The 72,089-nt window shown below is 42.9% G+C and overlaps 3 protein-coding genes across 3 annotated transcripts in view; 2 read left to right on the top strand and 1 right to left on the bottom strand.

The window, feature by feature from the left end:
* LOC111967060 (leucine-rich repeat, immunoglobulin-like domain and transmembrane domain-containing protein 3) overlaps nucleotides 1-5,945 on the top strand; it is a 20,668-nt gene extending 14,723 nt beyond the window's left edge. Inside the window, exons 3-4 of the mRNA XM_023991964.1 lie at nucleotides 4,285-4,590; nucleotides 4,782-5,945. Of these exons, the coding sequence (XP_023847732.1) occupies nucleotides 4,285-4,590; nucleotides 4,782-5,830 (1,355 nt within the window). The 3' untranslated portion in view covers nucleotides 5,831-5,945. The remainder of the gene's footprint in view (nucleotides 1-4,284; nucleotides 4,591-4,781) is intronic.
* Nucleotides 5,946-12,854: 6,909 nt separating this feature from the next.
* egf (epidermal growth factor) lies at nucleotides 12,855-38,544 on the top strand. The gene is given in 24 exon segments (XM_023993755.2): nucleotides 12,855-13,427; nucleotides 15,823-16,022; nucleotides 16,472-16,653; nucleotides 17,562-17,789; nucleotides 18,008-18,210; nucleotides 18,317-18,430; nucleotides 18,621-18,743; nucleotides 29,695-29,817; nucleotides 30,598-30,723; nucleotides 30,876-31,012; nucleotides 31,287-31,435; nucleotides 31,726-31,830; nucleotides 31,936-32,159; nucleotides 32,267-32,434; nucleotides 32,539-32,679; nucleotides 32,775-32,959; nucleotides 33,093-33,204; nucleotides 33,514-33,639; nucleotides 33,749-33,871; nucleotides 34,088-34,253; nucleotides 34,741-34,905; nucleotides 36,838-36,940; nucleotides 37,123-37,219; nucleotides 37,415-38,544. Coding segments are annotated over 24 exon segments (3,609 nt in total). The 5' UTR covers nucleotides 12,855-13,300; the 3' UTR covers nucleotides 37,597-38,544.
* Nucleotides 38,545-49,463: 10,919 nt separating this feature from the next.
* Nucleotides 49,464-64,407, bottom strand: LOC111967575 (very long chain fatty acid elongase 6). Its single transcript, XM_023992699.2, has 4 exons — nucleotides 64,189-64,407; nucleotides 52,956-53,087; nucleotides 51,942-52,093; nucleotides 49,464-50,534 (listed from the first exon to the last, which is right to left on the bottom strand). Exons 1-4 carry the CDS (start codon nucleotides 64,269-64,271, stop codon nucleotides 50,083-50,085), a joined length of 819 nt encoding a protein of 272 aa, XP_023848467.1. The 5' UTR covers nucleotides 64,272-64,407; the 3' UTR covers nucleotides 49,464-50,082.
* Nucleotides 64,408-72,089: the final 7,682 nt, after the last annotated feature.

Genomic DNA, 72,089 nt, shown 5'->3' with positions numbered 1-72,089 from the left:
ACCCTAACCTTAAATGAATACCAAATAGGTCATTCTTGTTTTCATGAATTCTTACAATATAGGCCCTAGACTGTTTTGACTTGGCTGTGGCTGTGGTAACTACTGGAAACCAGCGAGAATGCCACATGCATGCAGATGCAATAAGTGGAAACACATTGTCTAACTGGAGATAGCTAACTAACATAATGTCACAAAACATTATGCGCTAGACAGTTACATTTCATTCTGAAATAACTTAATATTTCAGAGTTAGTGAGATATTAGTTTAAAAAGACTAGACATTGGCATGGGAGCTAACCAGATCCGTGATGAGAAGGTTCTAGCTAGTGTATCCCTCTGTCCTTTGACTCTTGTTGGATGTAGTTGTCCGGTTTATCAGGTCCTAGGACTCCATGACTGTTATGATTATTTATTTACAGGTTAATTACAATTTGCTTTTTGCTTTAGGGTCATCTGTACCTGATAGAGCAGATCTAGTCTCAAGTGTGGAAGTAAGCCGTCTGGCACGAGAGACTCATTGGGTTGGACACCAGAGCAGACCCTGAAGTTCTGACTGAACGGATGCACATTTGAGCGCCCCAGGATGGTCTTTGTGCTGTTTACTTTGTGCTGTTATAATTTATGCTATGAAATCCTGCTATTTCACTGGGGCAGTTCCCCCTCACAGCAAATAGCTGGCAAAACAATCCAAGCAATGTTTGCACGACCTATGCTCCCCACAGAGGCAGAGCTGCTGCTGCTGGCTGTCACTGAGGGGCAAATTAGTACGTAACTAAATAGCTTGTTTTAAACAATATCTTTTTGAAACAGAAACATTTGCAAATTTACCACGCTTTTATGAGCATTTAAAACATAATCCATTAATTATATAATCAATTAGTTTTTATTCAAATATTTGTACTTATTTTTTAGACCAATTGCAAAAAAAAAAAAAAAATGTTTTAACCAATCATAAGTGGGGCACAGCCCATAATGCCCAATGGGCGGGCCGCCACTGGTGGGGTAATGGGGTGTTTAAGGACAGGCTATTTTATCCCTGACGAAAAAGCTTGTTGTACTGTATGCCCTGGCGGACTGGAAGGAGAAACAAGATTAGCTTTTCCCTAAGACACACAATGTCCCATGTACAGAATATAGACACCTCCCGTACCATCACATGATAGAATACCCTTTTCAGCACTGTTCAGAGGTTGGCCCTCTTCTATTTTTTTTTTTTTTTGAACTTCTTCTATTTTCTAATAATTGCACCAACAGTTGCAGATGCAAATTAATTACTTAAAAATCATACAATGTGATTTTCTGGATTTTTGATTCCGTCTCTCACAGTTGAAGTGTACCTATGATAAAAATTACAGACCTCCACATGCTTAGTAAGTAGGAAAACCTGCAAAATCGGCAGTGTATCAAATACTTGTTCTCCCCACTGTAATGCATTCGGAAAGTATTCAGACACCTTGACTTTTTTCACATTTTGTTACGTTACAGCCTTATTCTAAAATGTATTAAATTGTTTTCCCCCCTCATCAATCTCCACACAATACCCCATAATGACAAAGCAAAAACAGGTTTTTAGAATTTATGTTTGCAATTGTATAAAAAAAARAAAATGATATGACATTTACATAAGTATTAAGACCCTTTACTCAGTACTTGTTGAAGCACCTTTGGCAGCGTTTATAGCCTTGAGTCTTCTTGGGTATGACATTACAAGCTTGAAACACCTGTATTTGGGAAGTTTCTCAAATTCTTCTCTGCAGATTTTCTCAAGCTCTGTAAGGTTGGATGGGGAGCATCACAGCACAGCTTTTTTTCAGGTATCTTTTCAGGTCTCTCCAGAGATGTTCGACCAGGTTCACGTCTGGGCTCTGGCTGGGCCACTCAAGGACATTCAGAGACTTGTCCCAAAGCCACTCCTGTGTTGTTTTGGCTGTGTGCTTAGGTTCATTGTCCGGTTGGAAAGTGAACATTTCCCCAGTCTGAGGTCCTGAGCGTTCTGGAGCAGGTTTTCAGGATCTCTCTGTACTTTGCTCCGTTCATCTTTCCCTCAATCCTGACTAGTCTCCCAGTCCCTGAAGCTGAAAGAATCTCCAAAGCATGATGCTGCCACCACCATGCGTCACCATAGGGATGGTGCCAGGTTTCCTTAAGACGTGACGCTTGACATTCAGGACAAAGAGTTCAATCTTGGTTTCATCAGACCAGAGAATGTTGTTCCTCATGTCGTGTGTGTGTGTGTTGTGTGTGTGTGTGTGGTGTGTGTTGTGTGTGTGTGTGGTGTGTGTGTGTGTGTGTGTGTGTGTGTGGTGTGTGGTGTGTGTGTGTGTGTTGTGTGTGTGGTGTGTGTGTGTGTGTTGTGTGTGTGTGTGTGTGTGTGTGTGTGTGTGTGTGAGAGAGATGCGAGAGAAGGAGAGAGTGAGAGAGAGTTTGTGTATGTGTGTTCATTGTGTGTTTGAGGTACACTGAACATTTTTTATTCTTGGGTGAATTGAAATTTACAAAAAAAAGAAACAACATATAATTGCATGTCATTCGATGATTTGTTAATTTCATTATACACAAACATTTTAACTCAATGATATGACGTAGATGGAGAAAGTAAACTGCAGAGTGGGTACATTTCTGCCACAACTAAGAGCGCTGAAGCATGATGATCAACTTCTCCGCTGTTCTGGAGCCCTGGCTACTACACTGTACACAACGTGAAGCAAACCTGTGCACATGAGCAGATACTTTGTGTGACTATGTGAGTCTACCTTTAACAACAAATCCAAGTTAATATTGTGCTCAAAATGTAAGTATCTTGATGTGGGAGAGAGAAAGAGAGAGAACATCGAGGGATTTATTTACTCAATTTTAATAATATTTCTATAAACTTAATAATTCTAAGTTCTTGCAACAATGTGCCACGGGGCTCTGTTTTTAGAGGATTGTGGGTAATTCAAAATGTTTAGACTTGATAATTTGACATAACGTTTTATGCATGTTTTAAGAAATAAAATTGTATTTCTACTTTAGTATTAAGCAGCCTGCTGTGTCATGAGGTGTAATGGATCATGATGAACGGATATCAAAACTGTCAGGCAAATTGACGTTCAATGATGAGACCACCGATTTCTACAATCACCACTCTTCATGACAGAGGCAATCACAGCATGCTGCAACACTGTGGTTCTGCCTCCAATTTTTTCATATTTTTTAAATTTAGCTAGGCATTAAGAAYAAATTCTTATTTACAATGACAGCCTACCCCGGCCAAACCCTAACCCGGATGATGCTGGGCCAAACCCTAACCCGGATGATGTTGGGCCAATTGCGCTCCGCCCTATGGGACTCCCAATCATGCACGGCTGTGATACAGCCAGAACCAAACCAGGGTCTGTAGTGACGCCTCTAGCACTGAGATGCAGTGCCTTAGACCGCTACACCCCTCGGGAGCCCATTACTGCTGGTGGATTGAGCACTGTGCTCAACAATGACAGACAAAGTGGGTTAAAATGGCAAATGATCAAATACATTAAACAATGTTAAAATTGTGTTTGTGAAACACTAACATTTTGGGTTTACTACTCAATAATAGTTTGTGTAATTGTGTTGCCTTGAAGGGACAGTGCAATCAAAAACGTGATTTTCCTGTAGTTTTTAATGATAATTCCACACTGTGAAATTGTGAAAATGATGATAGTGTCCTAAAATTTCATTATGTTCTGGTGGAATGGAGTTTTTGGCCCACAACATGACATCACAATCTGATCTGATTTCTGACCAATGATCAGTCATCTTTTATTTGCATATGTATCCTCCTACTTTGAAGGGGTAAGCGGTTTGGTAAATCTGATCATTGCAGAAGGATGGCTCAGTTGTGACACTACTGTATGCATACCTAGAATCAGAACACTGAATTACAATTCTAGCTGTTCAAAAAAGTAACTATGTATAGTCTTTGTTCTATAATTTGGGTGGAAATATTTATGAACATGGAAATCATAGCATATTATGCAGTGAATGTTTTTGTTGAATTTAGGTATGTACAATGTGTATAGAGATGAGAACATATCATGTTAGAGTTATACTTCAACTAAAATACAAAATGTGTATAATTTGTGTATGAGCTAGGAGAAACTGCAATTTACGTTAATAGCCACATTAGCATTAGCATTGATCATAACATTGTTTGCATGTTCTTAATCTCGGATCCACTGCCATGTTCCTAAACTTTTCACAAACATAAATGTAAGTTGAATTTAACATAACAGTCACAAACATTTCCACTTTTGTCCTCTGCAGGTCTTCAGGACAACCCGTGGGTCTGCGACTGCAGGATCTCAAAGCTGATCGAGCTTTCCAAAATGTCTGACACGTCAGTGGTACTAATGGACCAGTTCCTGTCTTGCAGCGAGCCTGAAAACCTGGCTGGTGTTATGTTCCAAAGGGTGGAACTGGACCAATGTCTCAAGCCATCCGTCATGATGTCAGCCACCAAGATCACAGCCTCGGTGGGTAGCAACGTGCTCCTGCGCTGTGACGCCACGGGTTACCCCACGCCTACCCTCATCTGGACTACTTCAGATGGCTCACGTGTCAACAACACAGGTATCAACAGTGAAACATTTTATTATAAGAAAACGCATACAGTGTGTTATTCAACATGTTTATCAAAAATTGTTTTAAATGAACAAATTCCTTTGTTAAGATTTACTTATGTTCTACAGTTGTGATTCAATAAAATAATCTCTACATCTTGGCAATGATTAAGTATTTGCATTTTCATGATCTACCTATAGTTGTCCAGGAGTCTCCAGGAGAGGGTGTCCGATGGTCCATCATCAGCCTGAATGGGGTCTCGTACAAAGACAACGGGGAGTACAGCTGCAAGGCTAAGAACTTCGCCGGCAACGCAGAGGCTGCCATTACCCTGTCTGTGGCAGGTTATGTCACRACAAACATGCCTCCAGAGAGGCCCGACATAGAGGCTGCAAGGAATAGCCCATCCACAACGTCCTCTGCTCCGGAAACTGGCTTCTCAAACTCCCCTAGCGCCCCATCTACCACCACCGCCCCACCCACGACCACGCATCCAGCCATCTTGCCACCCATCCTCACCAAGAAGAAACCCACGCCCAGCAACGTGCAGCAGATAGCACCATCCAAACCATCCGAGATTGCGCAAGGCAGCGACAGGAAGCTAGCGGCGGATCAGAGTGAAAAGAAAGATGCTTCCAAGTCTGTCCAAGATCTTGAGATCGTGGAGGAAACGCAGGATAGCGCAGTTCTACTCTGGACGACCGAAGGTTTGCCGAGCAATACACCTCTCACCGTTGTTTACTCCACTTATGATGAGGAGGACAACTCCAAAAGGACAATGGATACCGATGCTGGGAGTGGCAAAGTTCTACTTGAAGGCTTGACTTCTGGAATGAGGTACCAGGTCTGTCTGGTTTCCAAGGGAAGTGCCGCGGGAAAAGACCCCTGTATCAATTTCTTCACCCTGGACCTTGTTGAGGACAATGCTGCGAACAAGCTGCTGATGATCATCAGCAGCTTTGCCTGCGCAGTGGCTTTACCTGTCATTGGTTTGCTGGTCTACAAGATCCTCTCACTCTATTGCAGGAGCAATGTGCCTTCTTCGGACGAGGAGCTATCKAAAGACACGTATGTGAAGTTTGAGACGATATCAATGAAGCAGAGGACCTTGCACGCTAATCCCGCTGAATTGTGGACCTACAGGCAGACCAAGGAGTCCCAAGAGAGGATGCTCCTCTGCTCCAGGTCGAGCATTGACTCACAAATGACATACAAGAGTGACAGTTCCAGATCAGAATTTTTGTGCTAGCGTTAGATTAAGAATCTACATGACTCGAAAGTTAATACAAACTCTGGAGATCTTTTTGAGGAAAACTACAAGGTTTTGCGTGTTCAAAGCTTTATGACAATAATTGCCAGATGAATCACTGTTTGTTACAGCCTTAATTTTGTTGTAAAAAAAACKAACTTTGWGATACAGTAAGCTCCAAAAGTATCGGGACAGTGACAAATGTTTTGTTGTTTTKTACTCCAGCAATTTGGATTTGAAATGATACAATGACTATGAGGTTAAAGTGCAGACTGTCAGCTTTAATTTGAGGGTGAACTGTTCAGAAATTACAGCACTTTTTGTATATAGTCCCTCCAAAAGTATTGGGACAAATTCACTTATATGTGTATTAAAGTAGTCAAACCTGTATTATATGGTCCCATATTCCTAGCACGCAATAATTATATGTTGGATGCATTTGCTGTTTGTTTTGGTTGTATTTCAGATTATTTTGTGCCCAATAGAAATTAATGGTAAATTATGTATTGTGTCATTTTGGAATCACTTCAATTGTAAATAAGAAAAGAGTATGTTACTAAACACTTCTACATTAATGCGGATGCTACCATGGTTACGGATAGTCCTGAAAGAGTTGTGAATAATGATGAGTGAGAAAGTTACAGACCGGCAAGACATGCTAACCTCTGACCATTGCAATAACATGGGAGGTTAGCATTTTGTGGCGGGTATGAAATTTATGCCTCCATAACTTTCTCACTCATCATTATTCACTATTCATTAAGGATTATCCGTAATCATGGAAGCAAGTGTTTAGAAACATATCCTATTCTTATTTACAATAAAAGTGACTCCAAAATGATGCAATACCTTACTAGACATTCATTATTATTGGGAACAAAATAATCTGAAACACAACCAAAATAAAAAGCAGCAAGTGCATCCAACAAATGAGTAGAATCACAGGCTTGATGTWGTCATTGCATGCTATGAATATTGGACCAAATACTTAACTTTTTACTCTTTTAATAGTGGCACCGTAATGGCACCGGAGGGAGGCTGATGTTTTATAGGCTCCTAACCAACTGTGCTATTTTGTTTATTTTTGTTTATTTTTTGTAATTTGTTTTGTACATAATGTTACTGTTAGTCTCTTATGACCGAAAAGAGCTTCTGGATATCAGAACAGMGATTACTCACCTCAAACTGGATGAAGACTTTTTTCTTTAATGAGTTTGACGCGAAGAATATACTGMTTCTCGGAGACCAGGCTAAAATCCTCGTCATTCGCATGAAGGAAATACGGAAATAAATGGGGCGGAGATCGGGGTGCCTTGTGAGAATTCATMGACGAGCGGGTAACCTGCCTCTACCATCCGTTCTATTGGCCAACGTGCAATCACTGGAGAATAAATTGGATGAGCTCCGATCAAGACTATCCTACCAACGAAACATTAAAAACTGTAATATCTTATGTTYCCCTGAGTTCGTGGCTGAACTGCGACACGGATAATATACAGTTGGCTGGGTTTTCTGTGCATTGGCAGGACAGAACAGCTACATCTGGCAAGACGAGGTGTGGGGGGGTGTGTCTATTTGTCAATAACAGCTGGTGCGTGATGTCTAATATTAAGGAAGTTTCGAGGTATTGCTCGCCTGAGGTAGAGTACCTCATGATAAGCTGTAGACCACGCTATCTACCAAGAGAGTTTTCATCTATATTTTTTGTAGCCGTCTATTTACCACCACAAACCGATGCTGGCACTAAGACCGCACTCAACTATCTGTATAAGGCCATAAGCAAAAAAAAAGAATGCTCACGCAGAAGTGGCGCTCCTAGTGGCCAGGAACTTTAATGCAAGCAAAATTATATCCGTTGGACCTAATTTCTACCCGCATGTCATATGTGCAGCCAGAGGAAAAACAACTCTAGGTCACTTTTACTCCACACACAGAGACGCATACAAAGCTCTCCCTCGCCCTCCATTTGGCAAATCTGATACCTGCTTACAAGCAGAAACTAAAGCAGGAAATACCAGTGACGCCCTCAATACGGAGGTGGTCAGACTGTTTTGCTAGCACAGACTGGAATATGTTCTGGGATTCATCCAATGGCATTGAGGAGTATACCACCTCAGTCACCTGGTGCATCAATAAGTGCATCAACAACAGCGTCCCCACGGTGACCATAGGTACATACCTCAACCAGAAGTCATGGATTACAGGCAACATCTGCATTGAGCTAAGGCTAGAGCTTCAAGGAGCAYGACACTAATCCGGAACCTTATAATAAATCCTGCTATGCCCTCAGACGAACCATCAAACAGGCAAAGCGTCAATACAGGACTAAGATTGAATCCTACTACACCGGCTCTGATGATCGTTGGATGTGGCAGGGCTTGCAAACTATTACAGACTACAAAGGGAAACCCAGCCGCGAGCTGCCCAGTGACACGAGCCTTCCAGATGAGCTAAATGCCTTTTATGCTCGCTTCGAGGCAAGTAACACTGAAGCATGCATGAGAGCACCAGCTGTTCTGGACGACTGTGTGATCACGCTCTCTGTAGCCAATGTGAGCAAGACCTTTAAACAGGTCAACATTCACAAGGCCGCAGGGCCAGGCGGATTACCAGGACGTGTACTCAGAGCATGCGCAGACCAACTAGCAAGTGTCTTGACTGATATTTTCAATCTCTCCCTGACCAAGTCTGTAATACATACCTACATGTTTCAAGCAGATCACCATAGTCCATGTGACAAAGAAAGCGAAGGTAACCTGCATAAATGACTACCACCCCATAGCACTCACGTTGGTAGCCATGAAGTGCTTTGAAAGGCTGGTTATGGCTCATGTCAACACCATCAACCGGGAAACCCTAGACCCACTCCAGATCGCATACCGCCCCCAACAGATCCACAGATTACTCAATCTCAATCGCACTCCACACTGCCCCTACCCAGCTGGACAAAAGGAACACCTATGTGTGAATGCTGTTATTTGATTACAGCTCTGTTCAACACCATAGTGCCTACAAAGCTCATCACTAAGTTAAGGACCCTGGGACTAAACACCTCCCTCTGCAACTGGATCCTGGAGTTCCTGACCGGCCAACCCCAGGTCGTAAGGGTAGGTAACAACACATCTGCCACGTTGATCCTCAACACAGGGGCCCCTCAGGGAAGTGTGCTTAGTGCCCTCCTGTACTGCCTGTTCACCCACAACTGCGTGGTCATGCACGAGTCCAACACCATCATTAAGTTTGCGGATGACACAACAGTGGTAGGCCTGATCACCAACAAAYGATGAGACAGCCTATAGGGAGGAGGTCAGAGACCTGGCAGTGTGGTGCCAGGAAAACARCCTCTCCCTCAACGTTAGAAAGACAAAGGAGCTGATTGTGGACTACAGGAAAAGGAGGGCTGAACACGCCCCCATTCACATCGACGGGGCTGTAGTGGAGTGGGTTGAGAGTTTCAAGTTTCTTGGTGTCCACTTCACCAACAAACTATCATGGTCCAAACACACCAAGACAGTCGTGAAGAGGGTACAACAACACCTTTTCCCCCTCAGGAGGCTGAAAAGATTTGGCATGGGTATATAGCTGCACCATCGAGAGCATCCTGCCCGGTTGCATCACCGCCTGGTATGGCAACTGCTCGGCATCTGACCATAAGGCGCTACAGAGGGTAGTGCGTACGGCCCAGTACATCACTGGGGCCAAGCTTCCTGCCATCCAGGACCTATATACTAGGGGGTGTCGGAGGAAGGCCCAAGAAATTGTCAAAGACTCCAGTCACCCAAGTCATAGACTGTTCTCTCTGCTATCGCACGGCAAGCAGTAAGCAGCTGTGCAAGCAGCTTCTACCCCCAAGTCATAAGACTACTGAACAGCTCATCAAATGGCGACCCAGACTATTTACATTGAACCCCCCTTTGTTTTTACACTGCTACTCAATGTTTATTATCTATGCATAGTCACTTTACCCTTACCTATGGTACATGTACAAATTACCTCGACTAACCTGTACCCCTGCACATTGACTCTGTACCGGTACTCCCTGTATCTAGCCTCATTATTGTTATTTTGTTGTGCTACTTTTTATAAAAAAATATACTTAATTTTTTTGTTTATTTTGTAAATATTTTCTTAACTCAATTTCTTGAACTGCATTGTTGGTTTAGGGCTTGTAAGTAAGCATTTCACGGGGTCTACACCTGTTTTATTCGGTGCATGTGACAAATACAAATTGATTTGATTTAAGTGAATTTCTCCCAATACTTATAGTCCCCACATCTTAGGGGACCATGTACAGAAAGTGCTTTAATTTCTAAACGGTTCACCCGATATGGATGACAATACCCTCAAATGAAAGCTGACAGTCTGCACTTTAACCTTATTTAACATTGTTGTATCATTTCAAATCCAAAGTGCTGGAGTACAGAGCCAAAACAACTATGTGTCACTGTCACAATTATTTTGGAGCTCACTGTAGGTTTGCGACAATACCAATACCGCGATATTCAGATGTATCGTGGCAAGTAAACAAACCATGTTTCAATTTCTTGAGGAAAACAGCCCTATTGGAAACAAACAGCATTATATTGTCATAGTATCATCATCTTATTCTACTGCTCACAGATGTCAATTCAACGTCYATTCTAGGTTGGTTCATTGAAATTACGTGAAAACAACGTTGATTCAACCAGTGTGTGCTCAGTGGGCTCATGATACTGGTATCGTAACAACTCAATTTTGATATTGCTGTCTTTACAGCTCAGTGCTTAAATTAAACTCAGTTGAATGCAATTTTCCATAATACTGTAATCAAATAGTATGTCTCAGTGTTCATTATGGCCTACTTCTTTGTCACTATACACTACACCGTACCAGGTTTAAACAGATATGACATTCATTGATCTCAATATGGTATCAATAGACACACCCGCTCTCCTACTCCATGTAAGTCCAACAACACATTTATTTATACTGCTGGCAATGGTGACAAGAATTATTCACTTAAAGTCAAACCTTCAAGCTAATCGATGCCTTACTTTCCTAAAACATTTTCTCGATCCCTAGTATATTAAAATATTTGACCTGCACAACAAACAAATGCCACAGTTTCTGTGTGACCTATTGCATATATTTGTACATAAAATTGTATTATATTCATATATTTTATAAAACAAATCTTTATGCATTTCATTTCTTCATATTTCATAYAAGCATTTGGGTATATATGGCAGTGTTGGTCAGTGTGATGCACCACTTACAGTGCTGTCATAGGCTCTCTGTACAACAACTCCACTATTGTCTATTAGGTGTGGTGTTTCCCAATGTGATAATCTCTGGTCTTTGTCCATGAATAATGGGATTCTGTGCCCTTTCCTCACTTGAGCAACAGGTGCATATATACTTCTCAATGTTACAACGCTTCCTCTGTCCTCTCTGTCGATCCCACAGTGAGCTCCACTTCCACTGTCTCACAGATGTTAGGTATTGAGAACGTCGATGTCTGTACATACACCAACCATGTGTGTGACTGTGTATATGAGCATGTAAATGTCAAAATATATCCACTGTCACCCATGTGTGTTCCTTTCCTATCCCACTGGCTGGCGAGCACAGTGAGAAAGCGGGACCGTAATCAATGGGTCACGGCCTTCTGGGTGCCTGAACAGGCATGGCCGTAAATCCCGATAACATGGGTGGAGCCCGGAAAGACATTCCCATGGATACCCTGTCCTATGCCACCAGCTGCATGTGTCTGGATTCTGCCCGTCATGCCAGCTGTTCTGTTAACATGACAATGGCCAAGGTGTTTGACAAACAGATGGGATGGTGTGGTGATGGGATTGGTTAGTGGGCCAGAAACCTGCTAGTCCTGAGCACACCCCCTTGCCTCTTKGGTAACACTTTACTGTGTTCTTACCATTGTGTAGTTATTCTTCAGTGTAACATACAATCATTATAGTAGCTAACACAGTAATAAAAACACGAGTTATTGTGTTACCATGTCCCTCAAAATACAACGAAAGAGTTAAGAGTGACACAGTATTCCAAGGTGCATTCAATGACATTTCCAAATACATCATAGTGTTTAGATGACAATGAGAGTCCACTATGTGCAGAATTTGATGTAGAGTGATTTTTCAAATGTGGTCAACAGAGGTGAAATCACAAAACAAAGGCCATTGTTTAGGCACGTTTCCAACTCAACTATAGCTGTGGACACTGAGCCCTTTCCAGCCTCGTTAGCCCTCCTACAGCTACGTCAACGGCCACTTGTGACACTGCTGCTAACAATATGCTAGTCATCCTGGGTATGAATAGGGGTTTGGTTGGTGGAGTCTGACGATTGCACTCCTGAGTAAACAGAAAACAAGCGGGCCACTGACAAGTCTCCTCCACTCCTCCGAGATCTCCCGCTTACTCATCCAGCCTGATTCACTCAGGGAGACGGGCATACAGGAGAGACAGATACACACATAAGGTACACGTTCTAATCCGAATACACACGATATCTGTACAATCTGTACAACAGTGTACAATTGAGCACAGAGAGTCTTCCTTACATGACTGTCCCTGTTGAAGAAAATGGGGAAAAGGGTATAACAGTGGAGTGTGTGTGTGTGTGTGTGTGTGGTGTGTGTGTGTGTGTGGTGTGTGTGTGGTGTGTGTGTGTGCGTGCGTGCGTGCGTGCGTGCGTGCGTGCGTGCGTGCGTGCGTGCGTGCGTGCGTGCGTGCGTCCTTGTGCGTGGCGTGCGTGCGTGTCAATAGGTGTGTTTGACAGTGCATGTCTGTTTGTCTTTTACCCTATGTGTGTGTACAGATGTGTGTGGAAGGTTAAGGATGTCAGAGGTCACCTTAATTCTCTTCTGAAAAGAATCCACAAAAGAGTCAGATATCTATGCTAATGAATCCACACTCACACACGCACTCACAYACATACACACATACACACAAAGGGGTAGGGGGTGGGGTGAGGACTAGGAGCTGCTGTTGTTTTCTGGGACTTTGCTGCAGTCCTTGTCTCATTACTTGCATATTCTGCATTCTGCTTCAGACACCGACTCCTGTTCGAGGAAAATCCTTCCTCAGCCGGGCCCAGGATGTGTAAAATTTACCACGGGGGTGTCCGGAATTTCATACTTTGCTTCCAAAACAGCTAAGCAACCTGGGAGCCAGAGTGAGGAGCCCAAAAGATCCCACACAGCCTAGTTTGCGGCAGAGAATCCACTGGCTAACTCATTGACCCTCCTTTTTGTGTACACAGCCTCCATCTCATTTTCCACCTCTTTTGGGATGTGAAACTGGCTTCTCCTTTCTCTCTTCACGCCGGGGCCTTGGAGAAGGATGCCCAACGGCCATCAGCGACCGTCGCAGAGTTTTGGTGGAGTTCTCGCACGCACGGTCTGACCAAGATAAGGAATGCCTGGCTGGTGTGAGTAAAGTGCGGCTCCCCGGATTGAGACGGAGCGCAGGATTATGTTGGTTGTGACGGTCGCAGCAGTGCTGGTCTATTTCTCAGTGCAGAACGACGGAGCCTCAGCGGCCCCTGGGAAGGCATGTTGGCTTGGGAACCCGTCAGGTGTGGGTAATGGGAGCTGTGTGGGTGAGTTGGGTTCACATCTGTACTTTAGCAAAGTGTGCACTGGTTGGTACAGTACCAGTTTTGTTCACTCTAGAACCAAGACAAACTGGTTGTATGGACTAAGGAGCATAGTGTTATGTCTATTTACTTTTTATTTTTTAGATTTTGTGAAAAATCGAAGTTTAACAAATTGGACCTTTAATAAATGTAACTTCATCCTAAAGTCTTCCACTTTGACACATGTAAACGATAACCAGTACCAGTGCACAAATTATATTGAGCTCCATTATCAAGCATTGACTTTCTGTCTAATATTCACAAATGACAAGATACATTGTATTGGTAGTACTCTCCTTTACATTAGCCTTACACTATTTTCAGTCAGTCTYCACACCACTATGCATTACAGTACATGTAACCGAAGACGTCTGACACTATTTCGTTTTTGGCTGTGGCAAGTTGGTAAATAGTGACCCTTACACAAGGGTTACCTTTATCCCTGAGGGAAAACAGTGAGTGGGAGGGTAACAGACGGTCTCCTCATGCGTCACAGCGAGCTGGCTGGGCAGAGTGTGTGATCTGGGTAGGGCCGGTCCTAGCTGGCCGTAGACAGTACTGGTCTCTGGTCAGTTGGACGAGTGCCTGCCTTTAGTGGTGTCAGTGGAGGCTTAATTCAGGGTTATCCCCTCACACCCGGAGAGGTTATCCCCTATGACCGGGTCATGCCACTCCCATCATCATCATGACAAGTGTAGTGGACGCAGTGGAGACTTGTGGAATGCATTCTCCATGGTCAAGAGGTTATCCCCTAGACTGGGTCACTTCCATGGCAGGTGTACTAGATTATAGGGGGAAATTCCAATTTGATGTCAACATATGTCACTTGTTACACAAATATCTCCCATTTACATAAATGCATGATTTACACAAAAGGACCACCATTGTTTAAGGGGATTTTTAAAAAAGCAGAAACGAAGATGACCCTCAAGGATGGCCATGAATGGTCTGCATTGTGTATCCTAGCAACTTAGCAATGACCTGTTTTTAAAGTTCACCATCGGGCATCATTGACCTCATGAACCACCACACAGACAGATGATTCATTGTTTTTCTGCCCCTGGCCTATGGAGATTCATTGTTGTCTTCATTCCTCAACACCAGTGACTGGTGTCCATGGATGCACATGATAATGATGCTTCACCCATGTGTTGACATGGGCATGTCAGACTAGATGAGCATGTTGTTTTGGGTCAAGGTCAAAGGAAGAGCTATCGAACACAACACATCTAGCATTCATGTTGTTAACCTTTTCAACGTGTCGCAAGACAATGGTTGTCTCGGATGTTCTGTTTCCACTTAACAATACGATTTTGGATTCACTCAGTCAACAGTTTCTCTTCCAAACAGCATGAAGTAATTATATTTGAGTGAAATATAACATTATTTGGTATGTTACGCGCTAATATGATTTTAAACTTCCAATGACTGGACTGTCCAAGACAGTCTTTACTGACATATGAGGATGTTCACCATGTGAAAGGAGGGTATGAAAGCACATGTTGCTAAGAGACAACTGTTTTATTGGGAAGCAGCCAGAGCTGCCTTGAACTCCGCCCCGTTAAACGCCATCAATAGGATTTTAGACGGCAACATTGATTCAACTCATTCAACAAAGGTATCAGCACAGAACAGCACACATTGAAAAGGGACGGCCAGTAAAGTTCTATAGCGATCGTGACTTGTGCAGCCCTGGAYGTCTTTCAGTCAGGAAACTATGTGACATTAAGGAGAAAATGGACAGCTATGGATTACAAACTGCCACACTATAGTACTGCACACTGTGCACTGTTTACTCACCTTGAAATGTCCAAACTGCGTCTGCATGCCACTCATTTGATCTCAAGCGGTTTAATGGGAATGTGCATTTAGATTTTCTTCAGTTACTGTATCAATGCATATATTCTGCCTAGTTATACGGGCCGTTGAGTTTTGGCTGCATGACACAAGAAATGTGACTATTCAACTTCAGCTCCTAWAATCTCACTCGAAATGAGGAGGTATTTGAGGTATAACAGCAACATTATAGGCTTCCTTTGCTATGGTATTATATTATACTACATTGATTCAGCTTCAGAACATTTTCCCAGAAATATTTTTTAGTAGCTCTGTGTATTCTCACATTGAAAGCGCTCTGGCAGCACTGCAGAGTATAACTCAGTTGGTCCCATCTAGTACCTGATTTCAAATCTTAGGTTACTTCCGGTTCAAGATGTGGGTCCAGTGTGTGTCACTTCTGAAATCCCTAACATCACAGTCCTCCAGGTTTATACAGTATTTTGGTTGTCTGATGGGATAACGACCATTATCATACACCATCTACCATCTATGATTTAGAATTTATGTTCCTTTTGGAAAGCTCCAGAGCCCTATCTGATCTTCGGCCATGGTAAGGCTATATACCGGATGGACCTTGATGGAGGGAATCAAAAAAGGGTTGTGACCGGTGTTGGAAACTCTATCCTACTGGACTTCCACTACACAGAGGGGAGAGTTTACTGGGCCGATAAAAAGACAGGGGTCATCTACAAAGCAGCGATGGATGGAACACAGAGACAGGTGCATTTACATACTACTAGTTCACCTTCAAAAATGAATCACCTTTAAAAAAGAAACAGAATGTAATATTACGGTGTCCACATAAGGACAGAGTCGGAGTCACAAGAGTCACAGTCGCCTACCTCTTGAAAAGAGTATCTCGATTACTGAGGAAGATTAATGTGCCTACTATGACGGTGATTTGCAGTTGTCTCTCTTAGCTACCTTAAGATGAATGCACTGTAAGTCGCTCTGGATAAGAGTGTCTGCTAAATTACTAAAATGTAATGTAAAATTCTGTCCTAATATGGACACTGTGACTCAGGCGTTCCTAATATGGCCACCGTATCCCATGGACAAAGTATTACCTCCTATTTGTCACTGGTCAATATGCGAATATCTATTGTATCCAAGGTTGAGTCAACGACATGAATGGTTATAGATCCACAACTGTACTGCATCCTTTTCAGAAGCTACACTCGTCTGAGAAAGGGATCTCGGGCCTTGCGGTCGACTGGGTTCACAATTTTGTCATTTGGACCAGTGGAGAAGTGGGAAGTATCAAAAGAGTGGATACAGATGGGAAAAACGAGAGGACTCTTCTAAGACATTTATCTCAGCCAATCTCCATAGCAGTTGCCCCAAATGACAGGTAACGCAATACATTATCTCAACATGTATCTCTGTATGTTCTCAAGTAACTATGAGTAAGATTAGAGCAGTGGTGACAAACATTCCAATGCAGTTCCTTAGAGTTACCCACCGTCTTGTTTGTGGGTTACTATAATGCTGGKCCTTTAAAGGGTCCTTGCCTCTTTTAACACGGCTGGCACATACCTGTAGGTRTAATCTGGCAGATTGCCTCTCACTTACCTCCACTCTCTGGTCAGAGAAAAGGGAGACATTTTGACCCTCAGAGGCGATTGCTTCATGCCAGACAGGTATAAGTGAAGTACACAGATGCATATATTTTTTGATTATCTGTATTTTTCCTACGTGAAATTCTCCAATGTTCACTAATGTGTTCTACACTGAGTGGACAAAMCATTAGGAACACCTTCCTAATATTGAGTTGCTCCCACGTTTGCCTTCAGAACAGCCTCAATTCGTTGGGGCACGGACTCTGCCATACCCCGTTCAAAGGACCTTCAATCGTTTGTCTTGCCCATTCACCGTCTGAATGGCACACGTACACAAACCATGTCTCAAATGTCTCAAAGCTTAGAAATCCTTATTTAACCTGTATCCTGCCCTTCATCTACACTGATTGAAGTGGATTTAGCAAGTGACATCAATAAGGGATCATAGCTTTCACCTGGATTGACCTGTTCAGTCTGTATCATGGAAAGAGCAGGTGTCCCTAATGTTTTGTACACTCAGTGTTGTGTACATTCAATCTAACCTTGTGTTAATGTGGATGGATACATTTGGTGTAATCACCAATACCCAGAAATTGCATGTGTACTTGGTTAGGCATGTCTGGGCATGCCCTCTTACCTGATTTCAAGTCTTCAATGTGGGCCACTTCCTTATCCCTAAAACCACTATACCTTTCCTCAGATTTATATTCTGGCTGTCCGACGGGATCACACCCAGTATTCAGAGGTCGGATGTTGCTGGAGAGATGATTACTACAGTGCTGAAGATTCCGGAGAGACTGGGAGGGCTGTCGGTCGACCGGACGGACAAGAGACTGTTCTGGGTCCAGTTCAGTCTGGAGGGAGAAAGTGCCGTTGGGTCGTGTGACTACAACGGGAATGTTGTCAATGTCATTGACAGGCCACTACTGTAAGCAGATGTCATTATAGTTATGTCACTCATTTGTCAGCACAGGTGACATATAACTCCAGTGGTTAAATATCACTGTTTTGACATATTCTAGTGAGACCATGTTGCAAATGGGCAGCTATCTGTATTTAGCACTAGAGCAGTATACTGTATAATTAGATATATCACTTGTAGATCGGTTTATATTATTGCTAACTTCTGAATATTCTTCCCACCAGGTCTCAGTCTTTGGGGATGTCTGTGTTCCTGGAACAAGTCTACTACACTGATATGAGTTCACGGACCATACGGCAAGTCAATAAGTACTCAGGGGTTGAGGCAGAGAACATCAACCTAAAGCGAATGACACACCCCCCTACTGCTGTCAAGGTGGTACATCCCCTCAACCAGCCAATTGAAGACTCCATGCCTGTCTTTCCAGGTCAGAGTTCAGTGCATTTTAGCTGTTTCGTCAATAAGTTTGGTCCAACTCTGTTCCAAAACCTTGAACTCTGTTCTAAACTTATTCCATAACCTTTTTAATGCAGCGTGTGATGGTCGTACAGGAGTGTGTGTGAATGTGTGCTCCAACCCAGCTGAGCAGGGGATCTGCCAGTGCACTAAAGGCTTTGCCCTTAGCAAACATGGGAACTACTGTGAAGGTATGGTATTCATTCATTTAGCACCAATGCTGGGTTATGTTATGCTTTGCTATACTTTGATATACTATGTGATGCTATGAAATTGCAGTATTAGCAATTTATTGTATTAATTGTTGAGTGTGGAATGGATGATTACCTACAAGGATTACTAAGAAATAATTAGACTAAACATACAAAAATTGAATCCTAGATGTCAATGAGTGTGGCCTGTGGGACCACGGCTGTTCCCTTGGCTGTGAGAACATTCCAGGCTCCTACTTCTGCACCTGCCCCAAGGGTTACGCTCTGCTTCCTGATAGGAAAACCTGCCAAGGTAAGACAGCACTTCTGCAAGAAAGCAATTCTCCTTCAAGTTCTTTGCTGGTCCTTGACCAAAAGTGGTAATTTCTTGTTGATTTGGAAAGTATGGTTATTTACTTCTGAATGTTTCTCTTGACAATAATACAATAAGAGAACAGCGCTTTGTTGTACATGTTATGTGTTTAGACTTTGAGATTGTGTGCAATGCAAGGTAATCTTGTGTTCAGTATTGAACACTAGTTACAGCAAATGTTTATTTTTTATTTTGATTAATTAGGATCCCTATTAGTCGATGCCAATGGCGACAGCCAGTCTTACATATAACGAAAAATACATTACAGACAAAAGACTTACATGCATTTAAAAACATTAACATATAGTGTGTGTGTGTGTGTGTGCATATATCAGTTACACATACATGTCAGTACATACACACAACAAGTAGGTCACATGGGGGAGAGGCGTTGTGCCACGAGGTGTTGCTTTATTTGTTTTTTGAAACCAGGTTTGCTGTTCAATTGCGCTATATGAGATGGAAGGGAGTTCCATGCACTCAAGGCTCTGTATAATACTGTACATTTCCTTGAATTTGTTCTGGACCTGGGGACTGTGAAAGAACCCTGTGTGTAAGTTGACCATACAAAAATTTGGAATTTCCAACACATTGGTGTTTCTTATAAAAACAAGATGTAGTCAGTCTTTCCTCAACTCTTAGCCAAGAGAGGCTGGCATGCGTAGTATTAATGTTAGCCCTCTGAATACAATGAAAGGCAAGACGTGCCGCTCTGTTCTGGACCAGCTGCAGCTTAACTTCTGTGCAGCACTTGACCATATGACTGGACAATGATTAAGATAAGATACAACTAGAGCCTGTGGACCTGCTTTGTGGAATGTGGTGTCAAAAAAGCAGAGCATCTCTTTATTACGGACAGACCTCTCCCCATCTTTACAACCATTGAATCTATATGTTTTGACCATGGCAGTTTACCATCTAAGGTAACACCAAGTAATTTAGTCTCATCAACATGTTCAACAGCCACACCATTCATTACCAGAATCAGCTGAGGTCWAGMACTTAGGGAATGATTTGTACCAAATACAATGCTCTTAGTTTTAGAGATGTTCAGGACCAGTTAATTACTGGCCACCCATTTCAAAACAGACTGAAACTCTTTGTTAAGTGATTTCATTAGCTGTGGTTGCTGATGCTTATATGGTTGAATCATCAGCATACATGGACACACATGCTTTGTTTAATGACAGTGGCAAGTCATTGGTAAAAATAGAAAAGAGTAGAGGGCCTTGAGAGCTGCCTTGCAGTACACCACACAAGCTAGAGAAGCTTCCATTATAGAAAACAGTCTGAGTTATATTAGATAGATTGCTCTGAATCCATGATATGGCAGAAGTTGAAAAGCCATAACAGATACGTTTTCTCAACAACAGGTTATGGAAAATAATATCAAAGGCTGCACTGAAATATAACAGTACAGCACCCACAATATTCTTATTTTCAATTTCTTTCAACCAATCATCAGTCATTTGTGTCAGTGCAGTACATGTTGAGTGCCCTTCCCTATAAGCACGCTCAAAGTCTGTTATTAATTTGCTAACTTATAAGTAACATTGTATTTGGTCAAGCACAATTTTTTCCAACAGTTTGCGAAGAGCTGGCAGCAAGCTGACAGGTCTGCTGTTAGAACCAGTAAAGGCCACTTTACCACTCTTGGGTAGCGGAATGACTTTGGCTTCCCTCCAGGCCTGAGGACAAAGACTTTCCTCTAGGCTCAGAATAAAGATATGACAGATAGGAGTGGCTATAGAGTCATCCTCAGTAGCTTTCCATCTAAGTAGTCAATGCCAGGAGATTTGTCATTATTGATCGATGACAATACATTTTCCACCTCTCCCACACTAACTTTATCAAATGAACCCTTATGTAGTCTTAACATTCTGTATACTCCCCTTGTCCTGAGGGTCAAAAATGACCTTCTTTGAATGTGTGGGGTTACAAGTGCCTTTCCCAGCTGCTCCAGGAACACCCTCTTGTTCCGCTTATCAGGCATCCAGGTAGGGTTGATCTTGTTCCATATCATGAAGGCATTGTATGACATCAATGATGTTATGGAAGATGACCAGGGGCCAGCGGGCAGTCATCCTCCTGCAGCTGTAAGTTCCAATCACCTTGTCCAGGTTGTCCACGCCTCCTTTATTGTGGTTGTAGTCCAGGATGATGGCTGGCTTCCTGTCCTCACGATCACTGATCTCAGCTGTTTTGTGCAGTGTGCTCAGGAGGACCACATTCTTGTTCCTCTTTCCAAACTTTGATAAGAAGGCCTCTCTCCCCCTTGTTGCGAGGAGTGCAGGGGGGAGCTCTGGCTTGTTCTTTCTAATTGTGCCAACCATGGTGATCTTCCTCTTCAGGAGCTGCTGGCTGAGTTCATAAGAGGTGAAGAAATTGTCACACGTGACATTGTGCCCCCTCAGTCCATCTGTCACATCAAGCACAACCCGCATCCCCTGGTTCTTCTCCGGGCCTCCACTGGTTGGTTTCCCTGTGTAGACTTGAATCTTCCAAGCGTAGCTAGATTGTGCGTCACAGGCCACCCATATCTTGATGCCATACTTTGCTGGCTTGCTGGGCATATACTTCCGGAAAGGACAGCGACCTTTTGACAAAAGAGATTACTATCAGTAATTAGTATCAGTGTCACAGAAAACCATCACATAAATCAATGATATTACAGCAATACATAGTCAAATTAACAGTGAAAATCACTTACATTACAGACATGGAACCTGTTGCTCATTCACTGTTACTTCAGGCCCAGGGTTGTAGAGGTATGGCAGACGCTCCACTCACTTCTCCCAAACCTCTCTTATGGTCGCCAGTTTGACTCTCACACGTCTTGCAGGTCTTGACTCACAGTCATCAAATCGTCGCATTCTTTAGAAAGTGTGAAATAATTTCAGTTGCATCGTGGCACAGAAAGTACAAGTCCCAGAGACTACATCTAGCCTCACCTCAGGACCTATACACACCCGCTAAGATTAGCAGCCCTATCTAGGCATGCAGGTCAATCTAATCCATCCCTTTCCTGTTGTCTCCATATTTACAGAAAACCTGAAAATTTGTCATCTCTGGGATGATTTTTTTGATGGCTGGTGTGATGAACATGTAGAATGTTGAGGCGATGTCCTGGGCATGGGCAACTGCATGTCTTGTGGGCCCTGGGGTCATCCTTATGACATTTTGTGCTGCCATCCTGCCCTGGTTGTCATATGGTGACAAGGACCATGTTATTTTTTTGTTCTTTGACAAAAATGTCTCTCTTTCAGCTTGGGGGATTTCTTCTTCATCTGAAGATTATGCATCGTGCTCTGGGTTGCATTCTTCCCCATCTTCTTCTTCAGATACCTCCTCCTCTTYTAAATCATTGTTCTCTTGTTCCTCCTGGACATCTGAAAAAATCCGATCTACGACCTGTTGGGTACTGAAACGTGCACTCATGGCTTCAGCAAAGAGAGAACTGGGGGGACTGTCATCTGCAGCACCTTTATAGCCTCTGACTGCATTCTCCATTAGTAAACAATGCTTTTAAGAAATGTTTATTTTGTCTGAAATAGTTTTTATTTTGTCTATGAACTTGGATGGGAGATGCTACACACTCACAAGACAGTTTTAGTTTTGTCTGAGTTGAATCAGTAGCACACAATCTCAATTTATTGTGTGTGTGTGTGTGTGTGTGTGGTGTGTGTGTGGTGAGAGGTATTTTATAACTGGTGGGTTAAAATGACCCTAAGACAGTCTTTGTACCCTGGTGGTTTACAGCGTTCATGGAAATATGAACAAATGCGATGTTTCCCTTTATCTAATGTTGGGGTCACTCTAGGAAAAGTCATCAAATTTCAAGTTTCTGCTGTTCAACATAGTGGCGGGTCATTTTTTACCCTTAAGACAACACAAGGGTTAAAATTTGCAATGCTTTTCTTTCATTATTTGGTTTTTTTTTATACTTGAGTACAATGGCTCACTGTTCGTTGTTGGCATTTCCTGCCTAAGTTTGCCCACTTTGCCGATAAAATAATCATTAAAATAATTGGCAACATCAAATGGTTTTGTGATGAATAAGCCATCTGATTCGATGAAAGAAGGAGTTGAATTTATCTTTATGCCAATAATTTCATTTAAAGTACTCCAAAGTTTCCAGCATTCTTTATATCATTGATTCTGGCGTCATAATACAGTTTCTTATTCTTTTTGTTGAGTTTAGTCACATCATTTCTCAATTTGCAGTAGGTCAGGGAGTCAAATGTGCAGCCAGCCTTATTAGCCACTCAGTTTTTCAATTCCTTTCAATTCCTCATCATGGAGCCTCATCAGTTTTAACAGTACATTTCTTAACAGGTGCACGTTTATCAATAAATAAAAGAAACAATTTCAGAAATGTATCTAATCAAATCAAATGTTATTGGTCACATACACCTGGTTAGCAGATGTTATTGCGAGTGTAGCAAAATGCTTATGCTTCTAGATCCAACAGTGCAGCAGTATCTAACAGGTAATATCTAACAATTCCACAACAAAACCTAATACACACAATCTAGTAAAGCAATGGGATGAGAATATATAAGTATAAAATATATGGATGAGCAGTGACAGAGCGGCTAAGATGCAATAGATAGTAAAGAGTAGATTATATACATATGAGATGAGTAATGCGAGATATGTAAACATAATGCCACACAAAGTGGCATTATTAAAGTGACTAGTCTTCCATTTTTTAAAGTGGCCAATGATATCAAGTCTGTAGATTGGCAGCCGCCTCTCTTTGCTAGTGGTGGCTGTTTAACAATCTGATGGCCTTGAGATAGAAGCTGTTTTTCAATCTCTCTGTCCCAGCTTTGATGCACCTGTACTGACCTCGCCATTAAGGATGGAAGCAGGGTGAACGGGCAGTGGCTCGGGTGGTTATTGTACTTGATTATCTTTTTTGACTTCCTGTGACAACAGGTGTTGTAGGTGTCCTGGAGGGCAGGTAGTTTGGCCCCGGTGATGCGTTGTGCAGACCGCACCACCCTCTGGAGAGCCTTGCGGTTGTGGGCAGTGCAATTGCCCTACCAGGCGGTGATACAGCCCGACAGGATGCTCTCAATTGTGCACCTGTAAAAGTTAGTGAGGGATTTCGGTGACAAGCCACATTTTTTTCAGCCTCCTGAGGTTGAGGAGGCGCTATTTCACCTTCTCCACCACACTGTCTGTGTGCTGGACCATTTCAGTTTGTCGGTGATATGAACACCGTGGAACTTAAAAACTTTCCACCTTCTCCAATGCTGTGACGTTGATGTGGATACGGGGGTGCTCCCTTTGCTGTGCTCCCTTTGCTTTGTTTTGCTGACATTGAGTGAGAGGTTATTTTCCTGACACCATACTTCGAGGGCCCTCGGATACTCCCTGTAGGCTGTCTCATCGTTGTTGGTAATCAAGCCTACCACTGTTGTGTCGTCTGCAAGCTTGATGATTGAGTTGGAGGCGTGCATGGCCACGCAGTCGTGGGTGAACAGGGAGTAAAGGAGGTGACTGAGAACGCCCTCTTGTGAGGCCCCAGTGTTGAGGATCAGCGAAGTGGAGATGTTGTTTCCTACCTTCTTCACCAGGGGGGCGGCCCGTCAGAAAGTCCAGGACTCCGTTGCACAGGGCAGGGTTGAGACCCAGGGTCTCAGTCTTAATGATGAGTTTGGAGGGTACTATGGTGTTGAATGCTGAGCTGTAGTCAATGAACAGCATTCTTACATAGGTATTCCTCTTGTTCAGATGGGATAGGGCAGTGTGCAGTGTGATGGCGATTGCATCGTCTGTGGACCTATTGGGGCAGTAAGCAAAATGAAGTGGGTCTAGAGTGACAGGTAGGGTGGAGGTGTAATGATCCTTGACTAGTCTCTCAAAGCACTTCATGATGACAGAAGTGAGTGCTACGTGGCGATAGTCATTTAGTTCAGTTACCTTAGCTTTCTTGGGAAATGGAACAATGGTGGCCATCTTGAAACATGTGGGGACAGCAGACTGGGATAGGGATTGATTGAATATGTCCGTAAACACACCAGCCAGCTGGTCTGCGCATGCTCTGAGGACGCGGTTTGGGATGCTGTCTGGGCCGGCAGCCTTGCGAGGGTTAACACGTTTAAATGTTTTACTCATGTCGGCCACTGAGAAGGAGAGCCCACAGTCTTTGGTAACGGGCCGTGTCGGTGGCACTGTATTATCCTCAAATCGCGCAAAGAAGTTGTTTATTTTGTCTGGAAGCAAGACGTCGATGTCCACCACCGGACCGGTTTTCTTTTTGTAATCCGTGATTGTCTGCAGACCCTGTCACCTACGTCTCGTTTTTGAGCCTCCACTTTGCGACTCCACTTTGTCTCTATACTGACACTTTGCTTGTTTGATTGCCTTACGGAGGGAATAACTACACTGTTTGTATTCGATTATATTTCTAGTCGCCTTGCCATTATTAAATGCGGTGGCAGGTGCTTTCAGCTTTGCGCGAATGCTGCCATCAATCCACGGTTTCTGGTTAGGGAAGGTTTTAATAGTCACAGTCGGTACAACATATCCTATACACTTCCTTATGAACTCGCTCAACGAGTTAGAGTATACGTCAATGTTATTCTCTGAGTCTACCTGGAACATATCCCAGTCCATGTGATCAAAGCAATCTTGAAGCGTGTAGTCCGATTGGTCAGTCCAGCGTTGGATACACCTAAGCTCGGGCGCTTCCTGTTTAAGTTTCTGCCTATAGGAGGGGAGCAACAAGATGGAGTCATGGTCAGATTTGCCAAAAGGAGGGCGGGGGAGGGCCTTGTATGCATCGCAGAAGTTAGAGTAGCAATGGTCGAGCGTGTTACTCAGTCGTGTACAGCAATCGATATTCTGATAGAATTTAGGTAGCCTTGTTTTCAAATTAGCTTTGTTAAAATCCCCAGCTACAATAAATGCAGACTCAGAATATATGGTTTCCAGTTTGCATAAAGTCCAGTGAAGTTCCTTGATGTTCGTCTTGGTATCCGCTTGCGGGGGGATATACACGGCTGTGACGATAACCGAGGAGAGTTCTCTTGGGAGACGATACGGTCAGCATTTGATTGTGAGGAATTCTTGGTTTGGTGAACAAAAGGACTTGAGTATGTTGTTACAATTACACCATGAGTCGTTAACCTCTCTGGGATATGTGGGACGGTAGCGTCCCACCTGGCCAACATCCAGTGAAAATGCAGAGCGCCAAACTCAAATAAATTACTATAAAAATTTTACTCTCATGAAATCACACATTCAATATACCAAATTAGAGCTACACTTGTTGTGAATCCAGCCAACGTGTCAGATTTCAAAAATGCTTTACGGCGAACGCAAACAATGCTATTATCTGAGGATAGCAACCAAGCAAACAAACACAGACCATCATATTTCAACCCTCCCGGCACGACACAAAACGACACAAAACCCTCCCGGCACGACAAAAAAATGCCATACCTTTGACGAGCTTCTTCTATTGGCACTCCAATATGTCCCATAAACATCACAAATGGTCCTTTTATTTGATTAATTCCATCGATATATATCCAAAATGTCCATTTATTTGGCACGTTTGATCCAGAAAAACACCGGTTCCAACTTGCACAACGTGACTACAAAATATCTCAAAAGTTACCTGTAAGCTTTGTCCAAACTTTTCAAACTACTTTTGTAATACAACTTTAAGTATTTTTTTAACGTAAATAATAGATAAAATTGAAGACGGGATGATCTGTGTTCAATACCGGAGGAAAACAATGTGTAGCATGCTTTCTGGTCACGCGCCTCTAACAAACAGTACACTTCACTGGAGCCTCATTCTGAACATGGCTACTTCTTCATTTCTCAAAGGAAAAAACCTCAACTAATTTCTAAAAACTGTTGACATCCAGTGGAAGCGATAGGAACTGCAGGAAGGTCCCTTAGAAATCTGGAAACCCATTGAAAAGAGAGTGACCTCAAAAAATAAAAAATCTGAATGGTTTGTCCTCTGGGTTTTGCCTGCCAAATAAGTTCTGTTATAGTCACAGACATGATTCAAACAGTTTTAGAAACTTCAGAGTGTTTTCTATCCAATACTAATAATAATATGCATGTATTAGCATCTGGGACTGAGTAAGAGGGAGTTTACTCTGGGCACGCTTTTCATCCAAACGTGAAAATGCCCTAGAGAAATTTTAATCATGAAACATACACCCTTGCCGACAGCATGTCCCCAGCTAGCCATGTTTTCGTGAAACAGAGTATGTTACAATTCTGGATATCTCTTTGGAAAGCAACTCTTGCCCAGATTTCGTTAACTTTGTTAACTAGGGACTGGATATTAGCGAGTAATATACTCGGGAGCGGCGGGTGGTGTGTGCGCATCTGAAGCCTCAATCGAAGACCGCTCCGGCACTCTCTCCTCCGGCGGCATTATTTTGGGTCGGCCTCTGGAATCAGTTCATATGCCCTGGGAGGTGCAGACAAAGGATCTGCTTTGGGAAAGTCGTATTCCTAGTCATCATTTCACAATGGTGAAATGTATGAGTAGACCTACATAAGCCTCTTACTTTGATTGTTTCTCATTGATGACTTCACCTGAACCAATGTAATCCAGTTGGATTTGAACTTTTTTAAATCATAAATTAATAAGTGATTCCAAACAAAATAAAGTTATGTCAGCATATTTCAAGAGATTTCAAGGCAGAAAGCTGGGGCAGTTCTGCCCCTGAACAAGGCAGTTAACCCACTGTTCCTAGGCCGTCTGTCACGTTCTGACATTTATTTCCTTTGTTTTGTCTTTATTTAGTATGGTCAGGGCGTGAGTTGGGGTGGGCAGTCTATGTTTGTATTTCTATGTTTTCCTATTTCTGTGTTTGGCCTGATATGGTTTTCAATCAGAGGCAGGTGTTTTGTGTTGTCTCTGATTGGGAACCATATTTAGGTAGCCTGTTTTGTATTGGGTTTTGTGGGTGGTTGTCTTCAGTCTTCGTGTGTCTGCACCAGATAGAACTGTTTCGGTTTCGTTTATGTTCACCTTTTATTGTTTTGTATTTTCTTAGTGTTCAGTTTATGTTTGATAATAAACGTGATGGACACTTACCACGCTGCGCATTGGTCCTCTGATCCTTCAAACTTCTCCTCCTCAGACGAGGAGGAAGACGACAGCCGTTACACCGTCATTGAAAATAAGAATTTGTTCTTTTGACTTGCCTAGTAAAATAAGGTAAAATAAAAAGGCAGAAAGCTTCAATTTRGTCTCCACTTCAGCATTACCAGGTAACGGTGGTACATCACACACGTTCGTTGACTGTGGGCCTTGGACTTAGAAAGCATTCTCATTACACTTTCACCTTTTTGGATGGGATTAGTGCAGACATCTTAAAGGGATTTCATTGAGGTGCGTAGAGGTTAAGAGGCTTTTTTCCACTAACCATCTGGCTTTGTCCAGTGTTGTTGTTGCCAAAAATATGCAAGAGAGTAAAGTTGTCATGCACGCTACTTATTTAGGCCCATAGCTCCTCTGGGAGCATTGGCCATCGACAAATCCACTCCACTGTTCTGGGCAGTCCTCTCCAACTCACTCCAATTCCGGTTTTCTTTGTGTCTGCTTCTGTAAAGTGTGTGCTGGGAGTCGGGAAGCAAGTTCAGGAGGTGAATAATCAATGAACTAAACATAATACAAAACAAGAACAACGCACAGACAAGAAACAGAAACAATGACGCCTGGGGAAGGAACCAAAGGGAGTGACATATATAGCGCAGGTAATCAAGGAGGAGATGGAGTCCAGGTGAGTGGGGATGGTGACAGGTGTGTGCCATAATGAGCAGCCTGATGACCTAGGGGCCAAAGAGGGAGCGCACGTGACAGCTTCAAGCTCCTGCCTCCATGCACATCAAATTATAGGCCTACAATTGAGATCTACCTTGGATTTAAATGTTGTTACTATTAGTGTTATATTAGGTGGTGTTAGGAGCATTATGGGATATTTGGTTTTCATCACTGGTGTAAAGTACTTAAATAAAACACTTTAAAGTTCTACTAAAGTAGTTATTTTAGGTATCTGTACTTTATTTACTATTTATATTTTTGACTACTTTTACTTCACTAAGGAAATAATATACTTTTTACTACATACATTTTCCCTGACACCCAAAAGTACTCGTTACATTTTCAATGCTTAGCAGGACAGGAAAGTGGTCCAATTCACTCCCTTATCAAGAGAACATCTCTGGTCATCTCTACTGCCTCTGATATGGAGGACTCAATAAACACATGCTTTGTTTGTAAATGATGCCTGTGTGTTGTAGTGTGCCCCAGGCTATCTGTAAAAAAGAAAATTAAACAAGAAAATTGTGCCAATTTGAAATGATTTTTACTTTTACTTTTGATGCCTAAGTATATTTAAAACCAAGTACTTTTAGACTTTTACTCAAGTAGTAATTTTCTGTGTGACTTTCACTTTTAGTCTTTACTTTTACTCAAGTATGACAATTGGGTACTTTCTCCACCATTGGTTTTCATCGCTCACAACCCTTCGTGCATAGCCCTTAATCATTTGTGATTGTTGGTTCTGTAGTGTGTTCACTGATGTTGTAGCATGAGAGTGAGGATATTAGTGCCTGAGCATTGGATGTGGCCCGGGGTTTAAGTTCAACGTGCAATGCTTTGCACGTGACACAATTGATAAGGTCAGCTCAGGCAAAGAAAATTGAAATCAGTCAAAGTAACAGGACATCTGATTCTGGAATAACATGTTTGTTGGATTATTACCACTTCAACTGAGATAGAGCTGCTTTGCAACATTATATTATCATGAATTTCGAATAAAGTAATCTGTATGTCCGCCAAGCTGCAATACACCACTGGGTTCTTTATATCTTTGCTAATTATCTGCCCTTGCATCGACAGAGACTTCACCATGTCTGGCCAATATGACCCAGTGCGATAATGGATGTCTTGCTACTGATGAGGGGACCATCTGTGTGTGTCCAGAGGGGTCCATACTACAGCCGGATGGACAGACCTGTAGAGGTACTACTACACTAAATGTTTTCCTAAAGCCACTGGAGATGTGTTACGGAGTGGTGGTTCTATCAGTGTTGCGGACTGGTTTTTATCAGTGTTACGGAGTGGTTTTATCAGTGTTACGGAGTGGTTTTATCAGTGTTACGGAGTGAAGGTTTTATCAGTGATACAGAGTGGAGGTTTTATCAGTGATACAGAGTGGAGGTTTTATCAGTGTTACGGAGTGGAGGTTTTATCAGTGTTACGGACTGGAGGTTTTATCAGTGATACGGAGTGGAGGTTTTATCAGTGTTACGGAGTGGAGGTTTTATCAGTGTTACGGAGTGGAGGTTTTATCAGTGTTACGGAGTGGAGGTTTTATCAGTGATACGGAGTGGAGGTTTTATCAGGGATACAGAGTGGAGGTTTTATCAGGGAGTACAGAGTGGAGGTTTATTCAGGGAGTACAGAGTGAGGTTTTATCAGGGGATACGGAGTGGAGGTTTTATCAGGGATACAGAGTGGAGTTTTATCAGTGTTACAAGGGGAGGTTTTATCAGTGTTACGGAGTGGAGGTTTTATCAGTGTTACGAGTGGTTTTATCGTATACGGAGTGGAGGTTTTATCAGGGATACAGAGTGGAGGTTTTATCAATGTTACAGAGTGGAGGTTTTATCAGTGTTACAAGGGGGAGGTTTTATTGCTCAGTGTTACTGAGTGGAGGCTGTGTCACTGAATCTCTCCCTTTTTGTGTGTGCGTGTGCGTGTGCGTGTGCGTGTGCGTGTGTGTGTGTGCGGTTCACCCAGGCTGCTCCTCTTCCGACCGAGGGGGCTGTAGTCAACAATGTTCCCCCATCACTCCTGGTAGGTGGGAGTGTGACTGTCTGCCTGGGTACAAGCTCCACCAAGACGGTAAACGCTGCACAGCCACTGGTGAGTCCTCACTGATACACACTCACACACACACCACATACGCTGCCACGCATACAAGTAAACACACAGGCACACACACATTCACATGCCAAAATAGGTATGTTTGCCCCCTTGTTTTTTATTAGTCATCACTTCATTTCATTATATTTCAGGACCCCCACCTTATCTGCTGTTTGCCAACATAGTAAACATCAGACGTGTTAATCTGGATGGGACCGGTGACCAAAGCCTTGTGGAGGAGCCGAGGGGAACAGTGATAGCTCTGGACTATGATCCTGTACAAAACAAAGTAAGGAAATGCTTTGGGTTTTCAAAGGTAGAAGTGATCTACAGTGAAGTCCGTTTTACTACTTCAAAACTGCAGCGCAAAATCACTCGACTGTTCTGAATTTACTATGGAGCACTTTGGGTCAGCTGTATTCAGATCTGTTGCCACCTATTGGTCATTGCTGGTTACTGCATGACTCTCAATGATGAGTTAGTGAAACTGTTTTGTCCATGTCAGGCAATGATGCTTATGAGGCATATTGATWAAAAATAATAAAAGGTGTGTGTTTTTCTAGGTGTACTTTGCCAGTACAGTACTGAAGCAGATTGAGCGGGCTGATTTGGACGGCGGGTCCAGGGAGGTTTTGCTCACTGAGGGGTTGGACTCACCAAAGGGCCTGGCTGTGGACTGTGTCAACTGCAAGCTCTACTGGACTGACTGAGGGTGGGTGGTGTACCCCAGGGTTCAGTACAGGGGCCAAGCTCTACTGGACTGACCAAGGGTTGGTAGTGTACCCTAGGGTTCAGTACTGGGGCCAATGCTATTATCAGAATTTAAAACACACAATTACCTTGCCATTCACATTCACACTGAACTATTTGAAGTTTAAACTATTAATTATATTATGCGTGGTTTGTTTTATTCCATTCATTCTACTCCATTTATATCTACTGTTTTATCAATATTGTTTTTAGCCTAGGCCTAGGACATTACTTTTGTATTCTGTCTTTCAGCCTCTCAACTTTAGATCGCAGCACTTTCGATGGCATCAACAGAGAGAACGTTATTAGCAATGGGATACAGAAACCAAGGGGAATTGCCGTTCATCCTTTAGCCAAGTACAATATTTTCAATATATTTCTTTGTCAGTATTTTTGCTACACGTAGTCCTCTGCCTGTTAATTTTGGAAGGCTGAGTTATCATTTCTGTTTTGTTTTTTTAGGACGTTGTTCTGAACCGATATGGGTACCAGGCCCGTGTTGGAGAGTGCGTCTTTGGAAGGAAGTGATCGTGCGGTCATCGCAAGCGCCGACTTGGTGTCTCCTAGTGGTCTGACCATTGACTTCACTGAAGACAGGCTGTACTGGTGTGACAGCAAGAGGGGCGTACTGGAGACGGCATCCCTGGATGGCTCCAACCGACAAGTCTTGACAGAGAACGAAGTAGGTGAGGCTTCTGTGGAACACACACACAGTCAAAAGGTTATAGCACATATTAACTAAATATGATACATGTTCTTATTGTAATTCCATTATCTCTTCTGATTGGTCCAGGTCAACCTTTTGACCTGGTAGTGTTTGAGGACAGGTTGTGGATCACGGACAGGGAGCAGCAGCTGCTCATGAGCGTTGACAAATGGACGGGGATGAACCCAGAGCGTCTCCATGGCAACATGGTCCAACCAGCATCCATAGTTGTGGTTCACCCCCTCGCCAAGCCAGGTAGCAAGAAGAGTGAGAGAGAGAGACTCCATAATATTATTGTTAAAAACATATGTTTGCTTTATTGCAGTCTTTTACCAAATGTGTTTAATTGACATCCTCAGGAGCAAATGTTTGTCTCTATCGAAATGGGGGCTGTGCTCAGGTGTGCGAGAGCAGGCTAGGATTCGCCCACTGCTCCTGTCACTCCCACATTGCCCAATCAGCTGATGGCAAAGGCTGCTTGCCATCCTACGGATCAACAGGTGATATGAACCCCAGTTGACACCTTTCATAAAGATTCAGGTTGAGTTTGATTTTAAAAGATACAACTTTGGTCTGCTCATCATTTTTCCTACAGATTCTGGAGATGGCGAGTCTGCAGACCCGTTCTCTCTGAAAAACAAAACTTTGAACGATGAGAGCATGCCTCTCCCTGTGCCTGGTCTCTCTACTGACGGGGAGGAGGCAGAGGACAACATGGACAAAGGGAGTGAGCCCACACTCTTCCCTGAAAAGATGGTGTCAGATAAAAACCACACCTCTGTAACAACAATACTGGGGATTACATACTGGCACAAAATGGCTGCCACTCTGATTTTGTCTACATATACAGTTTATATAGTGAAATTGGTTCTTTTGAAACATTTTCGGCAACATCCTGGCACTTCCAGACCAGGATGACTGTTTCTCTCTCCGTTGTGATGTGAATGCACAATGTCTACTGGACGGAGGCAACCCCACCTGCCACTGCCTGGAAGGTTTCACTGGGGATGGAGAGCTGTGTGTGGGTGAGTGCGTGTGTGCATACATGTGTACCTGTGAACCCTTTTTGATTTCCAATTCAATTCCTATTTAGGAGAATTGGGCGGCAGGTAGCCTTTAAGAGCATTTTTCAAGTAACCGAAAGGTTGTTAGTTTGAATCCCCAAGCTGACTAGGTGAAAAATCTGTTGATGTGCCCTTGAGCAAGGCAATTAACCCTAATTACTCCTGTAAGTTGCTCTGGATAAGAGCATCTGCTAAAGGGACTTAAATGCAATTCCTGAACTCAGAAAGGGAATTAGGTGTGTATCTTGATGTGTAATGTTGTGTTTCTAGACCTTGATGAGTGCATGTTGGGGATGGCCCTGTGTAGTATCCAGAGCTCCGTGTGTGTCAACACTGCTGGTGGATATTACTGCCAGTGTCGCCCTGGCTTCAGTGGAGAGGAACACCACTGTACCGGTGAACACTCACTCATGAACTTTGATGATTTAAAATACATTTTCTTAATTTCTTTTTCATGTCATTTACATTTTCACAATCGTTTTCATGTTATTTTTTTCCCATTTAGATATTGACGAGTGTAAGATGGGAACACACAAATGTGATGAGCGAGCGGAATGCATCAATACTATAGGGAAGTACCGCTGCAAGTGTCAAGCTGGCTACAGTGGTAATGGACACGCATGCCAAGGTGCGTTCTACACGCAGTATCATAACAAACATTACTACTGCAACAATCTCTATAAAGATAATTATGCTCAACTTCTCCTTCATTTTTTTTTACGACACCATAATCCCCTTTGTTTCACCTCCTTTTTTCTTTGTGTCTCCTCTCTCTCTCTCTCTCTGTCTCTCTCTCTCTCTCTCCCTCTCTCTCTCCACCCTCTTTCCCTCTCCATGTTTGCAGAGTTGTCAACTACGTCCTCGTGGGTGACCACCAGTAGGCCTATGGACATCACCAGCCAATGGCTGAACACTAACACAGTGGAGAGCTGCCCCTCATCTCATGACACTTACTGTCTCTACGAGGGAGTCTGCTTTTACTTCCCAGAGATGGAGTCCTATGCCTGCAAGCAAGTACCCCTATTTCCTTCCTTGTACATGGGTCAACACCGTTATTTGCTGACTTGTCAGCAACATTAGGGGGGCAAAAATACTATTTTTATTACTCTTATCCAATCCTTTCAGATACAGTGGCTGGGAGTCCGGGGTTAATATTGTTTCTTCATAGGGATTTTCACTCTAGTAAGTCAGTCTTAATAACGCCAGTAGGTGGCACTATTGTTCCATATATACAGCTTTTCTTTACCTATGGTAACAACGTGAGATAAAGGATTGCATCAACAGTGGGATAAAGGATATAGAACAAACAGGATTCTAAAGTTTGCCTCTGCATTGGTCTGCAAAATATACAGAATTGTTCTCAATAAGCATTCGGTCAACTTTTCTCAGAAATCAGCCAACACCAGTTTTGAGTTATTTTTTTCTTCAGAATTTGTGTTGTGTCATACTGTATGTGTGTATTATATTAACAGTGAGTATTGTGTGTGGTGTTCCCAGCTGTATCTCGGGCTACATGGGAGAGCGCTGTCAGTTCAGTGATCTGGAGTGGTGGGAGCTGCAGCAGGCCGAACAGGAGAAGAGAAGGAACGTGGCTATCGCCCTGGGCATGGTGGTCCTCATCACCCTGCTCTCCATCGCTGCCTGCGTCACCTACTGCTACGGGTGAGAGAGAGAATTGGAGTGGTGGGGGGACTGGGATTGTTGGTTGGGTGGGTCTTATACCACAGTAACCCTCACTGTAACAAGCTGATGTAGTCCTTACCACATTTGGTCAAAAACAGATCTAGCTGTGGTACGCAGTACACACAGTGTTACAGCCTGTACTTATATATTAAGTTCAAGATAATTACATAAGCTATTCCCTTTTGGAACCATAGAATAAAGTGTATTAAAGACCCCAGRCATAAATAGGCTTCGTTCAATTTTGCTCAAAATGAATGGACCAAATTGTTATCAGACTGGGGCCATTTGCTGTGTGTTTACTGTATAGGCGATGTTGGTKTGTGTGTCCATGTAAACGTGATGCGTAAAATTTTATATTAGGCAGAGGCATCGGGAGCATAGGCCCAACAGATGAAAGACGTGGGCCCTCCGTGGGGCTAACACCATGACAGTATGCAATCCCCTTTGCAGACACCTAAAGAGGTGTCTATCAAATGCAGGGTGGCGTGGTCCGTGTAATATAGGTGACGGCGCGACAGCAGGGGAGGAAATACAAAATGAGCTAATCACACAGAACAAATGGCGGCGTGTGGCCCCGCTTTTGCTGAGGTGCCATGAGCATACATAAACTCTATATTCCCGTCCTTTCCATTCCGCACGCACACACACCCTCCCTTAACTGAGTTAAGTGGCTGATTCTCTTGACAGATGTTTTGGTGGCTTAGAGAGACACAGCGGTGGCTCTGCGGTTCTTCTGACTCACAAAGCAAGGCCTTTTCGAGGGTGTTTTCGTTTGGCTTCCTGGTGGAAGAGGCACGCTTTCAATGACATGCTTGGTTTAGCTTGTTCTACAGCAATTGCACATCAAAATAGGTYATTTCTCTGCCCCAAGATGGACCCACTGAGCTATGTCCCAGTTCAAACGCTACACTGGTGACAATAGGCAGTAGCTCTTTCCCAAAATTGCCTTTCGCACTTGGCTGCAGGTGCAGATGTACCTTTGTGCAGTTTAGTTTTTCTAGCTGATGCACCCAACACACTTGGGCGTGCAGGGGACACACGATGCACACTCACACTCTCTCGCTCTCTCTTGCTCTCTTGCTCTCTCTCTCACACTCTCTCTCTCTCTCTTTCTGCTGAAAATGTAGTTCACGTTCAAATACAAATGCACGCACACGCACACGCACTCTTCTCCAGGTGAAAAGACAGGTCACAGAGATCAAACATACACCACTGTAATAAAGTAATAAAGCCACTTACTCTATACGGCTACAGTGGACTGTAAAATGGATGTTTCGCCATCCTTTCCTTCATGACTCACGGCTCTTTGCATGTGATATTATCTAGAGGCATGCTGTAGGCCGTGGAGACATGCTTTACTGTGGAGCTGATACGGTCTGTCAAAATGATACCACCAGTCAGGACTCCCCAGGTCACCATTTACATAGATATGAGCATCCATATTTACTTGTCGGTATTGACACAGCCTACTCTCTATCAGTGTATTTGCCGTGTGTAATGCGCTGAAGACAACATGACCCCCATTCCCTCTAGATCTGTGAATGAGATACCCTATGGTTCCCATTATAATATGAAGGGATGTGTCTTTTATCATGCAATGCTTGCTAACAACGGCTCATGGTTGCTAACGACAGCCTGCATAAATGAATGTACACTTTAATAATGCATATGCTTTGCATGTTACTGTACTCTTTGTCCACCGGAATGATTTGACACGTATGTGACATTTTTACAGGTTAGCAGACACTCTTATCTAGAGCGACTTACAGTAGTGAGTGCATGTATTTTCATACTCGTCCCCAGTGGGAATCAAACCCACAGCTCTGGCATTGCAAGTGCCATGCTCTACCAAGTGAGCCACACAAGACTATATGTTGACATATGACATAATGATATACCATGTGATTGCAGATCCAGGAGATTCGTTCGGAAACACCCCTCTGTGGATGACATGAGCGAGACAAGCACCAGTGATGACACCATGTCAGAGACCACTGTCCCCAAGACGCCACGGGTAAGTCTGAACCCAGTTAATGGTGACTTCCGTACAGAAAAAACAATGACCAATCACAAAAGGCCTTGTGGGTCACATGCAGACAGTTTCGAGAATATTGTTTCAGCGGTGTCCCAAAACTACTAGTAGGCTACTGTATGTTACCTTACTGTGTTCCCCAACGGTTATCCCTTCTGTTTAAGTTCTATGTTGTTTTGGAACACGGTGGCGATGGAAAGGTCATTCACGTCATGGGCTGTCCAAGAAGAGCTGTTTGTCCCTCTTGCTCCTCCGAAACAGGTGCCGTCACACATGCTTGTTTTAATGAATCCCAATCAAATAAAACATGTTATTTATAGATTATTAATATGTACTTATGGCTTTACTATGTAATTCCTTTGTAAGTACCTTCCAATTTCTGTATAGTGAAATAAAGCACAACCATATTGTATTATTGGGCCCTGGATTGAGGCGAGCTTTGCTTTGATTGGACAGGTGAAAGCTTTGTGTCAGAGGAGGCAGTGACTCTTCCCAGACTCAACGAAGGGTATGAGTGCTCTCTTGGATTGGCTACCATGGAGACCAACAAGACAGGCCCCAACCACCTCAAGTCCATCGACAACCTCATCTTCCTGGATGACCCTCAGCCTGCCTCTGCCATCCCTCAGCTCACCTGAGGCCATGCCCACTCATATACCCTTATTAAATGAACCCACCCCCAAATGAGAAACCAAAAACACACACTGGAACCTGGAGATTGCTAGCCTGGAATCCACACTGAATATCATCCTAGTGGACGGTCCAACTGCCCATCTATTGGAGCTTCTCCAGACTGAGTTCGGGAAACAATAGTGAAACGAAGTGATATTGAGTGTCGATTCCAGGCTAGGAGAACCCTTAGGTTGCTTAAGACTCTGTCTTTCCTTGAAGTTTATAGCCCTGTATTCTCTAGGGAGTGGCTGTATTACCGGATTCTCTGGATGCCTCTTCCCGATAGCTAAACAACAGCACCTTCTGCTCATGTGAGACACTCGCAGAGCACCTACACGCACAGAAAGTCTGGCTGCCCAGAGGTGGAAGGCTATTTCATTGATGCGCTGTCTATCAAATTGTGCAGTATTGCATGATCACTGAGAAGCGAAATAACGGTTGTATCTTATTTATGGTTAAAATGTGATTGTTTTGCCCCAATGCAATGTAAAGACAGAGCTAAGTTACATGTTACGTTGTCATGCAGGCTAAAATGCGTTTGGTTTCACCCCACATTTAGGATAAGGATATTGTCTGTGTCCTGCTTATGTTTATGGACTGCAAAATGCTGAGTTAGAACATAATTTTATAGGCACAATTTTATAGGTAATACGGTTGTTTAGCTCTGGGGAAGAGGCATTCTGGGAAAGAGGTGTCCTGGGGGGCGAGACTGGGGCTGAACAGGCGGTCCAATCTGGTCACACAACCTCTGCCTAGTCTATATTTAGGTAGACCTATGAGGGGGGAAAATTAATCTCTATCCGTAACATTTGCATATCCTTCATTTTTCCAGTGTTCCAACTAGGATATTTGTTTATAGTCACCTTTCCTTGTTAGCTGCTGTATAAGAGATGTTTTATCAGACAAAATGTTCATGTTTTATCAGACAAAATGTGCCATGCTATATCACATTTAAAATGCATGTATTGAATCAAGGCTTGCTTTATATAAAAAAAGAAAAAAGATCGTTGATTAAAAAGTTGCTTCTCTGAGTGTAAGGGTGCTCAGTGTAGATTTGTGCCTTCCAAAGACTGCGTTGCCATAATACATTTCAAAAGTTTTAGACAGGTGTTTCTTTCTATCAGCTTCAGTATGATGATATCAATGTGACCTATTCAAAGATTGCTTGCTTTGGTAAAGAAAGTCAACAACCGATTCGATTTGGACAGTACCTGCAATGTACAGTGATGCATTGTATTGCGACCACACCTCTGAGTCACTCAGAGGTTTAGGCATACTCATTAATGGCAGCATAGTGAAATAGAGGGAAATAGAACGTAGTGAAAGAACATACCTAAAATGGACTGTTCAGGCAGAGAACCTGTGTATAAGCTTGGAGGAGGAGAGTGGAGGATATTGTCAACGTCAATGAACAAATGTATAGCTATGTCAATTTTATGAATAACTCCAGTAAATCTTTGCTTGTATTTTAGTGCATTGGTTAGCCATCCTGGCATTTGTCAGCATATAGTTTGTGTGACTTTGATGCTATATTTATTTTTATACAGGCAAATACCATTTGATTCCTAGACGTCAAATTTTCTGATATACACTACCGGTCCCAAAAATTTGAACACCTACTCATTCAAGGGTTTTTCTAGATTTTCTACATAGTAGAATAACAGTGAAGAAATCACAACTATGGAATAACACATATGGAATCATTATAATTATATTTTATATTTGAGATTCTTCAGATCACTACCCGTTGCCTTGATGATAGCTTTGCACACTCTTGGCATTCTCTCAAACAGCTTCACCTGGAATAGTTTTCCAACAGTCTTGAAGGAGTTCCCACACATACGGAGCAATCGTTGGCTGCTTCTCCTTCACTCTGCGGTCCGACTCATCCCAAACAATCTCAATTTAGTTGAAGTCGGGGGATTGTGGAGGCCAGGTCATCTGATGCAGCACTCCATCACTCTCTTTCTTGGACAAATAGCCCTTACACAACCTGGAGGTGTGTTGGGTCATTTTCCTGTTGGAAAAAAAATGATAGTCCCACTAAGCCCAAACCAGATGGGATGGCATATCACTGCAGAAGGTTGTGGTAGCCATGCTGGTTAAGTGTGCCTTGAATTCTAAACAAATCACAGACAGTGTCACCAGCAAAGCACCCCCACACCATAACACCTCCTCCTCCATGCTTTGGGAAATACACATGCGGAGATCATCCGTTCCCCCACACCGCATCTCACAAAGACACGGCGGTTGGAACCAAAAATCTCCAATTTGGACTCCAGACCAAAGGACACATTTCGACCAGTCTAATGTCAATTACTCATGTTTCTTGACCCAAGCAAGTCTCTTCTTCTTATTGGTGTCCTTTAGTAACGGTTTCGTTGCAGCAATTCAACCACGAAGGCCTGATTCACGCAGTCTCCTCTGAACAATTGACATTGAGATGTGTCTGTTACTTGGACTCTGTGAAGCATTTATTTGGGCTGTAATTTCTGAGGCTGGTAACTCTAACGAACGTATCCTCTGCAGCAGAGGTAACTCTGGGTCTTCCTTTCCTGTGGATGTCCTCATGAGAGCCAGTTTCATCATAGCGCTTAATGTTTTTTGCAACTGCACAGTTCATGAAATGTTCCGTATTGACTGACCTTCATGTCTTAAAGTAATGATGGACTGTCATTACTCTTTGCTTATTTGAGCTGTTCTTTCCATAATATGGACTTGGTCTTTTACCAAATAGGGCTATCTTCTGTATACCCCTCTACCTTGTCACAACACAACTGATTGGCTCAAACGCCTTAAGAAGGAAATAAATTCCACAAATTAACTTTTAAGAAGGCACACCTGTTAATTAACATGCATTCCAGGTGACTACCTCATGAAACTGGTTGAGAGAATGCCAAGAGTTTGCAAAGCTGTCATCAAGGCAAAAGGTGGCTATTTGAAATATACATTTAATATACATTTATTTTGATTTGGTTACTTTTTTGGTTACTACATGATTCCATATGTACTATTTCATAGTTTTGATGTCTTCACTATTATTCCACAATGTAGAAAATAGTAAAAAATAAAGAAAAACCCTTGAATGAGTAGGTGTTCTAAAACTTTTGACCGACAGTGTAGACTAACTTTTCTTATTGATCATGTAACAGATAAGATTGATGCTGGTTTTTAACTGCATTGTTTTGTCTGGGAAAAGGGAAGRTTCCATTGGAGATGCTGGGGGTGTCTGAATAAAAGAAAAAGAGAGAGAGACATGGGATGCATAGTGTACCGCTAATGTGCATCCCAAATGGCACCCTATTCCCTACATAGTGCCCCTATGGGCCCTGTTCAAACAGAGTGGACTACATATGGAATAGGGTGCAATTTGGGATGCAGTCATACTGATACACTATCTGTGAGTACTAGTGCAGACCACATAAAGACTACTAATAGTAGAGAAGGAAAGTGGAGGCTTGTTATGGTACTGCCTTCTGCTTTTTCTTTGTTTTCATATGACCTTTTCTATACCGTACCTGCTCAAGTTTTTGACATCTTCTTCAGTGATCTTCTTCAGGAACTTCATAACAACTGGTGTCCTATTCTATTTAGTTTTGCTGTATTCTGCTGTTCAGCACACACATGCTCCATTTGACTGGATTGACCTGTTAAAACGTACATTTGTTTCAATGCTTGTATATCTTTGCTCGTAATAAAATCCTTATATTCACCAAAAATCTGTCTGGTGTAAAACACCAAGTGGGATATGGGTTTGTCTCAGTGCAAAAAAAGTGGAAATTGATTACAAAGACAATATTCAATAATCAATGGCGACAACAATGCCACCTGGCCTTAATTATCTAAAAAGGGAAAGCATGTACCACCATTATCTCAAGATCACGGCAAAAAAGCACTCCAACTATGATTAAGTGTAAGACAACTGTGAGAGAACAATAGGTCAAAAGCCTTGGGGCTAGATTACTCTTATTGTATGGATCCTCCCAATACAGCCTACTGCCTCAACCCATCAGAAGAGCTAACAATGAGGAGAGTCAATCAACGGCAGTGAATTATTTGAGTATTCATTATGAAACGTCTAAATATTCGAAGGAGGCTATTATTTCATTGAATCCTTCATGGATTGCATAAGCCTCTCTTCCTCTGGATGGAATTCAATAATGTCTGTCTGTCTGTCTGTCTGTCTGTCGCGTTGTCTGCGCTCTTGTTCTGTCCATGCCTGGTCTGTGTCTTGTCTGTCTGCTGTCCTGTCTTGATGCTTCTGTCGTCGTGCATGCTGGCTGTGCTGGCTGAGCTGCCTTGTCTGGCTGGCTGTCTGGCTGTGCTCTGTTGGTGTCTGTGTGTCTGGCTCTGTCTGTCTGTTCTGTCTCGTATGTCTGTTGTCTGATGTCTTGTCTGCGTCTGTCGCGATGCATTCCCGGTCAGGGACCAAATGGTTTTATTTGTAACGCTCTGGCAACGTTGGTGCCCAATGCGCCCGCCGCTTTCTCAAGCCTCACTGACGACAGTTAATGGAGGGCCACTGTCGCTTCTTTGTTTCAAGCTGATAGGAGGAAAACAAAGCACTTTCCTTCAAAAACCATCATTGGCCACATCGATATTGATTTCCTGGCAAGGGAACACTTATCTATATATTGCCCTCAGTTATATAGCCATTGCCCTCTACTCTAAACAGTGGTAGATAGGCCCAGAAATAAAGATGCAATTGGACCTGTGTCCATTTTTTTTGTATTACTCCTCAATGGGGGCAATAGAGTCAATCGTAAGTAAAAAGCTTTTTCTTTCAAAATATTAACATTTGTCACGTACTCAGCCTCTAAACTTTTAGGAATTGTATTTGTTTGACCATGTGGTGACAGTTTTTATTTGGATAATGTGATGTTGAGTTCACAGTTCAATAGCGATACACATTCTGTCAAATGAATATATGACCCGTGTTGAGCTAGTACTACTACTACAGAAACAACTGCATTCACTGTGTATGATACAGTATGCACAGTAGGACTGCGTTTTCAATAGCTAACTGTATTGCGTTGCCATTCACACTAAAACCACACTCATTTACAAGACGCCTCAAAGCCAGAGTGAGTGGAGGCAAATGAAGATGTCTTACACTTCCATCTGTGCACCTCAAGATGTACAGGACGTATAAACTGCCCAACCCCTCCTCTTTCCTCTGATGGACGGCAAAAACTGGAGCATTTGGGTTTTGAGCTGTGTGTGTGTGTGCGTGYGTGCGTGTGTGCCACAGTCAGGTCCCATTTTCACTTCAGCTGTTGGGAATTAAAAAGGAGGGATCAAGGGATGAGGGAGGTAATCCACCTGAAAGGGATAGAGCGAGAGAATGAGAGAGGGAGAGCAGGAAAAGAGAGAGAGAGAGCTAAAGAGAGAGAGGAAGTAAAGAGAGCGAGGGCAGAAAAAGGAACGAAAGGGGGAGAGAGGGAAAAAGCGAGAGAAAGACAGGCAATGACAGACAGACAGACCGACAGACAGGGATGGAAAGAGACAACACCAATGCACTCACCTTGCCTTCCCAGACATAAGATTATTGTATCTTATTATTTTCCCCTTAATTTCCCAGTCAGATGGTATATGGGAGCCGTTGGCCCAAGATGGCCGTTGTTTCTTCACTCTGCTAGGTCCACAGATGAGGGTGGCTAAACAGAGTATTAGCTTCCCACTCAAAGGCTTTACCCTTATCCTTCAGGTTACTAATTCGACCCCCTGGCATCTGACCTGGGCTCTTCAGGCCTGTTTTCCAAGGCTTTGGGGCAGATTTAGAAAGAATTGGGGATAATGTGTCTTTAGTGTATTTAGGCTTGAACACATGTGCCCAAAACCTGGTGGTCTATCAAACAGTGAGTGAGTCCCCTTATGTCTTGGTGCTCCCTTGATGGAGTTGTCGAGGTGACGGAGGAGGTCAGAGGGATTGACGGGAGAATGAGGTGTAGTGTGTTTACCCGTTTCGAGGGCTAAGCCGTGGAAAGCTGGCACGCTGGTCATCTAGATCGGCGTGCCTGCAACGGTGTGTCTTCGAGTGGCGAGTACGTAATGCAAAGAAGCACACGTATTCACCGAACATCAAGCAACTTGATCGATCCAAGAAAACTAAACTGACTCATTGTATGATAAAATATCCATATCTGTTTAAATGTTTACATTGGTGAAAATATGTACATAAACACAAATAAATTCAATCTAGATGCAGAATCAGAGTAGGAGATTGATCATTTGAATTTGATATCAATGGTGTAATAGAGATTAAAATGTCAGGTGAAGTATGCAGTTCTCAAGGCCAATGAAGCGGATTGTCACCTGAATCTGGGTTATAAGTGTACTCTGTCCTGAAGATGGCGATAGTGGACTGCATAAACCTTTACAATAGTACACAGTGTCTCACAGCCCTTGCTCTTAGTCAATTTCATACTCCTCCAGTGGTTCCCAACATTTTTTGGTTACTGTACCACCAACTGAGTTTTTCTCTACCCGGAGTACCCCTGTAGTACCCCTCAGGTTCTCTACTTCACAGCGCTGTATGGGTTTTGACTGACAGCAGTTATAAACGTGAGCACTGCTCGGGACAAGAAGATGCCCCCCATCCCTCCCGCTAATTGGTTACTTTAGCACGTTTCTTGTTGTCTGAGAGAGGGAAATGCTAGAAATCTGCGAGGAGTCGATGTGTTCTGAAAGGTGAGATGTTGAGGATTATAATAAATAGCGCAAATCATACAAGCAAACCACACACCTGTCCAAACATGCACATCATCATATTTGAAAACTCATGTAATTTACAGTTTCAAGGGCTATTTTTGATCCACAGTTACAAGGATGACATGCATTTAAACCCTGAGTTGTCCTGAACAGAATGAGCCTACAGTATATTTGTTGTATTGTGAAGAAAATTAGACAGGGAACACACACTTGAATGCACTCCTGATTCCATTCTGTGCGCACCAAAATTACAATCTGTTTTGTCTAAAGAACCTTTTGAAAGCCTAACACTTTAAAATCCTATTTTATAACTTAGTACATTTTCATATTATGCCCATCTGAACCAGATTGAGATTTATAATGGAACGTTTTTGGATTGCAAAAACAACAGTAATTGTGTGATGGTGGTGATGCAGGGCTGTGTTTCAAACAAAAACTACAAGTGTGCCTGCCTCAGCTCCTCAATGGCAAAGCTAGGAGACCTCAAAAAAAGCAGGTTATAGTTGAAGGCTCTGTCCTTGAGTCATAAATGTGCATTGGAATGACTTGAACTACGCAGTTTGGAGAGGTGTGGGCCCCTTAAAGACACCAGCTAGACCTCTCACTCAAACCCTTGTAATAGTTTTTTCTTTAATAATAATAATTATTATGTTACTGAATGTATCCAGAGAATTTTTCAGATTTCGTTATTGACAAATGCTGTCACAAGTACAGCAAATGTAAAATGCACATCAAATCAATAGTGTAATGTTTGGATTCCGTCTTGTGTCAGGTGAACTGTTATGTCCTCACCTTTAGCCTGATCATTTCCCAGTAATCTCCAAACTGTTCTCTTTCGATCACTACCATGGTCATGCATATTCTTGTTAGAAACATACAGGCCAATTTCCATGAGTGTAAGGGGTTAATACTGATTAACCAGATGTTGTTACCTCTTGAAGAAGAAACAGGAAGTCGATGCTTGGCTGTAAATGTGGCCAGTTTAAAAAATCTGCAGAAGAGTAATCTGTCTCCATCCAGTTTGTCCACACAGAAATTCACCCACATACCTTATAAAGAACTCCGCAGTGGCATCAATCAATACATGTCCTTAAGGGAGAAAAGAAAACCATCAGTACAGCCTCAATGTTTGGATTTCTGGACCCCTTACCGAGCTCACATGAGAAAATACTATATTGGATGATGGTAAAAATAGTATTTAGTGTAGTATACTGTAATATTTACAGTTAATTATAGTATATATACTGTAGTAAATAAAACTGTCGCATACACTGTAGTAATTAATGTATTGTTTTTGCAGTTTGTAATATACTGTAGTATTTCCTGTAGTGTTTTTACAGACTATAGTATTTACTGTAGTGTTTTTGGCAGACAACAGTAGTATTTACTATAGTGTTTTTGCTTTATTATCTTTGACATAGAAGTGGAGGCTTTCTTCTTGAGGAAACCTACTGGATAAGTACTAAAAGAGCATGTGTTCCATATAACTTAACTTAACGTAGGTAGGTAGGTAGGTAGGTAGGTAGGTAGGTAGGTAGGTAGGTAGGTAGGACTGGGGTCTGAACAAATAGATCAGAGATTCTGCTCTTTTCAATAACCTGTAGGGAACACAAAATGGTCTATCATTGGCATGTAAGTTTCTTACTTATGGGTGGCACAAATTGTCATATGGGCGAGGGGAATGTGCAGAGTATATGCTAATTAAATACTATAGTATGTACTTTAATTCAAAACGTGTAGTACTTTTGCGGACTGAAGTGTTTTTGTAGACATTACTACAATAATTTCAACAGTGTTGTTTTTGCATATAATACTGTTGTTTTTACTACAACATTCTATAGTAAGTACTACACATTATTGAAGGATACTACAGTGTGTAGTATAGTATTCTACAGTATACTACAGTTTACTATAGAATTCTATAGTAAGTACTGTAGTGTTCTATAGTAAACTGTGGGAGGCCACATGGAAGCTCTAAGTCTTCCCTGTTTCCCACAGTAAGTATCAGTACCGTGGTCCATTTCTACTGTATCTCAGATCAAATGGTGAAATAGTTGTAACTCAGTTCATACCTTGGTCAAGTGCCATTTCTTTCTGTCTCCCATGCAATTTTTTTGTTGTTGCCTAAATCTTCTCATTTAGATTTCCTAACTTAACTGGAATTGAAATACAATTAACCCCAATGTTGTAAATAGCCAGCCGTATGTAGTGCCAGTTGCATGGTAACATGTTAGACAAGTACTCACTATTTCACATAAATTCCATTGTATTTAATTCATAGTCTTAATATCTTGTATAATTGTACATAGTCCTCCTATGTTGGTACATACTGTATGCTACTGCCATGTTGAAGGAAATAGTTCATTTGTACCCTAAAGGGTAAGAGACCCGGTAGTAAATGTGCAAACCTATTGTAGGCTTCTCTTTACATATGGTGTATACCGTGAGCGACAGCTACAAGCCAGCATCTCCCCCTTTGAATATGCATTATATGCTCGGGATGGTCTTAAAACAGATTGTTTCATCTCAGAGAGATGTTTAAGCAGAGGTGCACGTTTGTGGATGCAAATTCATGGCGAATCTTCCTTTGATTATGCAAAGTGAGAGCCACCATAAGCACATGTTCCGGCGAAGGTGTCATACCAATGCAAATATGAAGGCCTGTTGCATTACACGGTAATTAAGAATTGGTGTTGTCAGGCCACTTGGTTATCTCCACTAGTTAATTAGCTTCGGAGCTTCATTGTGAATATTTAATGAGGGTAATGTGAAAGGGCTCATACTGGTTCTTGGTACACCATTGCTATCGCAGTCATGTGAACCGTCACCCTTGATATTGTCGAATAGGTGATGTTATTGGTGACGTGTATGCATGTCTTTGTATCTCCTTCCTGTTTTTAGGGGGGGGGGGGGTATTATGAAAGTTCAAGTTAATAAGTAAAGATACTTTAAAGGTAAGGTATAAATAACATAATTCAGCATTGTACTAATCTGATGAATATATTTTAGAATATAAAACCCAAGTAGAAGTGGGGACATTTCTATACATTTCTACTTAGTATATTTGCGGCTGTGTAAGATGCTCTATCTCCATTGCAGGCAAGGTAATAAGCCAAATGCAACCTTTTTGTCATCCAGTATCAAGTCATTTTGCGTTTGATAATGGCGCAATATGCATATTGCGGATAGATTGCATTTCGGATGGTCTTATTTAAAATCCGCTTCATGATGCGTACGAGCTTGAATCATTTGACAATGTGGAGCTTGGGAACATGCACTGGCGCAACGCTTAACCATTTGTTAGACCAGCGTAAGTAAACATTTAAAAGGCTGAACGTAGATTAAACATACGCTGACTTCATAGAATTTTTATAACTTCATATTCCTCATCTTACGTGATCCTTCTCGCCAATACAATTAAGCCAATGTGAAGTAGGCTTACGCAGAGGAGGTCTATATCTGAAAAGGCTGTACTGTATGATACTTTAGCAGTGACAGAAATGAATTCCTGTGCACTGTAAACATACGCACGCACGCACACATCCTAATCTCAATTTTGACCGACTCTCTAAAATGGAGTGCTTGTGATAACGGAGATACGGTGGAATAGAAAGGATATTGAGTTTATCTGACAATAACTTGTTTATCTTTCGAGGCACCTTCAACTAGATAGCGATAGACTAATCTCTATGACGATAGTAGCCATAAGTATTGCATGATCGCTTATCACCCACCTGGACTATAATTGAACCAATTGCAGGGTAGATACTCATGTGCTCTTACAAAATTGACAATGTTATAGCATCTACTGTAAACCTGATTGTTGGGTTTGTGACACTTGTACAGACAGATACGCTTGTTGCCGTCAATTGCAAGGGTGTTTTCTCTCTTTAGTTGTAATGAGCAATGAAATCTTCTCACTTGGGAGATAATTATAGTTTTACTTTTTACCAATATGTTATAGAATAATGTATGTCTTCAATTATTTTCGTTAGAATTTGTGAGATGCAGTTACTTCTGCAAGTGGTTTACAAAATTCCCCCAGCCTCAGGTCATTTAATTGTCTTAACTTTAAACGACCTCATTTGCGTCGTACCTATGAAGCATGTTTCAAATTGTGTTCTGTATGTAGTGTGGCTGTGTGTGAAGCTGTTCTAGAGACATGATCTACTATGATGTTGTTGTGGCTTCGGTTTCTCAGCCAAAACTARCAGGTGGAATCTCTGCTATCTTTTGGTCAGACCATCCCCCTGGTATGCAATTTAACCAGTTTAGCTCTTGGTTAAGAAAAATATGCTAAATAGATGAGGTGCAAAAGGTCACTTTCTCACACACTCTCATACACGTGCAGCTCTCACACACATGTGCAAGCTGCTTACGGCTGTGGTAATACAAGCCGCTTACGGCTGTGGCATGATGTGTACTCTTTACCTTCACTGACATACAACTAAACMACTAATGACAGATGCCAAGACAATCGTTGCTGAGAATAAAATAAACAGAAACGACACCGTCGGCAGCATAATACTCCTTTGTTTGCACTCTTGGTTGATACGTTAATATCCCATGAACAATAGCATGACAGACACCATTAAAAGATACAGGTTACTTAAAGTTATAACAGTGAATTTTGACAACTGCATGCTTTTCTCTTAACCAAAAATATAACCAAAAATATGTTTAAATTCAACGCACTTCGATGTCCACCGGTCTCGAGGCCTTTTTCCCGAGACCCTTTCTTTCGTTAAACTCTTTGGAAATGTATGGCGTCTCACTTTCCAATGTGGTCGGTGACTTTGTGTGGTCATTACAGGCAGGTGAACAGGTCACTGTCAGACTCCGTTTCCCATCATGCCACATACATACAGTGTGGTCACATGATTTATTGTCTCCAATGGGCCTTCAGATCAGATGTTTGTATCTAATTAAGCAGCCTTCCCCTTGGATGCCTTTTAGCATCTTTAAGCCCATATCTGATCTTTATCAAGATCTTTATCAAGATGAAATGCATATTTTATGAAAGAATTAGAGAGAAACCTAAGACCTGAGAAAATGTTGTGTTGCAAAGATGGATACAGAAGTTACAGTGTCGTTCACTCCATCGGTACAAGTCATCCACTGAACATACATCAGCCGTCATACAAAAGTCTACCTCTCACACACACCCAGTGTCTAAAACAATTCGACATAGCAAAACAGAAAAACAAAGAATGATGAAGAAAAGACATTGACAAAAAAACACCTAGATGGTTTCAATCGTAATTTGAAGCCACCTCATTCTTCATAAGTACCAATACACTTCCTATTTATCAAGTAACACCTTTCAAGTAGATGCATTTCCTTTATCTGGTATAAATGTAACTGTCCCTTTGATATTATTTTATATTTTTATAATAAATATGGAGAATCAAGTGGGAGCCAAAGAAACATCAGGTGAAGGACGTACTGACTGTTTGTCGCCTTGGTAGGTAGTGCTTTGGTGCTTTGGTAGGTAAGGATTTGACATTTGCACGTTAGTAGTATTCTAAAGCACCAACAGACAGCAGCCCGCCTTTTGTTCCTGCATGTTCCACACAACCCCAGCCTACCCTCCCACTTTCATTCCTCCACCCACCCATCTATCTATCCATCACCCATGCATCTCTCCATCCATTCCTGGATAAATCTCCCCATCTCCCCAGTCATTGTTTACCGCGTCTCGTGTACATCCTTTTCTTCCTTTCTTTTCCCCCCAAACGCGTCTACTGGGTCTTCCTTGCGGCGGCTTCTGCTTTAGCTGTGGCCTTCTTGGTCTTGTCAATGTAGGCCTCGTGGAAGAACTGGCAGAAGAGCACAAAGTAGCTGAGGTACATGAGCGAGGACCACACAATGTTCTGCATGTGCGACGGGCACTCCTGGCCCTGCTGCATCCACGAGTACACCAGGTAGTTCACCACGCAACCCACCAGCATCTGGGTGATCTGCGTGAGCGTGATGAACATGGCGAATTTCCTTGAGACCTTGAAGCCGACCGCTCTCAGGGCGTAGTAGGAGTACATGACGGCGTGGACCACGTAGTTCATGGTCATGAACCAGCCGCCGCCGGCCACCATGTCCTTGTAGGAGTACCAGGAGTACAGCAGAACAGTCATGTGATGGTACCAGTGGAGGAAGATGAGCTTCTGCTTCCGCAGCACGATGAACAGGGTGTCACCTGCGTGGTGGGTGTGGTGAGAGAGAGAGAGAGAGAGAGAGAGAGAGAGAGAGAGAGAGAGATGGAATAGAGGGAAGACAGAGAAAGTATACAAAATGTGAGAGACAGAGACATTGAGCGAGAGAAAGAGTTAGAAAAGGGGAAGGAAATGGGACATTTCACAGTTACAAATTGAAGGGAACAAAAGCTCAGACCTTCCATTTCAGGGAACACTTATTACTAGCATTGAGTTCTACTTCGTTGTTATCTTCTTACACCATGTTCTTGGCAAATCAATGTTGTAAGATCACGATGACAACATTTAAGCGCGATAAGACGAAGTGAGGACCCAAATAAATCTGTACTGTGCTCTACAACTTGGCTTTCTATTTGTCTTTATAAGTGGATGCTGTATCTCTGGTCATGTTTAATACATCTAGGTCCGAATTTAATCACAGATGAAATGCACTGTGGGTTCACTCAGAATCTTTACGCTGTCGGTGTACTTTCACGTCAACATATAATAACAATGTCTGCGAACAGAGCAGTCTCTAGGGTGTCTCGGTTTTAAAGGTTTGGGGAAGAAAATTAAACTTTGCTCTGCAAAACGGGGCCCACCATACCTGACTAATTGGTGAACCCACTGCTTGAAAGTGGAAAAGTACCAGAGGATTCAGAGTTAGCTCTGTGGCCCCGTCTGTGTGTGTGAGAGAGTGTGTGTTTGTACAGCATCTCTCTCTCTGCTCTCTCGCTGCTCTCTCTCTCTGCTCTCTCTCTCTCTGCCTCCCATATGCCTCTGTGACAGCAAGCAGTGCTTTGGCTAAGTGGCTGCTATGTTTCATTTGCAGGCCTCAATGTGTTGGTCACGGGCCAGCAGTTTTGGCTCCACCCAACCAAAGCGCTAGAGCCAAGTTAAGGGTAGGGGCTTCTATCCCCCTCCATGTGCCCCTGAGAGGGAGCTCCTGCTATGGGCTCGTACTCAGAGCTGACAGGGTGTGGAGCCCCAGTGACCGCAGGACTGGGCAAATACAAAAAGGGCTACACAGGAAGAAAATGAATTCCCAGACAGACTTTGGGGACGAGCGAAAGGTCATCCAAACTTGCACCCGTTGGGGTGAGAGGGCACGCGTGTCGCTGAGGGCATTGAGGACAGAAAAGATATTTGAAGACGTCATTTGTTTCTTGTGCTACTGTGTGTGACATGGCAGCATTTCCATGCCTACAGATCCGTGTGCCGATCCTCGGGTGGGTTATTTCAGCCACATGGGGGCAGAGATATTTCATGTAAATGATTAACATATTTTCATATGTTCAATACCACAAAGTCTCATAAACCACAATAGACACAAAAAGGCATTCACATGTAAAACACTTTATTTCAGATAATGGTAGTAGTAGTATACTAGTAGTARAAGTCAGTCATCTTACCCAATTCTGGTGCTTTACTGAGCACAAAGGCGTAGGCCCAGAACTTGCTGACCGGCCCGTTGTAGAAGCTCTGATCACACACTGACTGCTTGAGCCCTTTAGTCATCAGAATGTATGTCATGTAGCTCCCAGTGCGGACAGCACCAAATATACTGGACAAGAGAGAGACAGACAGAGAAAACAGTTAGCAGAATACACTAAGTCAAGCCCAAGAACCCTGGAATACGGTCACTCCTGCCACAGCAAAGTTTGTACAGCATCGTTGTTTACACAACTACTGCCTATGCACACAGGTGAACATTTGCAGCAGGAGGACTTCTACACAGTGAGTTCTTTACTCAAAACTATCCGGGAACATACTTTTATAATTGACCTGATAGTTATATATAGCTATTTAATGCTATACAACATGCTTACAGCATGTGCATTGGTTGTGTTAACGTTCCCCAATAAGAAACCAAAAATCGTCACTCAACAGAAATAGGGCACTAACAAATGGCCAACTGACAACCAGAASGAAACAGCTGGGGTTTTAAAATGGGTTCTAAAAGGCATCCATAGGGTTACTTTTACTGACTGGGTGCTTGCCAAGCCAACTCAAGTAGGGTCTTAACAAACACTCACCATGGACGTCCACTAGATTTGCCTGACATCAGACAAACTAATGGAAAAGAAAACCCACAACAACTTCGGTGAAGGAGTGCAAATAAATGTGGGGCAAACCAAAGAGGGGAGACGTGAGATAAAAACTGAAAGAGGAAGAGCTAAACAGTGGTGTCGCTCTTCCGACATCTCTCATGCCAAGTTGAGAACTCCGCCAGCCGCTCTGCAAGCACAGGTGAAACTACCGACTGACTAATGAGGCGACAGGTGCAACACATCCTGACCAATGAGGACAATTCAAATTATGGCAAGCCACGCCCAAACAGAGCCAACCTCGAAATTGAAATCGAGCAAAACCCCGAAAGCCCATAACAAACTGGACCGGTGTTGAAAATATCTGCTGCCTCTTACCTGAACACTGCGAGAGTGAGGGACCACAGCACCAACGGTTTCCTCAGCTCAAACTTCTCCCTTCGTTTCATCACACGGCGACCGCCTAGTATGAAGGCAGCGTAGAGGGCTGAGAAGAGGAATGACTTCTTCCTGTGAAGGGTGGAATTTTGTGAACATTACGCATTCGGAACAGAGGGAGTAAAATATGCAGTAGTACTTTATGATAAAAATGTTTTACTTTCGTTTATTTAGTAAATATTTTCTTAACTCTATGTCTTGAACTGCATTGTTGGTTAAGGGCTTGTAAAGTAAGCATTTCACGGTAAGGCCYACACCCGTTGCATTCGGCGAATGTGACAAATAAAATGTGATTTGATGAGATTTTGGGGGAAAACCCTAGACCTTGCAAAACGTAAATGGCAATAACTCCCCTTCTCCATTCTGCACCATCAGCTTCGTATGGTGACAACAGCACTATGTATTGCCCTTTTCAGCTGACTAGGTCTACAAGAACCAGGAGATAAGTGCACTATTTTGCGTAGCTTCCCTGTGAAAAATGGTCGAAGAGAGGAAAAAGGAGAAAGCTCATTTAGGGAAATTACGATCAAAGTTAGATTGAGGAAGAAAATGTGGCTTGTCATTATGCTTGAGTTGTCTAACTATGACAGCAAGGGCGTCGCCTCTCGGCCTATGTACCATCCTCCAGGCCAGATTGGAGTTGTTTTTGGAGTTGTCAATTCAATGCAGGAGAGATATGACCTAAAAAGTCCACTCGCACCACCTTCTTTGCTCTGCCCATCCTTAAAACACAAGTTTCCAGAACCAATTCCCAGAAGCATTATAGGGATCATATGCCCCCTTTCTGGTCAATGCACTCCCCCCCCCCCCCCAYATAACCACAAACATCCTCTTTCCATGAACCAGATGTACATTTAGGAAGTAGATGGGAAGTTTACCTTTGGGCACTAGCTATATACATTTATGGATAGATCCATTTGCTTTGAAGTGAAGGAAGAACTGTTTCCTGACCGACAAAAAAAAGGCTCTGTAAACAAAGTAAATCTAACGTTATAGAGATGTAATAGATTCTAACTTCCTATATGGGACACTCCCCAACTAGCCTGTGTTGACCATGTGAATAATGTAATACTGACAGAATCACTGTAACACTTCTGAACAATCTTACACCAAACAATATCCTGAAAGGACATTACGGTTACTGACGACATGTCACTCTTTGTGCAAAATGCAAAAAAATGAAAGCTTACAGGCTTGATAACTGATTGAACAAAGGACAGAGCAGTGCAGTTGAAGTCCAAAGAATCTGCTTTCACACAGTGAGCGCAGAATGTCCTCGTTGTTTTCGGTGTAAATAAACAAGGGTGAAGAACGGAGCGACTCAGAGTAAGCACCCTACTTAGCGAGGCAGAGCGAATTCGAGATGAGCAACAATCCCCACATTCCTCACACACTGTCTTCAGACTAAAAAAAAAGGTTAAAGGTCACAAGGATAAATGGCCTTCAGTGTGATTCCTCATAACAGTACGAAGCTTCAGAGATGTGGATACTAGGAAGTAGAGGACCAAATACCCTTTTCACACTATCGCACCAAACCCAAACCAAACTCTGCTGGTTCGGTTATTTCCTTGTCACATTGTCCTTTTCAGCACAGTTCCTAGAAACCAGGTAACCAGGTCAGCTCAGTACAGCTTGGTTTGGTTCAGCTCGGTTTGTCTCAGTAGTGTGAAAAGCCCTACAGAGTACGGTCTGAATGAGATACAATAACATGAGAGGAGGTATTGCTATTGGGAAAAACCCACAAAGATCAGAGAAAACCTGAGGCATGGTCAAAGTCTACAAATGCGTTCAAGGGCTGTCTCTCTCCTTGCTTGATCAGGTCAGCTGTGGCCAAGCTATGCCTCCAGGAATGGAAATTAATTTGAGATGTCAGTGTGAATTCACATCATGCCTCCATGACTCGTAGTAGCGGCAAGTGGCAAGAGCATTCGAGTCAGAGCTTCCATTAGGGCTGAATGTGTCTCTTGCTGCCTCTCTATACCTCGGTCACATTGAAGATTCCTCTAGATGCTTATCACTGGTCAGTTTAGCATTTTCATCATGGTTAAGGTTATGATTGGGGGAGTGTAAGCTGATCCTAGATCTGTGCCTCTAAGCAAATTAGAACAGAGCAGCTCTGTCAGGGTTATAGTCGGGGGATATGCAATCATCTCTGAATGACAACATCAGAGAAGGTGTATTAATCCATCTTCACCTGAAACAAGATTTATACACTGCACTTCAAACAATTCCCAAAAATTAGACTTTCTTGACACTGGACTCATTTCTAAATGACTGATTTATTTGTACTCTACTCCTTTCTGACAATATTGAACCACAAAGCGACATGAGACAGGATATATTTAGATGAGAACTCTGTTTGTAAAACAACAAAAAAGTGTCTGCTTAAATGTAAATGCAATGCTATTTGGAAACCCCAAATTACAGGAAAATGTACACCATAAATGCTGTTCCTGAATAATAGCGATGGCACAACCCACTGGGCAAAAACTGGTTGAATCAACGTTGTATCCACATCATTTGAAAAATGTAAACGTTACGTAATGAAGCTGAATCGACGTGGAAAACTGATCCGATTTTTTTGAAGTCATCAACGTAAGGATTTTTTATTTTTTTTCCATTCAACTTTTAACTTAAATCCAATGACATTGTGAAATGTTTTGTTGATTTCACATTGAATTTCTGTTAGTTGACAACTCAACCAGTGGTAGACATTTTTCTTCATCAGTATATTGCACCTCTCACACCCCTGAGAACTATCCAACAGAGCTCCTCTTTTTTGCCAGTCATCATCAGCGTCCGTGGAGAGCCAGCCAGCTCCCATGCATTCCCTTATCGCTGGGTGAGACTTGCTGGGCGGTAGCCGAGTCTGTGTATCAAAGCCACTGCTGGAGCAAAGAAAACATTAGGCGCTGATCTAATGCATTTCTGATAGAGCGAGCAAAGCAGTGGCGGGGATCGCATTCCGTCGTATGTCTGCGTCATGCATCAGGTCATCCTGTCAAACAGAGCTAGCAAGTGGCGTGAACTATATATAAATATATTAATAAAACGTTGATGACTTTTAATATCTAGGTCATATTAGAACTAATGACTGAACCTGGTTTTAATCATAANGTTCCGCTTCTCTTATCATTTCCCCGCACAGCAGACACGTAAACAATTCAAACACAAAACAACGACATAACCTGTAAGTCTAACTGGCAGTTACAGCGTGAACTATATATAAATATATTAATAAAACGTTGATGACTTTTAATATCTAGGTCATATTAGAACTAATGACTGAACCTGGTTTTAATCATAATGTAGGATCGCACAATACTGGATCATAACCCCAACCACATACTGCAACTCTGTGCATTTACTCGTGGAAGAATATGTCCACTGGTTTGGGGCTTTATTGAAAAATCGGTGCAATAATTATCTTGCTCTGCGAATATTTAAACAGTATAAGAGGCCTTTTTCAGAGCGAGCGACTAGGGAAAGTGTGAACAGATTTCTCAACAAATCTTAACTGAAGGCATAAATCACACCTGAGCAAGATACTGCACAATGGCAGGAACTATTTGGCTCAATTTCTGTAATATAAAAGGAGTCTTTCAATTTTGCTGGCTAGATCTGCACACACCTTCCAAGCAGTTCACAATAAGTGGCACTTCCCCTCCCCCTAGCTGTGTTGGTCAAAGCTGCTGGCTAACCTGATGTGTAACTTGGATCTGTATTAGCTGGAGCAGGAGATTTCTCCCCTTACGTAACACTATAGGCTTGGAGTACTATAGGCTTGGATCGGAACATACAGTGTTTCTTGCATCGAACAAAACCGAACCTTGTCCCCAGGCTCGAATTTCTGGCCCATAGAGTCTGGTAACAGTGTGGGACTGTTTGGAACTTTGTGGGTGTGGATTTACTGAGTGACATGCTAATCCATTTGTATTCTGAGAAAATCACACGACTATGAGGTGTGGCTCTAAATCGAGGCGGGAGAGAGTCGTCACTAATCAACACAGACACAAAGTCATAAACCCTGCCTATTTCTACAATTTCTCTTCTTAAAATCTGATTTTAAACCTAACCTTAACCACACTACTAACCTGATGCTTAAAACTAAATGTAGCTTAAATTAACCYGTTTTAAATTTGTGGCTATGGAAGCTAGTGGAAACCAAGAGGGAGCGAGCCTCCGACAGTTGTATTAGATTATGAAATTAGATGACATTAGCCATATTATTTTGGGTGAGACCAATTGATTCTGAGTTCAGGCATATAATGTTGATATTGTATGTGAAAACTAATTCTAAGATGCGTACTTTCAGATTTTCCCGAACTCACTTCCTTGCTCAAATCATTTGCACTGCTTGTGCTTTAAAGTCCACAAAGTAGGGGGAAGGTTCTAAAGGTTCTAAAGGTTCTAAAGGTTGATAGACTGAGAGATCATCCAGTTGTTGCCGTTCCTGCCATAGACTCCATTTCAAGTTCCATTCTGTGGCGTTGGGAAACCAGACAGGTTGACAGAGAGAGAGAGCCATCTGTTGGACGAGATTATACAAAACCTAACACTAAAAAGTGTTACTTTATGTATACGGCAGTGTATTTCATGAAAATGGGAAGAAGAATGATGATTATTTAAAGTTGCACTACGCCGAAATCGCTCCGCTGTTTCCCAGTTGCTGAAACTCGAATAGTTCGCCTAATTTCAGTTTCTGTGGCAAAATAAGATGGTACAATGATTCTCTACCTAAACTGCTGTGAAATACATAATATATACTACCGTTCAAAAGTTTGGGGTCACTTAGAAATGTCCTTGTTTTTTAAAGAAAAGCACATTTTTTGTCCAATAAAATAACATCAAATTGATCAGAAATACAGTGTAGACAATGTTAATGTTGTAAATGACTGGTGTAGCTGGAAACGGCTTATTTTTTATGGAATATCTACATAGACATACAGAGGCCCATTATCAGCAACCATCACTCCTGTGTTCCAATGGCACGTTGTGTTAGCTAATCCAAGTTTCTCATTTTAAAAAGGCTAATTGATCATTAGAAAACCCTTCTGCAATTATGTTAGCACAGCTGAAAACTGTTGTTCTGATAAAAGAAGCAATAAAACTGGCCTTCTTTAGACGAGTTGTGTATCTGGAGCATCAGCATTTCAGTGTTCGATTACAGGCTCAAAATGGCCAGAAACAAAGCCTTTCTTCTGAAACCCGTCAGTCTAACGCCTTTGTTCTGAGAAATGAAGGCTATTCCACGTGAGAAATTGGCAAGAAACTGAAGATCTCGTACAACGCTGTGTACTACTCCCTTCACAGAACAGCGCAAACTGTCTCTCTCTTGTCCTCTGCACAAAACCGAAGGTAAAAGCTGCAAAAACAAAACTTAAGAATGGGAAGCATAGAAATAGCACACATAGAACAGATCTACCGATTCTTAGACTTGCATTCAAGTAGAATGATAGATCTATAACTAACAATTCTATGTGAATTTGGTCAGGTTGCCCCTAAAGGTTACATATTGCCACTTTAACATTTACACTGTTAGTTTCACTGCCTATTTCAGTTGAGCTGATAATAATTGTACAACAAGGCAAATTATGTTGTTTGGCTCAGGCAGAAAATAGTTTCAGCTTGTTAAGGGATTAAAGTGTAATGGTGAGTGGCTGGTTTATTTATAGTAGGAAGAGAATGAAAGCTCTGCAAAGGTTTGAATTAGACCTATTCCCATTTTGCTTTGCAAAGGTTTGAATGAGACCTATTGCCATTGTGCCAAATGTAGATCACTAGGGAATAGAAGGATGCATGGTAAGTGGTGCAAATTAGATGTACATTGCACCTCATGGCCACTTGCACAAATGCAAAAACACATTTAATGTGACACACTGTTGGGATGAAAATGGCTATGCCTCTGCAAAAGCTGTTTGGTGAAATTGACTTGATGATGGAATTACTGCATCTTAACTCTCAGCTGAGACTGTGACGAGATAGCAGAGTCAAATTTGAGAGAGGGTTTTTCTCTTGAGAAACGTTCACACAATATCTTCATCTCTGTCTCCCCAATTCAGATGAGCTGCTGGGTGAATCAATGTCAAGCCAGGGGTGTCCTCTGGGTCGATGCAGTCAGCAGCAATCATAATCTTTGCAGCCTGTCCCTCTGGGAAAAGCAGCATGCAAAACATTACTCCCAGGAGTCGATACCATAACTCATTGGAGACCGCTAGCTGGCCTAACCTTAGAGAAAGGAAAATGTTAACCTTTGTCAGAGAGTCACAATCAGTGATGATGTAGTATTAGCTACCGAGAGGAGAGGAAGCCGAATTAGCACAGAACGTTCTGAAAACCATATGTTAGAGCTTGGTGAGAGTGTGGTAGTCCTGTAGTTATTTTGCATACAACCTTCCCACAACTTTCTGGGAATGGTGCAGGATAGTTGCATAGCTTTGGAACATTCTCAGCACATTTAAGGAACTTCACAAAAATGTTATAGGAACGTTCTAGGAACGTTCTCCAACTGGTTTGACATTGAGAATGTTCTCAAATCGTTCTAAGAAAGTCAAGAAACAATGATTTTCTGTTGGGATTTCAGTACTTCAGCATAGCATTCTATTTAAAGTAATGTTCTCAAATTGTTCCGAGAACGTCAAGAAACAATGTTCTTCTGTGGGAATTTCAGTACTTCCACAGAACATTCCATACAAGTTCCAATGTGGTTCTAAATAATGTCATATTTTTACATTCTGGGAATATAAAAAAAAAAAAATCTGTCTGAAGCACAGTTCTTAGAACATTCAGAGAATATATGGTTTCTCTTTTATGTCCGTTCCTGGGAATATTCTGAGAATGTTCTAAAAATGTTAAATCTACACATTAACATCAATAAGCTTCACATTCCGTTCTCAGGACATGAAGAAAACATTCCATAAAAATCATAAGGAAAAGTTAGCAACGTTCAGAACATGTTTCTAAGAATGTTGTTTGAAAACATATAGTACATTCCGTTCTCAGCGTCAACCAAACTCGCTCTAGGTGTGTTGGCCAYGCCCACCTATTGGCCACACCTGGCCTTAATGAGTGCTTGTTTCTTTTGAAATAGGGCCTGTTTGAATAGACTAAAATGAACAACTTTGTATGCGTAAAAAAACATGACATGCCAGTTCCATCCTGGAGTTGCAATGGACTAATTCCCGGGGTAGAGAACAGAAGATCATACATTTAAATCTCACTGATGCCGAGTCACAAAATACTCCATTTAAATGTTATTTGCTATCTTATTTGGGATTAACTTTTCTGAACTCCAAGCACAGATACAGTAGGACAACATGGACATGACTTTGTTATTAAAAAATGCATTAGGCATTAGTATATATATGTTTTCATTACTAATGCCTAATGCATTTTTTAAAACAAGTTCATGTCCATGTTGTCCTACTGTATCTGTGCTTGGAGTTCAGAAAAGTGAATCCCAAATAAGATAGCAAATARCATTTAAATGTAGTTCTTACAGGGTTAAGAAAACTTTAAATAATAACCATAACAAAACGATCACAACGTTTAGAGAATGTTCTCAGAATGTTATTTAATAACCTTAAAATAACCTATAATTTCCGATCTCAGAGCGTTAATAAAACCTCCCAGGAACACTTTCAGGGAACCAGAGTAAAATGTTCTCAGAACCTCCCTGCAACCTAAAAATGTACATTCCCAGAACAGGCAACATTTTCACATCTGTTCAGTTTTACGTTCACTTTTACCGGTCAGTAAACGTATGGCTTTGCTCCCACAACAAATGTGAAAACAAAAACACATGTTCCCACAACTTCCAAGRAACTGAATGCRCTAGCTGGGAGGTTCCTCAAGAAATTGGAATGTGATGGCAAGATTATACTGGATAACTGAGGACCAAAGACTTCGGCTGAATTTCAAATGGCGGCATTGCCTGCTCCCTCTAGGAACTCCTGTAGATCTGAAACAATTGGACAGATAAGCAATATGATGCAAATTMCATCCAGCCTATCAGAATCCAAGTTGACGCATATTGCTTACACCTACAGTTCCCAATCCCTTCACGTKTATAGGAGTTCCTAGGAGGTAGGGGTCCCTTTCTAATGAACCCATTGGGAGTGAATTCTTCACCCAGTGATTAGAGGTCTAGGAATACATGACAAAAGGCTACAAATGTTCTTGGCGGCTGAACAAAGATTGAATAAGCAGACAAGTCGGACTGGATCGGTAACACGAGTAACATGAGACTGCAGGAGGAACAGTAATCTTCCTAAGACCTACAGGTCTGTTTTCATGAATGGGCACATCCTCAATAGTACAGCATACAGACAATACCATTTGTCTTGCACATTTAAACCTCAACTGAATTTTAATCAGAGCAACACATCTATCACCATAATGCTCTGACAGAACCATGCGATATTTGAACAAAGAGCACAATAAATACTCTATGTCCACGCGACAAGCTAAAACATGGGTATCCCATCATCCCACCACACTTCCTTCAGAATTACACAAAACAACTGATTCTACAATGACATGCAGTCACCCAAGAGGATGGTATCCAATTKCTTGGAAGCCCATTGAGGGTTTCAACGACTGAATATCCTATGCAAATTAAGCGACCATCACTGACGCTGAGCATTTGGGACGTCTGTGGGAAATTCAGTGAGAATGACTCAGCAGGTAAATTGAATATATGTGTATTTCAGTGGCAGGCAGCCACAGTGTGGTGGACATTGAGACCAGCCTTAATCTTAATTGCAGGCAGATAGCCAGCTGCGAGCTGATCTGTAAGGTTGTTGTTTGGACACTTGCTGGCACAGAGCCGTACACTCATGTTTACAATTATGCTTATCCTATTGCAATTGAACGATGATCTGTTTAATGTCATCATCTAAATGTCACAGTGACACTTTGTTGGCTCACTGCAAGAGAAAAGTTTTCTTATTCCAATCAAATGTCTATATATTCCTGAGAAACAATTATGCAAGCAAAATATGACACCAGGGGCAGCTTACTTAGCCATTAAGTGAGGGTAGCTATATGCTGATTTTCAAGTTAAGCACACTGGCCCTGAAGCCGTTGCAGTGATGCAAGCCTGGATTGGCCAGACGCCATTTCTAGAAATGCTGAGTCAACCATTACCCTTCTCTCCTGTTTGTATAATTGAGCACCCCAGTAGCCGAGAGGCAGCAGAGAACAACCCTTGTTACAAGCTTGATTGTTCGCAGTTGTTCACAAAAGAGCTTATCATCTGTCCTCGCTCTCCCCAGGGGTTTTGTTCTCGCTGGACTCAGGTGCACTTTCCATAAGTCTATGTTAGTACTGGCTGCTACAGAGTCCATCCCTGCAACCATTTCATCACACCGTTGTCAATAGACAGCTACTACAGCAGCCTAGCAGCCTACCATTAAACATTTCATCGTTCCCATTGGTGTTTGGTAGGCCTCAACATACCGTAGGCCATTCAAGAAATGTGATGAGAGAGAAGGGGTTTTTCCCACATAGTGAGAACACATTTCAATTACAGTGCCACAGAGTTTGAAAGTGTTGTTTTGGCGAGAACATGGATCAGAACGTGTCATTAAGGTATTTGGTTTGATTGAATAGGGCCCCAAAGATTGAAGGCAGTWCAAATGTGCCAAAAAAATCTATCACACATGAAGCAATGCATTGTTATTGTATCTGTATGGCAGAGAAAGAAACAGGTTGGTTAACATGAAATGCTTATTTTCCTCTCTAGGAGTTTATGTTGAAGGGCTGCAAATATTTACAACTACTTTTCCTGCTCGAAAATCTCTCTCAAACCATGTTTCATGTTCATACACCTATTGTAAGCCTCTTTCTATTTAATTTTATTTTGGGTGAATATGACTAACCACTCATGAATGATTATTTCCTCTCAGAACCATGCAACATGGTCTTGCCAGAGCAGACATCCCTGCTGCAAACGCTTCCCAGAAGAGTCGGCACAGATCAGCTGTGATGTGATTGGCTAGCACTCTGTCAGCAGACATCATTCTATTGGTCAGTTGGTAGTACCAACTCATGGACAGCTCCTGCACAATGTTTCCACTATTGGTCAGTTGGTAGTACCAACTCATGGACAGCTCCTGTACAATGTTTCCACACGCTTGATTCTGACAAGGATCACATTTGGACTCACCCAGGAACATTTCCATTTTAAATTAAGTGTTTTATAGCAACATAAATGTTTCTACTATAACAAATTACCACACTTATTTTAGCTACTTTATAGTTTTGTAGCCTACCCATACACCAGCACGTGGCATTAGTGTAGTTTGCTGCTGTTGCTGCGTTACAACTTTGATTTCTCCCTGTCTATTGAAGGTTTTTCAAAAGGTATAAATACTTGGAGCATCTGTTTGAAAGTCAATTTATAACCAATGCTAGCCCATTAAACTCAACTCCACGATTTACGGTGGAGTTAAACAACATAAAACACGACTGATTTCAGCACCCAAAGACCAGCCCGCAATTACACACAACGTTGTTCTGTGTAATTGCGCGCTATTCTTTGGGTGCTGAAAAGTTTTGAATAAAACGCTCAACTCCATCATAAATTGTGGCGCTGAGTTTAGTCGGCTAAACCAAAGCATGAGTGGTAACCTCTTACAGGCTACGGTAGGCTAGATATAATAGTAATAAACTAACAGTCTACCTCTGTCAGCACCCCGCCTACCAATGTCAAGTTTCTTTCATTCAYAGCCTGCCAGTTGTCACACGAGCTATGGGGCAGCAGTGAATGTAAGATGCCTAAAAGCCTAAAATAAACTTCTCTTCACTGACAAATCACTAAAAGTCACATCAGAAGATGCTATGATCAGTCAGTTCACTGACACCAAGGGACCCTTCCTTGATTCATTGTAACTAATGCAAAGCAGGCATACATGCATCATAACAATGCTGTGAATATGGTAAACTACTGTGTGCGGACGATACTCTAACTTCATAGGAGCTTTTATTATAGGATAGCCTATAAGCAGACCATAAACTATTTGCAAACTTGAAGTTAGCAGCATCCAGAAACATAGGCTATTTTATTCTTATTAATGAAATTCCTGTTTCTATTTATAAGATGATGAGGACATTACGCTACATATACACCAACAATCATTCCAACATCAATATGATATTTCACATAGCCTACCAGTTTTCTTGCATCCATCGTATGGCTTCGTCCTCGTTGAACTGTTTCTCAAATTCGTACTCTTGCAGAGCCAACACCGACATGTTCTCTGTGAGCTTTCCTATAAACGGAGACAAATTTATATTCTATGTGTTATATTTAACTGAATTCTCTCTATCTCAGCAACACCCCTTTTCTCGCATTGCTCTTGCCACAGCCAGAAACTCCCAACTAAATGAGAATGTCCGGCTACATGCCTTCCACCTAGAGCCGGCATACGCCCTCTCCACCAAGGAGTTGGATTCAAGGTCCTAAAGCCCGTTGGAAGTTTATCTACTCCAACTACAGTAGATCATCACTGTAAGGCCTGTGTGGTCACTGAGACTGCACATGCTTACTACAGCCTATTGGGAAATGTGCAGCAAAAAATAAGTCTTCACATGAATCCAAGTTTCCTTTCCTTCTAATAGTGCATCAACATTTGGTAACACTTCATATGCAAACCCTCTTCATGCTGCATTAGAGCACATTCCTAATGCCTTATAAGCCATGCATAACAGGTGCTAATAACACTGCATATAAACATACATTACAACATCCAAAGAGCATTATTGCTAGTAAATTATAACAGTTTGCTTCATAAGGTATTATAAAGCCTGGCCGTAAATGTGGATGTTATAATACCTTAAACGAAATGCTCCACAGGGGTGTAAACGACATCAGAATCCACGCAAGAGTTCTGTATTTCTGCAAGGTTTGCAACTTATAATGCCAGTGTTATACTGCCCTGTATGGAATGCTCCATAGGGATGTAACGACTTCACCAGTCCATGCAGGAATTCCGTATTCAGGTTTGGTCACCAAGGCAGAGTGTGGATGAGACTATACCACTTAACGAGCACATGCATATCATGCCATCCTAAGTGGTATAGTCTCATTCCACCTTAGAGATGTAACTCTGCCTTGAGGGCCAAACCTGAATAAGGAACTCCTGCATGGATTCCCAAGTCGTTACACCCTTGTAGATAATTTCATACATGGCATTTTAACACTTGCTTCATAAGTGATTGTACATTTCTGGTTCTATTCTGCTCCCGGATGTCCCCTAAATTCGCTACATTAGTTAGAGTTATGTCCGACTAGCAGGGTGGTAGGCTGTGGAAAGAAGACAGAAGGTTGCTGGAGTATCATTATGCATTGCTCCATCAGTTTGCACCTGCGTATGTTCGCAGTGGGCTGAACTTATCTGAACTCTTGCAATCAAAGTGTGATGTTTCCCAAGACAAGAGTTGGCAGATCACCGGAGAGCAGCCTAATCAGAGTGTACCCTGGCAGCTATTATCTTGCCAATAAGTGGGCATGATTCTTTGGCCGGACTGGGTTGAACCTTAGCCTGGAAATAGGCCTATCTATATATTATCAGTTCCTATTGTAATACATTGATACTCACTCTTGATTTTCTTTCTTGAAGTGTAGCTTCACCCTTCACCAACTTTATGAAAGGAAACACACACACACAGACAGAGACACACATTCAGACATGCAGACTGAGCTTGAGTTGTCTACAGTACCTTTGACTTGATGATGTGACTAAATGTTTGCGTTCTGTCTTACCTCATCCAGTCATCCAATATGGAGTGGACTCCCACAACCTTGTCCTAGATTTGACAGGGGGAGGAAATATCACCTGATGTAGAAATAAATACTGTCATCATCAGTGTGTGATACAGAGGTACTATTTCTGTCTGCACATATTGCATTATCGTGTCTGTGTAACAGAGGTGGTACGGTGAACCAAGCTCGCCTGATGAGTAACCTCACCTGAGACCTGAAGACTTGCATTAGCTTCCTGACCTAATCCCTAGGCTTTAGTTCTGTGGGCTAACACAGTTTTGTGATGCGTATGAGTCCTGGATTTAAATCCCAATTGGCCAACCTTGTACAAGTTAATTAGCAAATAGCCACTTGTGTAAATTTACTTCCTCACACAATTATATTCTGGGATTCAGGGTGGTGTACTGATGCGCCTTCCCGTAACTGTGAAAATTGTCATTTTAAGTTTGAAGGATAGATGCGACCACAGGTGGCAGAGCTAAACTGTACTCTTTTAATCCTAACGTCAACTGAACAATACAGATCCTGGAGGGTAGGGTATAACATAACCCCAGGGTCAGATACTGTAACAATAACATACATTTTCTACTGTACAGCAGGCTGAGGCAGAGGTGGCAGAGCCGCTAAGGCGTCCAGCCAGGCAGCTGGTAGGGCTGCAGGGTTGGACTTGTTAACCCCTGGGCCGGGAGATGTTTGCACTTTGTGAAGACTGCTAGCATGTCAGCGTGAACCGTCTGAGAGATGGAATGTGACTGGTACAAGCTGCCGTCTCACCTAAACAGGGTTTGACCAGAAGGACTGGAGCTTGTTGATTAGATTGGGCCATCTGATCCGGACCCAGTCAGAGGCGGCTATTACTGGTGGCCTAACCCACCGTGTTTTGTCAAAATGGTCTTTCATCCACTGCTGGTTGGACACGACTGTGGCCCAAGCATTGTGAACGGGTGGTCGAGCCAGAGCAGGGCAATAAGGGCGGAGTCTTTCCAGGGGCAGCTGCAGCTCACGGCCCAGCATGAGGGATGCTGTGGAGACCCCTGTGGCGGAGTGCTGCTCGGCACGGTAGTGCAACAGTGTTTGGAGCAGCCTGGTGGCAAACGTGCACCCTTGTGTGAGGTGAGCCCTGTTGCCATTCTTGAGCGTCTGGTTRAAGAACTCTACCTGGGCAGCAGAGGTTGGATTTAGGATCTGATGGATCGGTTCAGTGTTGGAGTGGAGTAGGGAAATTACCTTGACTGAGAGGCGAAATCCAACAAAGTCAATGGCGGGACGGAGAATAAACACTTTTCTCCATTGAGAGCGAGGTGGTGTTTTGTCAGTGCAGTGCACACACTGTGAAGGTGCTCATTATGGACCAGGGTGATGGGCTAAAAATAGCCCAAATGAATATATGGTTCATGAAATTTGTTCATGAAATCGATATCTTGCTAGTAACAGATAACGTTCATATACTGACTATCTCTAAAACTCACTTAGATAATAGCTTTGCTGATATAGTGGTAGCAATACATGGTTTCAACATYTTCAGAAGAGACTGCCAGTGGTGGAAGTGTAAGCATGTATGTTCAGAGTCATATTCCTATAAATCTTAGAGAGGATGTCATGTCAAATGCTGTTGAAGTAATATGGCTACAGGTTCACCTGCATCACCTTACGCTCATTCTTGTGGGAAACTGCTATAGACCACCAAGTGCTGACAGTCAGTATCTGGATAATATGTGTGAAATGCTTGATAATGTATGTGATATTAGTTTATGATGGCGCCGGAGGGGAGGGCTGCCATCTTATCGGCGCTCAACCAAACATGCAAAAAAATAAAATAATTTTGTTCGTAACTTGTTTTGTACATAATGTTGCTGCTACCGTCTCTTATGACCGAAAAGAGCTTCTGGACATCAGRACTGACATTGCTCACCTCAAACTGGACTAAGATTTCTTCTTCAACGAGTCGGACGGGAGGGATATACTACTACAGACACCCGACCAGGCCCAGATGATGATTCGCTGGAGAAGGAAACAGAGATTTTGTGGAAAAAGATCCGGGTGCCTTGTGAGGATCAGGCGACGAGTGGCTAATCTGCCCTTGCCTTCCGTCCTGCTAGTTAATGTTCTATCGCTGGAAAATAATTTCATGGCTACAGACGTGAGTGCTACGGGTCGGTAGTCATTTAGGTAGTGTCACGATCGTCGTAACGTGGAAGAGTGGAGGACCAAGGCGCAGCGTGATAACAATACATCTTCTTTTATTGAAGACGAAGACGAAACGAACACTATACAAACTAAACAAAACAACAAACCGACGACCGTGAAGCTATACAAACAATAAGTGCAGACACAAGCAACTTACACATAGACAATCACCCACAAACTACCTAATGAATATGGCTGCCTAAATATGGTTCCCAATCAGAGACAACGATAGACAGCTGTCTCTAATTGAGAACCAATCTAGGCAACCATAGACATACATACACCTAGACTGAACACTGCCCCATAAACATACAAAAAACCCTAGACAATACAAAACACATACATCCCCCATGTCACACCCTGACCTAACTAAAATAATACAGAAAACAAAGATAACTAAGGCCAGGGTGTGACAGTACCCCCCCCAAAGGTGCGGACTCCGGCCGCAAAACCTGACACAGAAGGGGAGGGTCCGGGTGGGCCTTCTCACGGCGGCGGCTCGGGTGCGGGACGTGGATCCCACCCCACCATAGTCAATTCCCGCTTTCGTGGCCTCCTCTTAACGGCGACCCTCCAAATTAACCCCACTGGACTGATGGGCGCCTCTGGACGGAGGGGCCCATCAGTCATACATCATACAACACCGGCTCTGACGCTCGTCAGATGTGGCAGGGCTTGCAAACTATTACCGACTACAAAGGGAAACACAGCCGGAGCTGCCCAGTGACACGAGCCTACCAGATGAGCTAAATAACTTCTATGCTCGCTTCGAGGCAAGTAACACTGAAACATGCATGAGAACATCAACTGTTCCGGATGGCTGTGTGATCACGCTCTCCACAGCCGATGTGAGTAAGACCTTTGAACAGGTCAACATTCACAAGGCCGCTGGGCGAGATGGATTACCAGGACGTGTACTCTGAGCATGTGCTGACCAGCTGGCAAGTGTCTTCACTGACATTTTCAACCTCTCCCTGTCTGAGTCTGTAATACCAACATGTTTCAAGCAGACCACCATAGTCCCTTTGTCCATGAACACTAAGTTAACCTACCTGTCACACCCTGGCCTTAGTTATCTTTGTTTTCTTTTTTATTTTAGTTAGTTCAGGGTGTGACATGGGGGATGTATGTGTTTTGTATTGTCTAGTTTTTTTTGTATGTTTATGGGGCAGTGTTCAGTCTAGGTGTATGTATGTCTATGGTTGCCTAGATTGGTTCTCAATTAGAGACAGTTGTCTATCGTTGTCTCTGATTGTGAACCATATTTAGGCAGCCATATTCATTAGGTAGTTCRTGGGTGATTGTCTCTGTAAGTTGCTTGTGTCTGCACTTATTGTTTGTATAGCTTCACGGTCGTCGGTTTGTTGTTTTGTTTAGTTTGTATAGTGTTCGTTTCGTTTCGTCTTCAATAAAAGAAGATGTATTGTTATCACGCTGCGCCTTGGTCCTCCTCTCTTCCACGTTACGATGATCGTGACAGAATCACCCACCACACCTGGACCAAGCAGCGTGATACAAGGCAGCAGCAGCGATCGCAGGACTATTGGAATTGGGAGGAAATTCTGGATGGCGGAGGACCCTGGGCACAACCTGGAGAATATCGCCGCCCTCGTGAAGAGCTGGAGGCAGCTAAAGCCGAGAGGCGGTGGTATGAGGAGGCAGCACGGAAGCGCGGCTGGAAGCCAGAGAGGCAGTCCCAGAAATGTATTGGGGGGGGGGGCTCTCGGGGAGTGTGGCAAAGTCAGGTAGGAAACCTGCGCCAACTCCTCGTCCTTACCGTGGAGAGCGGGAGTACGGGCACACACCGTGTTATGCGGAAGAGCGCACGGTGTCTCCTGTACGTGTACATAGCCCGGTGCGGTACATCCCAGCTCCTCATATCGGCCGGGCTAGAGTGGGCATCGAGCCAGGTGCCATGAAGCCGGCTCAACGCATCTGGTCTCCAGTGCGTCTCCTCGGGCCGGCGTACATGGCACCAGCCTTACGCATGGTGTCCCCGGTTCGCCAGCACAGCCCAGTGCGGGCTATTCCACCTCGCCACACTGGCCTGGCTACGGGGAGCATTCAACCAGGTAAGGTTGGGCAGGCTCGGTGCTCAAGAAATCCAGTACGCCTTCACGGTCCGGTCTATCCGGTGCCACCTCCTCGCCCCAGCCCATTACCACCAGTGCCAACACCATGCACCAGGCTTCCAGTGCGTCTCCAGAGCCCTGTTCCTCCTCCACGCACTCGCCCTGTGGTGCGTATCTCCAGCCCGGTACCACCAGTTCCGGCACCACACACCAAGCCTCCTGTGCGTCTCCAGATCTGTACGTCCTGTTGCTGCTCCCCGCACTAGCCTTTAAGTGCGTGTCCTTAGCCTGGTACAACCAGTTCCGGCACCACGCACCAGGCTTACTGTGCGCCTCAGCAGGCCAAAATCTGCTGTCTGCCCAGCGCCGCCTGCGCTGCCCGTCGCCCAGCGCCGTCTGAGCTGCCGCCTGCGCTGCCCATCTGCCCAGCGCCGCCTGTGCTGCCCGTCTGCCCAGCGCCGCGTCTGAGCTGCCCGTCTGCCCAGCGCCGTCTGAGCTGCCCGTCTGCCCAGCGCCATCTGAGCTGCCCGTCTGCCCAGCGCCGTCTGAGCTGCCCGTCTGCCCAGCGCCGTCTGAGCTGCCGCCTGCGCTGCCCGTCTGCCCAGCGCCATCTGAGCTGCCCGTCTGTCCTGAGCCTTCAAAGCCGCCCGTCTGTCCTGAGCCTCAAAGCCGCCCGTCTGTATTGAGCCTTCAGAGCCGTCCGTCAGTCAGGAGCCGCTAGAGCCGTCCGTCAGTCAGGAGCTGCCAGAGCCGCCTGTCAGTCAGGAGCTACCAGAGCCGCCCGCCAGTCAAGAGCTGCCAGACCCGCCCGCCAGTCAGGAGCTGCCAAGAACCGCCCCGCCAGTCAGGAGCTGCCAGACCCGCCCGCCAGTCAGGAGCTGCCAGAGCCGCCCGCCAGTCAGGAGCTTATTGTTGTATGGAACTGCATTGTTGGTTAAGGGCTTGCAAGTAAACGTTTCACAACACCTGTTGTATTCGGCGCATGTGACAAATAMATTTTTATTTTATTTGAATGTCATTATCTTCATGGTGATGTATCCTGAATAGGTTCACAAAGGTAGACAAATGTAATATCCTCCTTTGCATGTTTTGGTGTTATTCTACACACTGGCTATTATTTAATGAGCTACACCCCCAAACGACCAATTTGGAAAATTGTTTAAGTTTTTGATGTGCCTTAATTTAAAAAAAATGTAGACTCTTACCTTTCATTTGACACCAAATTTGATGTGCTACTATGAACTTCACATGTACTCAAGGGGCCTCTCCGTGGAAATCCCCGTAACCATATCAGACCCCGGCCTTAAGAATAATCATGACCCAGCCTGCAACCTATATGACCCTCTGCCTGAGCTCATTACATTAAGGACCCTGCAAAACTTGTTCTACGTGGTTTGTGTTTATTCTTTCCTTCAGGATAATATAAGTGCAAAGCACTCTTTTGCTTCAAGTCATCCTTAAAATGCTTTTAAAAAAGAACAAGCTTTAGGGTCAACTCAAAATGGGGAGAATCAGAAAGGCATTAAGTTGTTCATTTTGCGAGAGTCCAGGGGAGGATGAACTGATTTGGTCTGCAGTGTGTGTGTGTGTGTGTGTGTGTGGGGCCCTTGCCTCGGGTGAGTAGCCAGCTACTCTGGTCGGGCATGCCAGGCATCTGTGACTTTTTCTGTACAGCTGGGATAGGGGACCCTCAAAGTTACTCTGGGGATAGGGAATTCATCAGGGTGAGAGAGAGGAGCCGTAGAAGGAAACATCAGCTTACACAAATGTATTCAGTTATTTTCTGATATCAAGAGAGAGTCAGGAGTGGATGGGATGACACGAAAGAGGGGGTGAGAAAAAGAGAAAGATAACGGAGAGAGAAAGGCCCCTTGATTTTCCAGCAAAAAGAGAGGGAAGGAAAAATAAATAATGACAGGTCGTATTACACTTGATGTATTGCTTTTTCCCTCTCTGCTCTTGATCTGAACCATGGACGCTCAGGTGGACCACAGGGGAATCTACATAATGTTTCCGTATACACTCTTGTTTGTACTGAGCACCTCTGGA

This window comes from Salvelinus sp. IW2-2015, linkage group LG8 (genome assembly GCF_002910315.2).
Source record: "Salvelinus sp. IW2-2015 linkage group LG8, ASM291031v2, whole genome shotgun sequence".
Lineage (NCBI taxonomy): Eukaryota > Metazoa > Chordata > Actinopteri > Salmoniformes > Salmonidae > Salvelinus > Salvelinus sp. IW2-2015.
This window is presented reverse-complemented; position numbering and strand designations above follow the sequence as displayed.

Bases quoted from the DNA above. Each gene is read 5' to 3' on its own strand.
- LOC111967575 (XM_023992699.2), bottom strand. From the start codon at position 64,271: ATGTCGGTGTTGGCTCTGCAAGAGTACGAATTTGAGAAACAGTTCAAC. The intron at 53,088-64,188 runs GTAGGCTATGTG...CACCCTTCACAG, and splicing joins CGATGGATGCAAGAAAACTG to GAAGAAGTCATTCCTCTTCT. The intron at 50,535-51,941 runs GTAAGATGACTG...CCCACCACGCAG, and splicing joins CAGTAAAGCACCAGAATTGG to GTGACACCCTGTTCATCGTG.